The sequence below is a fragment of the Martes martes genome (assembly GCF_963455335.1).
Source record: "Martes martes genome assembly, chromosome: 10".
Taxonomy (NCBI): Eukaryota; Metazoa; Chordata; class Mammalia; order Carnivora; family Mustelidae; genus Martes; species Martes martes.
Genome location: NC_137898.1, coordinates 16,178,434 through 16,250,522, shown reverse-complemented (window position 1 = coordinate 16,250,522; position 72,089 = coordinate 16,178,434). Strand labels below are relative to the sequence as shown.

The window sequence follows — 72,089 nt, the reverse complement described above, 5'->3', positions numbered from 1 at the left end:
GACCCAATCTAATCTAAATTCTCTAAAAGCTAGGGTAACTGAGGAAGAAGATAGAATTAGTGATCTGGAGAACAAACAGATAGAAAGAATCAGGAGGAAGCCTGGAACAAACAGCTTTGAAGCCATGAAAACAGAATTAGGGAAATAAATGATGTCATGAAATGTTCCAAAGTCAGAATTATTGGAATCCCTGAGGGGGAGGAGAAAGAAGACTAGAAGATATAGTTGAACAAATTCTCCATGAAAAATTTCCCAATCTTGCAAATGGAACCCACATTCGTGTACTAGAGGCAGAATGGTCTTCCCCCAAGATCATCATATGTAGAAAGACGTCAAGACACCTGATAGTGAAAATGATGAATCATAATTGTAGACAGGAGCTCTTGAAAGCAGATAGGGCAAAGAAATTCCTTCCATATAGAGGAAAGCCCATCAGAATAACATCAGACCTGTTCACAGAAACCTGGCAAGCCAGAAAGGACTTGCAAGATGTATTCAGGGCACTAAATGAGAAGAACATGCAACCATGAATACTTTATCCATCAAGGCTGTCATTCAAAATGGATGGAGAGATAAAGAGCTTCCAAGACTGGCAAGAATTAAAAGAGTATGCGACCATGAAGCCGACACTGCAGGGAATATTAAGGGGGGGGGTTCTATAAAAGAGGAAAAATCCTAAGAATATCATTGAACAGAAATGTATGGAGAAAATCTGTAGAAACAAAGACTTCACAGGTAACATGATGTCAATAAAAGTCTATCTCTCAATAATCACTCTCAACATGATTGGCTTAAATGCACCCATAAAACTACAAAGGGTTGCAGATTGGATAAAATGAGAGGACCCATCCATATGTTGTCTACAAGAGACCATTTTGAACATAAGGATACAACTAGACTGAAAGCGAAGGGATGGAGAAGCATCTTTCATGCCAATGGGCCTCTAAAGAAAGCTGGGTAGCGATTCTCATATCAGATAAATTAAATTTTAAACTGAAGACTGTAGTCAGAGATACAGAAAGACACTACATAATTCTTAAAGGGACTATCCACCAAGAAGATCTAACAACTGTAAATATTTATACCCCCAATATGGAAGCAGCCAATTACATAAGAAAACTGTTAATCAAGATAAAGAGTCATATTGATATGAATACATTATTCATAGGAGATCTTAACACACCACTCTCAGTAATACACAGATCATCCAAGCAGAAAATCAATAAAGAAACAAGAGCATAGAATGACACATTGGACCAGAGAGACCTCATAGATATATACAGAACATTCCACCCTAAAACAACAGAATACTCATTCTTCTCAAGTACACATGGAACCTTCTCCAGAATAGATGACATAGTGGGCCACAAATCAGGGCTCAACTGATACCAAAAAACTGAGATTATTCCCTGCATATTCTCAGATCACAGTGCTTTGAAACTGGAGCTCAACCACAAGGAAAAGTTTGGAAGGAACTCAAACATCTGGAAGCTAAAGACTACCTTGCTTAAGAATGCTTGGATCAACCAGGAAATCAAAGAAGAACTTAAACAATTCATGGCAACCAATGAAAAAGAAGACACTTTTGTCCAAAACCTATGGGATATGGCAAAGGTGTTCTAAGGGGGAAATCCATAGCCATCCAAGCCTCCCTCAAAAAAAAAAAAAAATGGAAAAATCCAGAATATACCAGCTCTCTTTTCACCTTAAACTACAGGAAAATCAACAATGAATTAAGCCAACCCCACACACAAGAAGGGAAATAATCAAGATTAGAACAGAGGCCAATGAGACAGAAACTAGAGATACAGTAGAACACATCAATGAAACTAGAAACTGTATTTTTGAAAGAATCAATAAGATTGATAAACCACTGGTCAAATGAAGAAAAAAGAGAGAGGACCCAAATTAATAAAATTATGAATGGAAAGCAAGAGAGCACGACTAACACCAAGGAAATAGAAACAATCATCAGAAATTATTGTCAATTGTTATATGCCAATAAGCTAAGCAATCTAGAACAAATGAATGCATTCCTGGAAAACAATAAACTTCCAAAACTGAATCAGGAAGAAGTTGACAACCTGAATAGACCAATATCTAGTAACGAGATTGAAGCAGTGATCAAAAATCTCCCAAAAAACAAGAGCCCAGGACCTAGAAACTCTTATATGTACATAGAAGTTTCTACCATAATTTCAAACTTTTAGTGTAACAGAATCTTCATGCATCAGAATGTAAAAATACTTAGGGTAACAGAATCTATGATGTTATAAACATTCCTTAGTTGGCTCAGGTGAAACTAGTCTATTTTAGGATGGCAGATGATCTGAAATAGGAGAAAGTCTTCATTTTTGTACATATTCAAGCTTAAACTAGTCTGTTTCATAATAGTTATATGGAAGATAGCCTGTATTCAAGATCTGTGGTCACAGTGAAATTCAGTGCCAACTTAAATATGGTTTATCTAACTCTACTATTTCGCTCTCCCCAAAGGGGAATTGTGTTTATAAATAATGTGCCATTAAGTCTAAAGTGTGGTAAAACACTTCTATAGTAATCAAATTGTCATATGCTTCAAGAAAAGTTATATGTTTTAGAATGAAATTATATAGAATACGTATAAAGAACACACAAGCAGCCTAGCACATGTGTGGTGGGATTCTTCCCAAACCAAGGTGACAAGGGTAATTCACATAATCATAAGGTCTGAGTGGCTATCTGGTTAGTTTGGGGCTGCATCAGGAAGCATTCTGTCTGCAGATACTCTGCCAGTTTGTGTCTAGTACCAAAACCTGGAGTCAAATGCAGAGAGTTACAGTCCCAGAATTCAAATACATTCAGATGAATTCTCTGCAAATATTTTGACAATCTCAACACGTCCTAAGCCTTCTACAGTTTATAAGGTTAGTGGCCTTCCAATATTCACTAAGTCTTAGTGATGCAAGAAGTGGATCTTCATCCCTCAGGGAAGCAGCCCAGGAATGTCAAAAGTTGATTAAACTGCTTAATAATAGCTCAGAAGAAAAAGTAAGAAAAGCGATTTTATATTCCTACAGATGTTTACACAGTTTTGAGTTCCTAGGAAAGATCCATTTATTTTATGCCTATCATTGAACACAATTTGACTCAGAGGAACAGAATAAAACTTAATTGGTAATGATAGGAATTAATAGGTCTTTGAAATCTTTCTGTAATTATTTTCCCAAAGGCATTTCTAGGCAGGTCATGGTCCAAGTGTTGCAAATTCACCATCAACAATAAAGTGCTTAATGATCTTGGGTATAAACTTTCTACAGTTGCCTAACTGGAAAAAAAAAAAAATGTCTCTTTTTCCCTAAAGGTGAAAAGGCTAAAGGGTGATGGCTGTGTACTCTTCCGGCTTTCAAATAGGAAAGAAATTGTAGCCTATAGTAGTATCAGGTTTGGGTTCAGGAACTCTTAGAAGAAGTAGTAGAAAGAACACTAAAGATGGCCATGTAGAGTGCTTTTTTCTTTCTTTCTTTCTTTTTCTTTTTCTTTCTTTTAATTATCAAGATCTTTGGTGCGCATGGTGATAGATAAATAAAATCAATGACTTGATACCATAATTGGAATGACCTTATTATTGATATATGGCTATTGGAAAATGGGAGACAAGAAAAGAAAGGAATAAAGAACTCTCATTATGTGGGAAAGAGGAAAAGCAAAGAGTACAAAGAAAAATCAGAAGAAGGAAGCAAAGTACAGCAAAGCCTTTTGTTTTTTTAATTTTATCTTTTACATTTAAAAATACAACTTTTTCAGGAACTTAAAAAATGTAATCACTCTATTTGATTACATAGAAGCATTAATTTATGTATATCGTACAAATGTGTCTGGTCAATATTTAGTGTTTTTCAGAGAGGATGATATATTCTGCTTTTAGTTGTGTCTCCACCATAAAACTGACAATGTAATGGAAGATATATTGTTGTTTACAGTGGTTTACCCTCACACAGTACTTTCCAGTCTTCTTTTAAAATTTAAATTCAATTAGTTATGGTATAGTATATCATAAGTTCTTGATGTAATGTTCAATGATTTATTAGTTCAATATAACACCAGGTGCTCATCACATCATGTGCCTTCTTAACGTGTTTCCCATCTTGTTTGTTCTCCGTTCACTGACTATTCACAGGTGGTTTAGACTCAGCCTCATCTGCCTGATGATAAGCTGACCACAGTGATATGCGACCCACAGGTGGAGAGGGCTTTGTGTCTTCCCTCAGCTGAGTGATGTCTTAGACTAAATATAACGACATAAGAAACAAACAAGACAACAAAGGTAACTAAGGTGACCATACCTGAATTGGCAACCACAAGGATCCCAGTGATGTAGGTATCTGTGAAGGCAACTTTCAGCAGAGGGAAGATATCAGAAAAGTAGTGATTAATTTCATTAGGACCACAAAACAGCAATTGGATTGTGATCAATAATTGAGGAAAAGAATGGAGAGCCCCACCAGCCCAAGCAGCCAAGACTAGGAGATGGCACCTTGTCCTGTCCATGATAATCACATAGTGGAGAGGTTTAGAGCTGGCAACGTAATGATCAAAGGCCATGACTATGACAATAAAGACCTCAGGACTCCCAAGTAAGTGCTAGGCAAATAGTTGTAACATGTAATTACCATAGGAGATGGATTTTGTCTCCCCTAGTAGGTCACCAATGAATTCGAGTGTAATGGTAGAGGTATAGCAGATGTCCATTGAGGATAAGTGGCTGAGGAAGTAGCACATGGGTTGGTGAAAAAGAGGACTCCATTGAATGGAGACAAGGATCAGAAGGTTTCCTGCCAACAGGGCAACATAACAGAATAAGAAGAGGGCATGCAATATTAATCAGTCATTGAATTGTATCAATGTAATGGAAAGTTACAAAATATTTCAAAACTTGAAGAGAGAAATACACCTATTCAATCAACATACTTATAGATTAAAATTTATATATATAAACTTATTGTAGTTAAAATTTAATATATCTATATATACACATACATGTATATATATATAAGCTTTTTAAATTTGAAAGTCATGTTTCTTTAGTATATGTTGTTGGATTTTCGCTTACCAGGTGATGCTCTCATTAGAAAAATTTCATTAACTCTAAGTAAAAGGTGGCATCTGGTGTTTTCAACACAGACAAAATAAATGTTTAATTTTGTTACAGAAGATTAATGAATTTCACCATGAAAGCAGCCCATGTAAGTCCTGGTTCTGGGACTTTCCTATTACCCTTATAAAGAAAAGCTTTCTCTCCTTATTTTTGAAACTAAAAGGAAATAAAATCATCATTAGCATTTATGTTGAAAAATGCTTTTGTGTGTTTCCTAACCAAAAGTTGTACAGTCCTTGGTTTTAGTGTTGGAAATATATACAAGTGTTCTCTCTAATTTCCAGGGATCATGTAAAGTACATGACCTGGGAGAATATAACCCCAAACCTCCCTCTCACTCTTTCTATGGGATGAGACATTTCCCAAAAGAAAAGTTGGTCAATGTAGAGCTGAACAAGGCTTAGTTCCTTTCCAGTCTCAAAAAAATACCTATGCCATGGTTAATAACTTTTTATACCCTGAGGAGTTGGAGCACAAACTAAGAGTTCACTTCTCTTCATTACTGATGGGCCATAAACCATGTGCTTTCTGTTGAAACAGATTCTGAGGAACAGTAGGGGAAAATGTCTCAGCAGAGGTTAAACTAGAAAATGCTAAAGATCCCTAAGGCCAGGTTTGGAAGTCTGCTTTACCACAGAATAAATGAATCGAACAGTGTGTGGCAAATTTCTGTGTGCAACTTCATACCCCAATGGCCCTACTTCTTCCTCCAGCTCCCACACTGGCAACCGGTTTCACAGACTTAACTCTGAGAGCTGGTTTAATTTTATACACTTCCTCCTACAAATACCACAATGAGGATTTTGTTCAATAAAACGAAAAAAATGTTCCCCTAAAAGAAATAATATACTTTTGTAATCCAGGCAATCCAATTACAAAGAGATATACAGTGGTAAACATAGTTAAAATAGCTAGAAAGGGGCACATAACTGAGGGAAGCTTGAGTAGCACATGGTAATACCATTGACCGTTGAACAGCATGGGCTTGAACTGTGAGTTGTGTTACATGTGGAATTTTTTCAATAAATACATTACAGTACTATATTTTCTCTTCCTTGTGAGTTTCCTGATAACTAGTTTATTTTGTTATAAAAATATAATATATTACACAAATATAATGTACAGATACAAAATATGTGTTAATCAACTGCTCATGTTACAGGTAAGGCTTCCAGTCAACAGTAGATGATTAGTAGTTAAGTTTGGGGCAGGGCTCAAAAGTTAAACAGGCCCCTAATCCCCACATTGTTCAAGGGTCAACTCTAGATTATGAAAGGTACAACTAAGGGACTTTTGATCTGAGTAGACAATATGAACAAAGACTTGAGGCAGACTGAGAATGTCTGAAAATGATGCGTCGGTTATGATCAGGACCAGATAAGGACAGTATGCGGACTCATTTGGGAGAGAAGTGAGGAATTTGGTTGTTATGAGGGCAACCATAGTCTAAGTAACATTGAAAACCATAGAGCTGGTTATTCCTATCTGTAGGAAAAAATATATATTTGTTAATTGGAAAAACATATAAGTTAATAATTTGAGAGAAAACTCTTATAATGTTTGTCTCTAAAAATTTTGACTTTATGTTTGAAAGACCATTTTTCCTATTCTCTGCACAAAAAAAAATTTACTGATTTTCCACAAACACCATTGATGTATTGGGATTTACAATGATTGTGGAGCTTGAATAGTGTGTGAGCAAGACACAGTTATAAGGATTGTAAACTGGCCTGCCTTCTGTTGGTGGCATCGGTAGGCTAACATAAAGGATAGGTAGTTACTACTTGGTCTACACAACTTCAGGTAAATCATCAGGATGAGAGCTTTCCTATTGCAGTTTGGTCTCCAGAAGCCAAAATACAGACCCTGATGAAAATGAAGTCATGGGTTTGATCATAGGCATGGGAGGGCTGTAAAGAGACCTCTATGGTCTCTTATGTCAACAACAGAACCACAAAAAGAAAAAAAGAAAAAAAAAATGAAACAAATCTAAGATGATGTGGTTTGGGATTGAATCTGAGAATTTTGTGAAGCCAAGGGCCCTGAAGCCTCTGCACAATCAGAATCCCCTTCCTCCATATTGCTAGAGGAGAACAGATTCTCATGGCCTGGGGATGAGATAATAACATCACCTGAGTTATTTTCTTGCAAAACCATGCTTATTTTCTTAAGGTCTGATAGGCTCAAGAGATTTTGATAAAATTCCTGAAAAATCATCTTCTTCCTCTGACTCAACTCCTGTTGCTTTATAGGAAGTTGGCTGAAGAGGAAATATATGATTGTATCTGTTTATATTTAGTTCTTTCTGGCACCAGCTGAAATAGAAGGTCGTAGCATTAAAGCCCCAAATACAAAAGCACTAAAAAAGATGGGGGTAAAGGAAAATCTTGTTAACAAATCCTCAACCAGTGCATTTGGTTTTGTCTGTTTTGTACAGACCAAGAGATAACTAGATGCCTAGATCTATTCCAATGCATGACAGTTGCTAAAGGTTTTACTTGTGTTTAGGGACTTTGTGTGGGTAGAAAGTGTGACTATAGGGGTAGACCTCATGGACAAAATGTAAGTTATACAAATGCTCACTACATGTTGTACACTGTGGAGGAAATTCTCAGTGGTGGTAGATGAGATGATGTATTTCATGGATATCGGCCATTCTCTTTTCCCAGCTACCCAAGTTCTTGTTCTTATTCTTGTTCTTGTTAGATATATAATTTTACGTATGTGTCTACAATACTTTTAAGTTGCATTGTTCAGATATTTTCTATTGTCCTGACAAAATGTTTGTTTTACTCATCAATAATTTAAAAAAGAGTATTTCAATTTTCTCCTGTGAAGATGGATTTATATTTTTTCATATGGATTTACCTAATTTTGTTTCATGCATTCTGAAGCTGTATTACTGAGTGCATATATGAGTATGGGTTATGCACCAAGGAAAAGACAAATGCTATAATTTAAGGGCAGTATTGGAAGAATTTACTTTCATGATGTGGACAGCTATAGCAGAACCCAAGGAATGTACATCTCAGGCTAGTGAAGTTGAGTGCGTTAGAGTATGGTGGGTGCAGAGAAGGGGCAAGCAGAAGTGGAGATGAGCAATGCAGAAAGGAAAAATGTGTATTAAAATAAAACCTTAGATGGACCTGGCGTGGACCCAGGAGGATCATCTGCGAGGTACTAAGGGCTATGATTTACTCAACCTGTCCCCATGAGGTTCTACTGACACTCTATTTCTCTCTCACTCAAGGAGAGGGAGATAAAACAAAGGAAGATAAAAACAAACTAAAAAAAAAAAGGGGAGAAAATGATTATGCACTGTGACATTTCCAAATTCTAAACAGTGCCCAAACTAAGTAATATCCAGTAGCGCAAAAAAGTTATAATCGGGGGGCACCTGGGTGGCTCAGTGGGTTAAAGCCTCTGCCTTCAGCTCAGGTCATGGTCCCAGGGTCCTGGGATCGAGCCCCGCATCGGGCTCTCTGCTCTGCAGGGAGCCTGCTTCCTCCTCTCTCTCTCTGCCTGCCTGTCTGCCTACTTGTGATCTCTATCTGCCAAATAAATAAGTAAAATCTTTAAAAAAAAAGTTATAATCGGATTGATAAATAATTCAACATTTGTTAAATATATATTATGTATTATGATCAGCAACAGAGACTTCAGTCTTCAAGGAAATTGTTCTTGAAGAGGAAAGAGGGAGAAAGGGAGGGTGGTGGGGGATGGATTAGCCTGGTAGTGGGTATTAAGGAGGGCATGTATTGCATGAAGCACTGGGTGTGGTGCATAAACAATGAATCTTGGTACACGGAAAGAAAAAAAGAAAAGTTTGTAAGATGTTGGTAGACTTACAGAAATTAAATGATGGCAACTTCAGAGGAAAAAAAAATGTACCCATAATATTACATCAGGGCTATAACACTGCAGAAGTATTGAATCACTCACATAATACCTCTCATGAGATAAATGACAAAAGCCTCAAGCCCATCTATATGACCTTATAAAAATGTGGGCTTTATTTTTCAAATTGTAACCACATACGCACTGGCCACTGTAAAATGCCTGTGGGAGAATTTCCCTCAGGTCCTTCTTGTGCTTTTAATTCAAGGTATTCCCAGTAACACTTTCCTGAAAGCTTCTTTTGTATGGAAGATTCACAGGAGAGTCAGGGACATTCCACATGTGTTTGCTATTTTATAGCACAGGCACAGAAATTAAAATAAAACCAACACAGCCTGAAGGATCACCCTGACATTCCAAAGAGATTTAAAATCTCACAGAAGTGAGCATCCTGATTACTATGTATGTATGTGTGCATGTGTATAATGTAATGTATGCTTATATACTAATGTATGTATATATACATAAGTATGTATGTTTAAATAAGGAAATAACTGGGATATTCAACAACTTATTTTACATAAAAATTCGATCTTATTGAATCTTTAAGTTTAAATTCTTCTGGAATACATTTTCTGGTTGGTTATCTTTAAGAGAGGTCATTCAGGATATTCAAGATAAAATCTTGATAATTTGAGGGCAAAGGGAAGGATTAAAGCTTTTATTGATGAGAGGGTATTTAAGCAAAATGAATAAAGTATGAGCTTCCGAATCACGTTGAAAAGATTTAGATACAGACTACCCCCTCACATTTCTTTAACCTTGGGTTCAAATTTCCTTGTTTGCAAAACAAGAGCCATAGTACAACAATACACCTCATCAGGTCATAGCATAGACAAAAATGTTGCTAAATGAAAAGCATTTACTAAAGTGCCTAGAATATATTATTATTTACCATTCAGTTTTTAAACATTTTACTATAAATGTGTCACATAATTAAGCCCATAAATTTCAATTTCATATTTTCTTTATTATAGATGTAATAAAGTTAATTTTATTTATTTGACAGAGAGGGACACTGAGAGAGGGAACACAAGCAGGGGGAGTGGGAGAGGGAGGAGCAGGCTTTCCACTGAGCAGGGAGCCTGATGTGGGGCTCTATTCCAGGACTCTGAGATCATGACCTGCACCAAAGGCAGATGTTTAAGGACTGAGCCACCCAGGTGCCCTGGATGTAATAAATAGTTTTAAAAAGCCAGAAGAATCAGGGCATCTGGGTGGCTCAGTCAGTTCAGGATCTGACTCTTACTTTCCATGCAAGTCACAATCTCAGGGTCTTGAAATCAAGCCCTGGGCAGGCTCTGCATTCAGTGTGGAGTCTGCTTGAGATTCTCTTTCTCTTCTCCCTCTGTCCCTTCCCCTACCTCTGCTTGCTTGTTCTCTCTCTCTCCCTCTCTCTAAAATAAATAAATGAATGAATGAATAAATATTTTTAAAAAGCCAGAAAAATTGTGTGAAATTTTCCTTGATGGGTTTTTACACTATCCATAGATTCTCGTGTCCTCTGTCATAATTTCCACTTCCAAATAAGCTAATGGAACTTCATTTCATTTTAACCTGTGGTTAACGTGTGTATGCAAAGAATTCCTCATAGTTTTTTCTCAAGGGATTTAAAATCTAAGGAGACGTTCTTGAGACAAATTCTTTAAATAAAAAAGTATGTAAAAAAGTGTACTCTAAATTTACTCCAAAAACCCTGTTCATACATATATACGGTGTGCGTGTCTGTGTGTGTGTGTGTGTGTATGTGTGAGTGTGAGAGAGAGAGAGAGAAAGAGTAAGAGAGGGAGAGAAGAGAAACAGGATTTTTATTTAATGGATTAAATAAAAACCACAAGGAAAATGATTCAAATACGAACAGAGGGTATTTATGCATAAGGTAACATTCCCAGAGAATTTTATGGTCACTGCTTTGAATACTGTTTTGTGGTATTGTTTTTTTTTTTTTTCTATATGGGCTTATGTTTTTGCAACTAATGTTCAGTTATTGTAAACTGAGCAATACTGGATCAGATGTTGAGAGATGTTGCGTTTTAACCAAGATTGAACTTCTTACAGTTTTGTTCTACAATTTTATGAAAAGTTGTCTGTAAGTTCATATATATCCTTTACCTGATCATAGTCTGCCACATAAACAAGGAGTAAGTTTTGATAGTCTCAATATGTACATAAATAAATATGTTGTTCAGCTTTGTTTTATTAACCCAGAACAAATTTATACTAACATCATTTTTTTTTCTTTGCATTCAATGTATGTCTAACATGAGTTCAACTATCCCATTGTGGAAGAACATAAAATCCACAGGTAAAGCCAACAAACTGATGGAAGTACTGATAACTATCTTCTTATACAACAACTTGTTCCTTTCCATTTCAGGAAGGACTCTTCTTCAGACTTAATCATATCAGAATCATAAGCCTCTATGTTTTATATCCCTAAATGAACTTTATTTATTTTGCCCTTGAAACAGGACAGACAGATCCCGTATGATTGGTTCCAATACCAGCTGAAGAAAGAGGATCAGGGAGAATGAACTGTCCTGCACTAACAAGAGAAAGGTAACAAGAAAAGGAGCTTGGACGCTCACCTTCACGATCATTAGACTAGAAATCTGTCCATTACATCATCCTGTTCCTTCAGAGGCACCATTAAAATAATTCACTGACATTAAGTCTTTTAGGCAAATTGTGTCCACTGTGGCACACATTTGGTTACAGGTAAAAGGTGATGACTCAACCTAGTCACCCTCTGTTCTGAGGTCGACTGCATCTAAGTGGCTATGCTGCTTAACGGCATGGTTAAACATGCAGGACATTCTTGAATCACCTTGGGTTCTTCAATATGTCAATAGAAGATAACTAGCTCTCCACAGTGCTTCTAGCATTTTAAACAGCAACCTCAAAACGTGTCTTTAAAATGATTAGAAAAAAAGGAAAGCTTGTATATAATAATAAGCTGCTATAACAGACTGGGCATCTTATAATCAGATTACAGATTGTGTCCCAGTTCCTTTTTCCCTGCCTCTCCATGTTCTGAATCTTAACCAAACCTGTCAAAAAGAAGACTCACTGAAACTATTACCAACTAATTGTCAACTAATCTCTGCTATGATTCAGAGCCTTGATTTTGTCCTTATTTCAAGAATATACCTTTAGTTCTACTGGGTATATGGAAAATTTTGTGTGATTGGGATATTATATATATATTCTCAAATGTCCATTAACTGACAAAGAGATAAAGAAGATGTGGCCTGTATGTACAGTGGAATATTAGTCATTAAAAATAATGAAATCTTGCCATTTGTAACAATGTGGATGGAGCTACAGTGTATTATGGTAAGTGAAATAAGTAGCCAGAAAAAGACAAATACCATATGATCTCACTCCTTTGTGGAAGTTAAGAAACAAAGCAGATGAACATAGGGGAAGGGGAAAAAGAGAGAGAGGGAAGCAAACCATAAGAGACTTTTTCCTACTGAGAACAAAATGAGGGTTGATGGAGGGAAGTTGGAGGGAGATGGGCTAGATGGGTGGGTAATTGATATTAAGGAGCACACTTGTGATGAGCACCGAGTGTTGTATGATAAGAAATGAATCACTAGATTCTGTACCTGAAACCAATTTTATCATCTATGTCAACCAACTAGAATTGGTGGGTTTTATGGAGGGCATGCATTGCATGGAGCGCTGGGTGTGGCACATAAAGAATGAATTCTGGAACACTGAAAAGAAATAAAAAAAAATAAAATAGAAACGAAATATGGCAACCACATGCAACAAACACAAATAAATGATATGTAGCAGAGAGAAGGGATGGGAATTGTTTAAAGTCATACAGGTAGTTAATGGCAGAGATGGAGTAAGACCCTATCTCCTACGATGGTGGAAAACAGCTGCAAGTCCATTGTTCAGTAGGTGATGTGGCATAAATGTTAAGAGAATGGAAATAGCATCTGATACAGGTTCATATCTTAGGTTGCTACCTAATGCCTTAATGATTTAGTGGAATTAACTGAAGCAATCTATCTTTCTGTTTCCCCATATGTGAAAAGAGTATCAGAATAGTAACCATTGGGTTGCTAAGAATTAAGTGCATGTAAAATGTTTACAATAGTTTCAGACATAAAATATGTGTTTATTAAATATAATTTAAAATATAATGATGCCTTTGATCTGAAAGAATTTTTTTTTTAAAGATTTCAATTATTTGATAGAGAGATACCCAGCCAGAGAGGGAACACAAGCAGGGGATGTGAGAGGGAGAAGCAGGCTTCCTACTGAGTGGGGAGCAGGATGTGGGGCTCAGTCCCAGGACTCTGGGATCATGACCTGAACCAAAGGCAGATGTTTAATGACTGAGCCACCCAGACACTCCTGGTCTGAAAGGATTTAAAAGATTGTAACAAAGTCTCTATAATCTACATCTTTTTTTTCAATTTGTAAATATTACAAAACTTTAAAAGGCTATTGAAGATGTCATATGTTCTGTATTATTTCAGATAAATTAAGTTTCTGTTATGTCTCTGGAATCACCTCAAGCACATGGAAAATCAGAACAATGTCACAGAATTTGTCTTCACGGGTCTGTGGGGAAATAAGCAAATGGAGCTACTGTTCTTTTTCTTCTTCCTGCTTTGTTATTTGGCAATCTTAATGGGAAATTTTATCATCTTACTCACGATCACCTGCAGCCATCTAATCGAACAACCAATGTACTATTTTCTCTGTCACCTTTCCCTCATGGATCTCTGCTACACCTCCACGGTGGTCCCCAGGCTAATCAGGGACTTGGTTGCAGCAAGAAAAAACATTTCCTATAACAACTGTATGGCCCAGCTCTTCACTGCCCACTTGCTGGCGGGTGTGGAGATATTCATCTTGGTGTCCATGGCGTTAGACCGCTACGTTGCCATTGTCAAGCCTCTGCACTACATGGTCCTCATGAACCGGCGGAGGTGTAACACATTGGTCTTCATGGCCTGGGGTGTGGGTTTTTGGCACTCGGTCGCTCTACTGCTGGTTGTACTCCATTTACCTTTCTGTGGTCCTAATCAGATCGATCACTACATATGTGATGTGAAGCCTCTCTTAAAACTGGTGTGCAAAGACATTCATGTTGTTAATATTTTAATGATTGCAAACTCAGGAATGGTGGTGGTTGCTGTCTTTCTTGTCCTGGTAGCTTCTTACATTCTCATATTATACAATCTTAGGACACGCTCCTCTGTAGGGAGGCGCAAAGCTCTTTCAACCTGCAGCTCTCATGTAATGGTTGTCATCTTATTCTTTGTACCTTGTATCTATATTTATGTTCTACCTGCCGGGAGTGAGAACAAGGATAAGGAAGTCTCTGTGTTTTACACTGTGATTGCTCCCATGCTGAATCCTCTCATCTATACCCTGAGAAACATGGAGATGAGAATTGCCATGGGGAAGGTGTGGTCTAAAATGACACTTTCAAAATTCCTGTAGGGGCACCTGGATGGTTCACTTGGCTCAGGTCATGATCTCAGGGTCATGGGATCAAGCCCTGCATAGGGCTTTCTACTCAGCAGGGAGCCTGCTTCTTCCTCTGCCACTCCCCCTGCTTGTGCTCTCTCTGTCAAATAAATAAATAAAATCTTTAAAAAAAATTCAGGTAAAGATGATATTTGTTTTACTTCTGACCCTGTATTCCCAGAGCATTTATTATTTGAGATGTTGTAGAAAATATATAGCTTTCTTTGGGGAGTTGGACTAAATCATCTCTAACATTTTAAGAGTCAAAGAAGAAAGTTCAGATTGCACTCTGCATGCTAAAGCTTCCAACTAGTGGCAGATGTGGTTGAATGGGTTTGAGGAATGCTAGAAATCTCTTCCTAAAACACATGCCTAATTATAGCACAGCATGCTCCAAAAATATATGTGGAACCCTATTTTCCTTAAATAAAATCCAAAGTTCTCCGTTGTTCATCAAAATTGGTCGTGGCCAAATTTGCTTAACAGAAGGCATTACATTGGTAGAAATTATGGTGTTACAATGACAGGTTGGGGGGGTCAGGGAGAGCTGGGTGATTACTGAGTCTGGTACATTTTCATCTTCTGGTCTTGGCAATTTGCTTTAATTATATATGCATTCTCATTTTTCAAATGTTTATGAAATGCATAATAGTGTATTTTATAAAGTTGTAGCAGTACTTTGGCGAACACATGTGAAGATTTTGGTAGGACATATGGCTACTGGAAACACATTATATATCTTTCTTCTTCCCTTACCTTTCTTCATTTGTTTCCCCAACCAGCTACACCAAACTCTACATTCTTTAAACATACCCTAAAGTCTATCAGCTCTATGATTGCTTCTTCTATTTTTTCTGCTTTTAATGCTGCCCCCACTATGTGTTAATGTTCATGTCTTAAATGTAAGTCACTCTCCTCATATTTTCTTTTTCCAGAAGTTTTTGCTAATTAATGGATAGATCAGAAGTATTTCTGATTTTTTCCCAGTTCTTTTTTTGTTATGAAAGTGTACATTTACTCCTTTTAAAATAATCCTCTGCCCCATATTAGTATTTTTTCATATGTTTTTCTGGTTTAGGTCAACTCAGTCAAAGAAGTACTATATCTTTGTTTTTCTTTTTCCATTTTCTAGCAATAAACCCACACAAGTTAAGAAATAAACAATTAATTAATTAATTTCAAATAATCTATCTTCTCTTTTTATTGACTTTATAGTTTGTTTTCACACATCCAGAACTTCCCCCTTACACTATGAATTATCATGAATTAATAATAAAATATGTAATGTTAGAAAGGTTAAAAATTCAACGTACATTTCATGTAGCTACCAGGGAACGAATGATGAGTGGCAGACTCTCAGCCACCTACTGTGTCTTTTTACTTATTTTCTGCATTTGAAGGTGTTATTAATTTTCATTTATCCCTTGTCTTTTGAAACACATAATCCAGTCAGCTCTGTGTCTTGGTTGCCATTTGGGTAGACGTTTCTCTCTGCCAAAGCACTTGCCTTTTCTCAGCAGAATGATTGTATTTTTTTTCCACACAGAGTTTTCTAAATTGAATTACTTCTGCCCCACAACCAAGAAGAAATCTAGGTAAAACCATAAATGAGATAATGCTTGTCTTTAATGTCAGGAAAGTTTCTTTTGATATCTCTACTCTTAAAACTTTTTACAAATCTAACTAATTACTTTTTTTTTCTTCATGGGTCTATGAAAACCTATGGAATATCAAGGGAAAACATTCTGCCTATTTCATAGGAAATTAAATTTGTCTAGCATAGTTTGGTTTGACCTGGTTTAACCTATTAATTTTCCAAAGAAATATTTGGATTATTTTAAAAAGTATGAAATCATAATACTTGTTCCTTGTATGTGTGATCATTTTTATCTCTGTGTGTGTGGTATGTGGGGTTTTGAGGCCCTTCAGGATGGGTCAAAGGAAATACTCAACCCATCAGAAAGAATGCTACACAAAAGAACCAAAATCTTTTCTGATTTTTCTTTCTTTTCTCAAGAATCTGTAAGGTTTTTTGGCAAAAAAACAAAAATATTAAATGGTAGGCCCACCAAAAATATATTGAACCTGGATTAGTTATCCACTTGTAAGTTGTTCTCTCTAGAATTCACTTTCCAGCCTGTAAAACAATGCCTAGTATCTTCAAAAGTACCTGAAATCTCAGTTGTGTAAGTAAGCTCAAACAACCCATAAAACAAATGGTTTTAGAAGGGAATTAGAAAAGAAGAAAAATATAACAAAATCAATTCTCAGAAGAGTGAGTTAATATGAACTGGGACAAATGCAGGAGTTGAGGCGATAAATGAGGTACTTGTACACATCTCTAAGGCATATCCTGGTATGTTTGTGTGTGTTATTGGTAGACTTATGACCAACTATCTCCTGTGTATTGACACAAGGTCTGAGTAAAGCTTGGTCAAAAGCACGCATTATGTTGAAATGGACAACCAGTAAAACACGGAGTTCTGATATCCATCATTCTGAAATAGTAGAATAGTAGTATTTCCTCAGGGTTACTACACTTTCCAAGAAGGAGGCAAGTAGTAAATATATAAATATATAAAACATATCTAAATATATAAAAACCAGCTCCTTTCACTCATAGAGGGCACACAGTTCTTTTCCTTATTCTTAGTTAGTAGCTCTTTGGGCAAATTTTTTCAACTTCTAGAGGACTGTATTCTTATTGGAACCAGAGAACTAACATTACTTAACTCACAGGATGCACTATTGGGAGATGCAATGATACAATAAACTTAAAACACAAAATAATCTCTTGATAAAGTGACTATTATTATTATTATTATTATTATTATTTTGTATCTAATAAGATTCTATAAAAATTGATCTCCTTAAGTTTAACATGTGTAAAGGAAATTTTTAAAAATATTTTATTTATTTATTTAACAGAGAGATCACAAGTAGGCAGAGGGGCAGGCAGAGAGAGAGGAGAAAGCAGGTTCTCTATTGAGCAGAGAGCCCTACATGGGGCTCGATCCCAGGACGCTGAGATCATGACCTGAGTCGAAGGCAGAGGCCCAACCCACTGAGCCACCCAGGCATCCCAAGGAAATTTTTTATATATCGATTTGTGTATGATGGAAAATGTGTTCCGTGAACGTCAATGTGTACTTTTCTGGCTGAAACAAATAACCCATACAAATGAACTTACATTGGCCCAGGACAAATGGTAAACAGAATTGCTGGGCATTGAGTGCTGATTTCTCTTCATATTTTATTATATTCTCACTTAATGATATAACATTTTTACCCTAACATGTGTATCAAGAATGGATTATTTATTCTTTTATCTTTCCTTTTCTTCTGTCCTCCATTCCTCACCCATCTATTTCATCACTCTTAGTCCCTAGTAATAAATAACCCAGGTTCCAGTCATGATGGTGGGTCACTATTTTACCGATCTATGTACTATATCCGTGAAGGTTACTCTAGATAGTGATGCATATTGTACTGTATTGCATGTGTTTGTTTCTTTTTGTATTTTCTGATTTCAGAATTTTCTGAGGCTAATATAAAAGGAAATTTCCAAAATGGAGCAAGCAAGCCTACTTAAGAGAGTCTTTATTTATTTATTTTTTTAAATAGGATCAGGAGGTCATAAGTGAGGAAGAATTTATGCATGGCCCCATTAGAGAACCCAAGAAGATTTCTGGAACTTTCAGAGAGCTGCAAGCCCCAGCCTGGACTTAACTTCCTCCTTGCCATGACACCTGAATCATTGCATCCTTTACTTCTAAAGGAGCTCCAAACTCTCTTTGCATATTACCCCAACCAATCCAAGTAACCCTAATTCCAATCTCTGTTTTACATAGAGGACCTGAATGAGAACTACACTCATACCCTTTCACCTGTATAACTCTGCTTCTCTTTGATTTCCTGGAAACACAATTTAGGTTTCTACTTGAATCTGTATCTCTCAAATAGTCATTTTAATTGCCCAAGTAAATGTATGTTTTTGTTTTCAGTGAATGCTTTCTTAACCAGCACTACCCTAATACTATTCCATGCTGTATTGTTTTAATTCAGAAAGCAAGATGAGTGCAAGTCAGGCAGAGTTTCTGAATTGCTCTGAGTAGAACATTATGGAGCCTTCTGAGAAAGTGCTTGACACAAGCCAACACAAAGATGAGAAGTAAAGTTATATCCAGAAATTGCCCACAAGCACATGAGTCAATACCATGGAGAGCAATACAGAGGCCTTCAGTGAAGATCTGTTCAGAAATGCCTCTGGGAATAGAATTCCTTAGAGTTTCAAAGACCTATTAATTCTTGTGTTGTCATATGTTATATTCTGCTCCTCTGAATCAACTTTCTTTCAGCGATTGGCATAAAATAAGTGACTCCTAGAACTTAAAATGTGTATTTGTTTTCCTAAGAATTTCAAAATACTTAATTTTTTTCCTTCTTTCCTTCCTTCCTCTTCTTTCTTTCTTTCTTTAAATCCACTTCTTACATCCCTGATGGTTCAATGGATATTTAAGTTCTACTCCCCTTGCAAATATATAAACTGTTCTAAGACATGTTAAGATTCTCAAAATGATTTTATAGAATTAACCTAAATGTGCATGAATAATTGGTTTATAAATCTCTGCATTTTATTTTATCTTTAGTTACTGGAGAAGAATCAGCAGAGTGAGTACCTCAGGAGGGAGCTCTCCTGATTTCACCTAAAGCCAATCTTACACCACTGAGATCTAATGATCCGTGAATTAACCATGCCACTTTCATTGGAGAATTTTCCACCAACTGTGCTTTGGGGTGGTTATATGCTATTTAAATTTATTCCACTTAATTCCTTCCTTAAACCATATTTTCTCTAGCAGCATAAGTTAATGTGATTACACAAAATAATTTTACTAACTATAGTCTTATTGTGCATTATTCATGAGTGGAATTCCACTTGAGAACAAAAACAGTTGAGTTGAAGTTAATGAAATTTTCAAATTTCAGTGAACTTTATTGAGCCTCTTTTGGTGCTTTTATATCTTCCATTATATTCTTATGAAGGAATAGGAGCATTTGTGATTGCATGTCCCAATGATGAGTAATTTTCTAACTTTCAAAATAGTTGTCATTCTAAAATAGACTAGATTTATCTGATTGAATTAACGGAACTTTCATGGGCCATATTCTGATATCGTTAGGAGAAAATCTGAACTGATGGTCGAAAGTCTACTTTAACTATAAGAGCAATTATTCTTATTATCTAAATAGCACAATCAATACACAATGCAGAATTTTTATGCAATTCAATCAAAGAAATAAAATAAAAATTTGATTGTATTTTTATAGTGCAGGGAAATTACTGGACAGTGATTAGTATTAAGAAGTCCCTAACGACAAACAATTTTTAGATTAATTTTTACTTCTTTTTACTAACAGATTGGAAACCCAGGGTTTGGATGTATAAGTGATGTCCACTTTAAGTTGCTTATCTAACAATTAATTTGAGTCAATTTGTTTTAGGCAAACACATCTCTCTGTAAACGGTATGCCATCTCCTAAATTAGGAATCAGCACTGGCTGTAATAAGGTAAAGAGAAAATTGATCAATGAATCATAAAAGTACTAACCTCTATTTAAATTCCATTCACTATTGAACACTGTGAACTGATAATTATGTTTGCTTTATTAAAAACAAGAGGGAGGTCAGGAAGTCTGATAGCGGTATGAAAGCCATAGTAGAAACAGATGGACTTTTGTTCTTCTTGATGAAATTAGAGTTGAATGATAAAACAGAATGAGTTTCTTATAGTACACACTGTTCAAAAATGCTACACCAGTTACCTCTAAAATGATCTCAAAGTCATAGGTTTTGAGTTTTTGGTGGATTTGATGACTTCTAAATGACTTTGCTATAGTAGCATTATGTGTTTTTTTAAATATTCACCCAGGGTGGCCAGATACGGTAGTTACATCAAGTTACATAAAAGTGAAAGCTCTGCTGTAGTGTCTGCATCTCATTGAGTGACATTTAATTCCTCAGTGTTGGCTAAAACAGCTCCCAGAGTATGTTCTGTCTATCCTACCCTCTGTCTCTGTATATAAATAAAGTCTCGAGATTCTGCAAAAGATGGAAATTTGTGAATCTTTGTTCCATTCATCGATGTAATATGTAGTTGTTGAGTGTTGAAACAAATCTCTCTTGGAGCTATGTTCTGTGTCATCTTCTTTTGTTGAATTTTATTCCCTAGATCATGTTTAAAATACTGAAGTTCCAGGGCGCCTGGGTGACTCACTGGGTTAAAGCCTTTGCCTTCGGCTCAGGTCATGTTCCCAGGGTCCTGGGATCAAGCCCCGCATCGGGCTCTCTGCTCAGCAGGGAAACTGCTTCCTCCTCTCTCTCTGCCTGCTTCTCTGCCTACTTGTGATCTCTGTCTGTCAAATAAATAAATTAAAAATAAAAAAAAAAACCTGAAGTTCCTAGGAAAAGTCATGAAATATAAATAGTGTAAATATACTTGGGTGATTTCTTTTTATCTTTCATTTTTCACTTACCATCACAAATTTAGACTAATTTCAAATAATTTTTGTTTAGCTTGTAAAATGTAAATAGGAGAAATGAAAGAAATTGGCTCTTTAATTTTTTACAAATTGAATCCATTGACAGATTATTTGCTACACTGTTTCCAACATTATTTACTTTTAATGTGCCTGATAATATTTTAGTTTGAAATGTGCAATTGATAGTGTTTGTCCACAGGGCAAGGAAGATAATCCTTTACATTTTTAATTATTTATTTATTTGTTTTTAAAGAGAGGGAGAGACGCACAGAGAGAGAGGTGGGGGTAGAGGCAGAGGGAGAGGGAGAGAATCTCAAGCAGCTCCACAGCCGGCACAGAGCCTAATACAGGGCTCTATCTCATGACCCTGAGATTGTGACCTGAGCCAACATCAAGAGTTGGACATTTAACCAACTGAGGCACCCTGGCACTCCACATACTGATATATTTTTTAATAAATTTTCATTCCTGATGATACACTCCCAAATAAAACAGAATTTGTCCAGATCATCCTGAAAGAAAGAGTTTCACCTATGGATAAACATGTGCATTTTAAAATGTGCAAATTTTTTAACTATGTAAATTATAGTCCTTTTCTTATATAATTAATATAACTAATAATAATAAATTTATTTCTTTAACATCAACCTAACATTTGATTATTCCCTCATCATGGACAGAAATGTTGAAAATGACATCATTTTTCCTGTTATAGAATTATTTACAATATATTTCTAAAATAGGGGAAATAAAAAAGGAGCATAAATCTAGGCATCAGGAATAAATAATATTTATTTGAAGATATCAATTTGCTTTTAGGTAAATTTTATAGTATTGTTGCCATGCTGCTAATTTTTTATGCAGATTCCTATTTTTCTTTTCAGATATTTAACCCATCTGTTTATGATCTATGCCAGTCTGAAACACATGGAGAGCCAGAGGAATGTCTCAGAATTTATTCTCTTGGGACTTTCCTATGACCAGGACATGCAAATATTTTGCTTTGTGCTCTTCTTATTCTGTTATGTTGCCCTGTTGGCAGGAAACCTTCTGATCCTTGTCTCCATTCAATGCAGTCCTCTTTTGCACCAACTCATTTACTACTTCCTCAGCCACTTATCCTCTGTGGACATCTGCTATACCTCTAGCATTACACCCAAACTCATTACTAACCTGCTAGTGGAAAGAAAATCCATCTCTTATGGTAGTTGCATGTTGCAGGTCTTTGCAATACACTTCTTTGGAACGACTGAAGTTTTAATCCTTACAGTCATGGCCTTTGATCGCTACGCTGCCATGATCTCCACTACCTGCTTATCATGAACAGGACAAGGTGCCATCTCCTAGTCTTGGCTGCGTGGGCTGGTGGGGCTGTCCTCTCCTTTCCTCAATTTCTTATGATAATCAGGTTGCCCTTCTGTGGCCCTAATGAGATTGATCACTACTTTTGTGATATTTTTCATTTACTAAAGGTGGCCTGTACTGATCTACATCACTGGCATCCTTATGGTGTCAATTCAGGACTGGTTACCTTAGTGACATTTGTGGTTTTGTTTTTTTCTTATATTATTATATTATTCAGTTTAAGACATCACTCAGCTGAAGGAAGACGCAAAGCCCTCTCTACCTGTGGGTCTCATAACACTGTGATAGCTTTATTTTTTGGGCCTTCAATCTTTGCTTACCTTCGACCTCCAACCACTTTATCTGAAGATAAAATATTTGCTCTGTTTTACACCATCATTGCTCCTATGTTCAATCCCTTAACCTATACACTGAGAAATACAGAGATGAAACAGGCCATGAGAAAATTTTGGTGTCAAACATCAGAGCTCAACTTCTTTTTTTTTTTTAATTTTTTTTTTAAGATTTTATTTATTTGCCAGAGAGAGAGAGAGTACCCACAAGCAGGCAGAGAGACAGGCAGAGGCAGCGAGAGAAGCAGGCTCCCTGTCGAGCAAGGAGCCCGAAGCAGGACTCGATCCCAGGACCCTGGGACCATGACTTGAGCCGAAGGCATTGGCTTAACCAATGGAGCCACCCAGGCGTCCCTTTTAATTTTTTTTTTTTTTTTTAAGATTTTGAGAGCTCAACATCTTTTTAACAATCCAAAGGGCCAGCTACATATGCATAGGAGAGTGAGGAAACCTTCTCAAAGTGTACTTGTTCAACTGGTATCATGTTTATGACAGAACTTGGGACATAGAGTTTAATAATAACTACAAGGAAATATTGATTTAATCATACAAAAAATAAATTTAAGACATAGTTAATTTTGTGTGCTCTGAGACAGTAAGAACAAGTTTATAGGCACAAAATCATTTGTATGCACAGTTAAGACAATATTATATAAGCTGTGAATTGTGATGTAACAAAGAAAATTTTAATAATAATTGTATTAGGAAAATCAGGTTTGGTGGCGAGACCACATAATGAGACATTCTGTATAACTAAGGAGTAGTTAAAATCCACTATTTTTTTTTTAAAGATTTTATTTATTTGACAGAGATCACAAGTAGGCAGAGAGGCAGGCAGAGAGAGAGAGGAAGGGAAGCAGGCTCCCTGCTGAGCAGAGAGCCCGATGCGGGGCTTGATCCCAGGACTCCGGGATGATGACCCGAGCCGAAGGCAGAGGCTTTAACCCACTGAGCCACCCAGGCGCCCCTAAAATCCACTATTTAAGAGCAAGTTTTGAGAACATCTTCACCTAAATGAACTCAAGTTGTATTTAGAAATTAATTACACGTCAATTAGTTTGCATAATAAAATCTGATTTAAAATGATTCTCTGGCTTTAACTCTCTTGACTTCACATTGGAAATAAAAATAAATTAGTAAATATAAAGTGAAATCAGTTACTCAGGATATTAAAAATATACTCACTGCTCTTCTACAGATTGATCTATTACAAAAAATCCATAAAGGAACTGAATCATAAAATGCCCGAAATTGGTTGGAAAGTCAGTTTATCAGATCCAGAGTCTTTCTTATGTACACAAGAGAAACATAAACAAAAGACAAATAAGAGCTCAAACTTCAATCAAAAAACCCTGTGACACAAATCATGGAAATGAATGAAAATGGCAAATCATCGGGGTGCCTGGGTGGCTCAGTGGGTTAAGCCTCTGCCTTTGACTCAGGTCATGATCTCAGGGTCCTGGGATCAAGCCCCACGTCAGGCTCTTGGCTCAGCGGGGATCCTGCTTCCACCCTCTCTCTCTCTGCCTACTTGTGATTTCTGTCTGCCAAATAAATAAATTAAAAAAAAAAAGAAAGAAATGGCAAATCATCTTAGTAAATAACCTAAAAAATTTAATCCAATCTCAGCTTTGTGTTTGGGTTCCCATTTGTCTGGACATTTCTCTCTGCCCAAACACTTGCGTTTCCTCAGCGGAATGATTGGATTGCTTCCAGAGTTTGATTGACTTAGGTGTTCCTGACCCAGTGCCAAGGCAAAAATCGAAGAAAAAACATAAAGGCAGTAGTGTCTGTCTGTGGATGTCAGGGTTCTCTTTGGATGTTTTAACTCTTAGATCTTTTCACATATATAACTAATACTTTGTTTTTCTTTTTTTAGCCATGAAAACCTCTGAAATACCAGGGGAAGCATTCTGCCCATTCCACAGAATTTCCTCTGACGGGTTATTTATCATAGTTCTCTTTGCTCTGGTTTAATGTAACTATATTTCCAAAAAGTATTTGGATTATTTTTAAGTATAAGTATCTAATGTGCATATGTGTACTGGGATTTATTGCTAATTTAAAAATACATCATCAGGACCTTTTTTAAGGGAATATCTCAACCTGCTATTGAACATTCATACTACCTAGGCACACTATATTAGACTCAAGATTCTGAAATTATCAGGCTGGCAGAAGCTTATATGTCTTAGATGGGGTGACATAGTTGTACATGACTTCCTGCCCCAGCACCATCTCCAGGTCCCTCACCCTTTCTTCAACCCTTCATCTGTGTCTAAGCATCCATCAAGAAGGCTGGTTGTGACACTTCTAGGCTCTTTTAATATTCTCCTCAACACCAGAGAGATGCCCAGGATTATGTTACTACCTGTCCTCGATACTTCAAAGTAATCTTTTTTTTTCTTACTTTTTTCTTATTATAAAAGGGTTGCCTCATTTTGTTAATCACTGCACCTACCACCTCACATATCTTATCTTTATCTTATCACATATTTATCTTTCTAAAAAAATTAAGTTTTTCTCTTTTAGAAAATTTCATGGAAATAACAGTTTTGTCAATTGCAGTCATGACATTATACATTAGATTCTCAGATCTATACTCATAGCCGACTATTTATCAACTTCTATCAACCTCTCCTGGTTCCTCCAACTCCTCCTGGAAACTACTTTTCTACTTTCTGATCAAAAGAGATGATTTTTTTTTTAAATTTAAGATAGCACAAATAACTGATACAATGCACTATTTCTCTTTCTTTGGCTTATTTTGTTTAGCATAACGTCCTCAAGTTCTATCCCTGCCGCCATAAGTGACAATATTTCTTTCTTTCTCATGGTTAAATATATATATCTATATCTTATATCTATCTATCTATCTATCTATCTATCTATCTATCTATAAGATATATATATCTTATAGATAGATAGATAGATAGATAGATATAAGATATAGATATATATAAGGTATATACATATGTATATATAAGGTATATACATATGTATTTTATTCACTCATCCACTTAGGTTGTTCCATATCATGGCTTTTGTGAATCATCTGCCCCCAAGAATCTTAGTTTCAAAGAGTCCATTCCTTCCCTTGTACCTAAATAACCAAACTTCACAAAGCATTTAGATTCTATTGAATACCTCTTAGACTAGTTGCTAGATCTGAACTTACACAAAATAGTCTTATTTTACTTCATGGTCAGATATTTTTTATTGTAAAATGAACTATAATCTGAATTGGGTCCCTCATAAGGAAAATTGGACTGTCCGCTAAATCAGAGGAAGTTGGAGAGTCTTTCCTAGATATGGGTCCCAACATTTCAGTCTAGTACAATATGACAGCTGCAGTGATTAGAATATGTTCTCATTCTCACATTCATGTGGTCCCAATGGGATATGACATGCCATTGCATTATGATGAAGATATTCAAGCTCCTAGTTATGACAAACTAGCTGTGTGCCTTTGAACTTAGACCACAGGGTGATCTAGTTCTTGGCAAATAGTGTTAAAAAGAAAATCACAGGCCGAAATTAGAATCATTTAGGTTAAGACCCCAAGTCATCAAAGCAACGCTCACTACCTAACCTATCTTTTCAGCTGCTTCAGGGATATAACTTTTATGGAATTTCCTGGTCAGCAGTACAAAATTTACTGATAGATCCCTCTGTCCCCATCAGGAGGGCAACTTTGCCTAATATAGTGTATTCTTTGTTAATGATTTCCTTTTCTATGCTGCTTCTCTGCCTTTAAAAACTTTTATTTTTCTGAAGTTCTTTGTACCTCTTTTCTATTTCCTAGGTAGGATGCTGCCTGATTCAAGAATAGTTCAAAAGAGGCAGTTGGATCTTTTAAATTACTCAGTTGTAATTTGGGGTTTAACAGTAATAAATATCTTATAAATGATTATATTTTGGTGTTTTTTTAGGATTTTAGAGAATTTAAGTACCTTATCTGGAGATGTTAAGCAGTAGGACTAGTAAGGATTATCCAGGCTCTCTGAGCTTCAAGATTCCAAAAACTGTGCTCCCTGCCTGTCTATGGGCAACAGTAACCATTCTGTTCTTTTTTTTTTTTTTAACTCAATTAGCCAAATTATACTACATCATTAGCTTCAGATATAGTGTTGAAAAATTTATCAGTTGCTTATAACACCCAGGGCTCATTACATCAAATGCCTTTTTTTTTTTTTTAAAGATTTTATTTATTTATTTGACAGGCAGAGATCACAAGTAGACAGAGAGGCAGGCAGAGAGAGGAGGAAGCAGGCTCCATGCTGAGTAGAGACACCGATGCGGAGCTCGATTCCAGGACCCAGGGATCATGACCTGAGCTGAAGGCAGAGGTTTTAACCCACTGCACCACCCAGGCACCCCATCAAATGCCCTTCTTAACTCCCATCACCCAATTACACAACCCCCCACCAACCTCTCCTCCAGCAGCCCTCATAACTTTAAAAAGCACAGGTGTTTGGTTCCCTTTTCAGGTGGGGCCACTTATTGATAAGGAAATGGGGATGATGTTCTCCATTTTGTTCTGAAGCCAAGTCTGGGCTTGAATGGCTCTTGTTTTTGAGCAGTAGGAATGTGCCCTGGTGTCATGTTTTCCTTCAAAGGAAGAAAGGATCTTGGAAGCCATTGTTTGCCCTGTAGGGTGGCCTGGCTGCTTTCACTGACCGTTCTCTAGGTCTGCCAGGGTCTATCCTCCTTCAAGTGTGCAACATCTTTGGATTGGATTGCCAAGCACTGTTACCACGTTATACACCCAAATTTTAAACTTAATTTAATATTTTGCATTCGCTGATATCATTTAGTTCTTGACTTTCCTCAGTTGTAAATTCTATGATAAATTCATGAAATAACAAATGTATAATGATCTCTCTGTACCACAACTAAACCCTAAACACAAGGGTGGACAGTATACCATGTTTTACTTAAACATATGCCCTCTAAAGCTTTGTTACTGTATTAAGACTTTCTCAAGAGCTCCTTCTTTGTTTGTAACTAGTTCTTTGTCAAACTACTTCTTATTTTTTCATACAAATATGCTTTTCACAGGCTTTCCATTCAATTCCTCCAAATAATCAAGCCAAAATTGAATCCAGCTCTGAATCTAAATTGGGAGGTTTCACACAGAATTCTTAAAACTACTGAAAGCAAGCTTTGGCATCTGAGAGTCTGACCAGTGCCTGATCTATCCAGTTTGCTAAGATTCCTGCCCCATGGGCCTCATCCAAGTGGGTCCATTTGCAAGAAGTCTGGTCTTAGAGTTGTTGGATCTGACCCTGAAATGGCTCTGTAACTTCACTTTAAGTCCAAAGATTCTTCTCTACTTTTGTTAAATTTGTCATCTGCCTTTTGAAATTTATTACAAATAAGATCTGACATATCTAAGACTGAGCCATATGGTCATGTGACCTATTCTTTTTCCGAGACCAGGTGTGATTCCATATCTAATGATGCTAGCTCTGCATTTAACTGATGACACTTGGGCTAGTCATGCAATTTCATGCAGTTTTAAACAAATATCTGAATGTAGAATTGATAGAATGTAGCTCACTGTAGCTTGAGTAGATGCTGTCAAACTGTATTTCAACGTTTGTACAATTTTACACTTCTACTACCAATACATAAGTTCCAGTCCTCATATTGGTAATTTGTGCTTTTTCTCTTTATTGATCTTGATAAACTTTTCTTAGTTTTATTAATCTTTTCAGAGGACCAAGCTTTGCTTTTGAGGGGGAGAAGAATGTGACCCCAGAATATGCCCCTTTAGCACGTAGACTATAAGGTCTAACAGACTCAGGAAGAGTTGTTTTATCTCCCCTTTAAGTGCCTAAAATAATTTAGGTAGAATACCTATATCAGGAAGAGAGCTAACAAGAGTTCAATTTTTACATCAGAAAGACTTACCTAATAGGACAAACATCTGTTTACCAAACATTTGCTCTTTTATCTTCTTGTGAATTTTCTTCTTCCCCTTTATAACTCCAGATTTCTACTGCCCTCTTCTCAGGGCAGGATGGCATAAATGATTGCCTGATGGTCAGGGAGTCTCATATCTTTGGAATTCCAGTGTGTACAAAATTAAGTTTCTTTTTCCTGTTGTAAATCTGTTCTAAGTCAATTTAATTATTAGATCAGCCAAGGAACCTAGAAAGGGGAAGGGAAAGTTTTCATTCCCCACACTTTTTTTTTTTTTTTAATTCTCTGTTTAAGGCTGCTAGCTATATCCTTGACTTGATTAATTTATAAATTTATTTATAAATTATTATATCCTATCCCATATTTGGATTTAAGTTGCTTTTATATTCCTAGATATTGATTTCTGGGATACTTATAGATCATTGATTACTGAACACTTTTTTTAAATGATAAAGGCAATATCACTACACATCTACAGATTTTAGAAGGATAATAAGGTAACATAATGATCATAAGACCAATATATTCAACAATTAGATAAGATAGACAAACACTTTGATATAAATTACATTAAAATTACATTAAAAACTTACATAAAAACATAATAGATATTTGGGGTACCTGGGTGGCTCAGTTGATTAAGCATCCAATTGTTGATTTTGGCTCAGGTCATGATCTCAGGGTCATGAGTATGGACATGCTTGGGATTCTCTCTCTAGCTCTCCTTTTACCACTCCCCCACCTTCCTTCTCTTTCTCTCTCTCTCAAATAAATATATAATAAATATAAAATATAAAATAAAAGAATAGATATTTTTCAATAGTCTGTACAGCTTGAAAAAATTTAATATATTGTTTTGTCCCCTTAACTCCTGTCTGGATAACTTCAATGGTGGATTCTACCAAACTTTAAATAAAACAGTAATACATATTCCATACAAACTCTTTTAAAAAGAACAGAAGCAAATGGTCTCTCAACATATTAGTCCAACATTTCTTTGAGATATATCAATTATACTAGCTTATATGAGCATTCCTTAGAAATTTTTATATAGACAATCACTTCACTGTGCATACAGACAACTTTTAGTTTTACTTTTAATGTGAGTTTAGCATCACTGAAGGATATAAAAGATCAACATATAAAAGTCAACTGCATAGTTTGTACTAGTAACAAAAAAAATAAAAATTCGATTTTAAAAATCACCTTTGTAATATCACAATGTCTTAAAATTATACATTAATTAAGAATGTCTGCGGGGGGTGCCTGGGTGGCTCAGTGAGTTAAAGCCTCTGTCTTTGGCTCAGGTCATGATCTCGGGGTCCTGGGATTGAGCCCCACATTGGGCTCTCTGCTCAGCGGGGAGCCTGCTTCCCCCCCCACCGCCTGCTTCTCTGCCTACTTGTGATCTCTGTCTGTCAAATAAATAAATAAAATCTTAAAAAAAAAAAGAATAACTGTAACATGATATAAGCCATACGTGTACTCTGAAAGCAAAATATCTGTTGAAAGAATATAAATACATTAATAAACAGAAAAAATACTATTTTCATGGATGGATGATTCAACATTATTAAGAGCTGAATTCTCCCCAAAAGAATCTCCAGATTCAAGCGTTCTCAAAGGCATAATCACATATTTAAAATTTTGTCAAAATTAATTCAAAACTTATATGGAAATATAAGGAATATAAATAAGTCCAATAATTTAAAGAAAGAACAAAGTTGGAGAACTTACACTATCTGATTTCCAGCGATGTTACAAAACTGCTGTGTTCAAAATTATGGGACATTTTCATAAAGATACCTGAGAAGACCAACAAAGCAAACTAGAGAGCCCAGTAATAAACCCACACATTTAGAGTCAACTAATCTCAACAAAAGTCTGCAGTCAATTCAGTTGTGAAAAAAATAACCTTTGCCACAAATGATAGTGGAAATATTGTGCATCTGTATCTATGGCACAAAGCAAACAAACAAAAAAGGCAAAAAAATCTTTCATCTATATATCACAGCTGTACAGATTTTTCTAAAATGGATCTTAGGGTTTGCCTAGGTGACTGTCAGTTAAGCTTCTGCCTTCAGCTATGGTCATGATCCCAGCATCCTGGGATCGAGCCCCACATCAGGCTCCCCCACTGACTGACTGTCCCCTTGCTTGTGCTCTCTCTTTTTCTGTCTCAAATAAATAAATAAAATCTTTAAAAAGTTAAAAAAAATAAAATGGATCTTAGAATCATATGTGAAATGTAAAAATTAAAAAAAAAAAGAAAAAGAAAAAGAAAACAAACAAAAATATATGGAGAAGATATTTATGACCTTGGATTACAAGAAAATTTTTCTAAATGCATGTGAACAAGAAAGTACAAATACAGGTGCCTGGGTGGCCAAGTTGTTTCAGCATCCAACTGCTGGTTTTGGCTCAGGTGGTGATCTCGGGGTCATAAGATCAAGCCCCTTTCAGGGCTCAGCACTCAGTATGGAGGCTGCTTGACACTTTGTCTTCATCTCCTTCTGCCCCCTCCTCTATACTGATTCTCTTTCTCTCTTTTCCCCTCCCTCTCCCCCACTCCAAAATAAGTAAATAAATCTAAAAAAAAAAAAATAGTGGCCATAAAAAAATGATGGTTGACACTTCACCAAAATTATAACTATGCAGCAGATCTAGTATATAAAAAGAGATGAACTAAATGGTTGAGGATGTGGATTAACTGGTTTCCTTCTCTAAGGATTGTCTACGTGTGTGTACAGGAGAAGGTTAGAGATTTGACCATCTGTCTCCTGTGGTGGATCGGTGCAGGCTAGCTCTGGAGCACAGCTTTGTCAACACTGGACATAACGCTGGTATAGACAAGCTCTAAATCACTGGGTTACCATGTCCTTTAAGATAAAGTGCAACAATCCCTCATTTCCTCAGGGTTATTAAACATTTAAGACCCTGAAGGAAGCACTAAGCTAGAATAATGCATTTTCTTGCTTCTGTTGCTTACTGGCTATTTGAACTAGTAATTCAACCTTTAGAATCTCCTGTGTTTTTATCTACATAGTAAAGCTAATAATACGTGTGTCAAAATATGCATTACCATGAACAAGTAGGAATATAATGAGCTTAATCCAACCAACAATTTCTCAGCAAATTTCTGTTATCCTTTGGCTAGGTAGATTGATCTGAAACAGATGAAGTATTATAAAATTTGATTTCCTGACCCTTCTTGCATGTGAAAACGTCACCTGCATGGGTTGGCATGTGGAAGAGAGAGACTGACTGGGTTCGGTGCAGGCAGACGAGGCTGAATCTGAGCCACCTGTGACTAGTCAGTGAGCAGAGAAAGAACCGGATGGGAAGCACATTAAAGGGTTTGCTGTGCTTGGCTTCCTCCCTCTGTTTTTTTCCATCTTTTTTGCTTTTCCTCCCTGTGAACTTAAAGAGAAGCCATGTTTATTCTTATCGTTTATTTCTCACCTATTTTCCAACAGCTTATCCATCAATGGTAATGCCATGCCAATTATAATATCACAAATGATTGATTTTATTTATCTACCCGCCCTGCACACCAAATATCTTGATAACTTCTAAAACAAAAAAAGACTATAAGTCACTGTCTTTTGTTCTCCCTGTCCTACTTTATCTCAGAATTTCCTGAAAGCTAACCTGGTGCTACTATGAGCTATGATTTCCCTCCTATTCTTCAGAAAACTGGAAGAACACAGGGAAGTTAGACTATAGTCTTTTTGGGCCTTCAGGGAAAAAAAAAAAAACAATTTTTTTTCTACATAGGAAGATGTGAAAAGTTTATGCCCAAGAGTATCAAGCATATTACTGTGGAGGGTGGATTTGCAACACGTGGTCCAAAACCTGTCTAGAAATGCCTTTGGGTATATAATTACATAAAGATTTCATAGACCTATTAATTCTTGCATTGCCACTTAAATTTGTATTCTGTTCCTCTGAACCAAATAGTTTTCAGGTATAGGCATAGAATAAATGGATGTTTCTTAACACCTAAAAAATTGTGTTAGCTTCTGCAGGAATATAAAAACCAATTTTGCTTTTTTACTTTTGAGCTGTTATTAAGAAGCTAAATTAGCTTTCAAAATGTCCAAACTGCTTTCCTGAGGGATGAAGATTCACTTCTTGCATCACTGAATCTTAGTAAATATTGTAAGTCCACTTTCCTTACAAACTGTAGAAGGTTAAGCCTTGTTGATATTGTCAAAATATTTGCAGAGAATTCATCTGAATGTGTTTGAATTCCAGGACTGTAACTCTCTGCATTTGACTCCAGGTTTTGGTACTAGACACAAACTGGCAGAGTGAGTATCTGCGGACAGAATGCTTCCTGATGCAGCCCCAAATCTAACCAGACAGCCACTCAGATCTAATGCTTAGTGAACTACCCTTGTCACCTTGGTTTGGGAAGGGTCCCACCACACATGTGCTAGGCTAATCGTGTGTTCTTTTTATTTATTCTATGTAATTTCATTCTCAAGTATATAACCTCTCTTGCAGCTCATGATAATTTGATTACTATATAATTATTTTAGGATACTTAATGGCACATTGGTTGTAAGCAAAATTCCCATTTCCGGTGAGAAAAATAATAGAGTTAGATAAAGTGTATACATATTGGCAGTGAATTTCATTGTGATCACAAATCACATTCACAGGCAGTCTTCCATATTCCTGTTATGAAATAGACCAGTTTATGCTTGACTTTCCCATATTTCAAAATATTTGCCATCCTAAAATAGACAACTTTATTCTAAGCCAACTAAGGTAAGTTCATGGTATGCTATATTTTATTACACTAAGAGTTTTTATATTGTTACAGTATGAGTTTATTACACTAAAAGTTTGAAATTGTGGTAGAATCTTTTATTTACATGTAAGAGCTTCTATTCCTTTATGAACAGCATGATCCAAAAGGTACACATATTTTGTATTCAGTAATACCAAAAAATGAAGGGATCATTTGAGTAGCTTTTGTAGAGAAAAAATTAGACTAGTGATCAGTGTTAAGAAACAGGCGAAGATAACCAATTAATGATGAGATTAATAGACTTTCAGCAACACATTTCAAATTGGAGTTTCCCATGATCACATTTGCTAAATCCCTGTTATGAATGTTCTTTATTTCCTTTATTTTTCCATTGATTGTGTGTGTACGCATGACAATCTATGGTCCTAAACATATCACTCAGAAAGGAAAGACTAAAACAAAAGTAACAGTTTTGAACCACACATGTCACTGGCTATTCTGTATTACCTCATGTATTCCTCACTAAAATTCTGAATTTTATAATGATATTTTAGTTGTGAAATGAGAAAGAGGAGGCATGAAGCCATTTGCTCAAAGATCACACTGGTCAGTTGATTTGAGACACCTCGGCATTTCTACCCCTTTCTGTGTTGCTGCTTTTTCAACCCCTTGTTCAGTGGTTGCCTCAAGTTCTTTATTTACCAGTTGTGGGTTCAGTTTTTCCATGGGGGTATATAGGATCACTATATTGTTTGATGAAAGTAAATCTCTTCAACTGACTTTTCCTCTCTTCCTTTTTACCTCTGCTAAAAGTACAGATCATAAAGCAAGTTTCCTCAAAATACAGGCTGGAGGTTTGAGCTACTAGAGAGGAAATTCCAACAGTGATCTGGAAAACAAACAAATCGTGATGAGGAATTGCATTTTTGTAAAACTGAAGGCAAATTATTTCAAATGTCTTAGAATCAGTGAACTCTGGAATACTTTCGTATATTAAATATTCCATACCTCTTCACCTAGGTAAACACTCAGAAAGACAGGGCATCTGTTAACCAATTGTCTTGCATTTTCTTTTTTGTTCAGAGGAAGAATCAAAAGAGTTTTTCCATACAGTCCTTGATGACATCCCCCTCAGTTCTCTCCCATGAAGAACAGCCCCAGGGACGCCTGGGTGGCTCAGTTGGTTAAGCAGCTGCCTTTGGCTCGGGTCATGATCTCAGCGTCCTGGGATCGAGTCCCACATCGGGCTCCTTGCTCAGCAGGGAGCCTGCTTCTCCCTCTGCCTCTGCCTACCACTCTGTCTGCCTGTGCTCGCTCTCTCTCTCTCTCTCTCTAACAAATAGATAAAAAAAAAAAAAAGAACAGCCCTAGATTGAGGAAGAAACAGGATTTCTGTCTTTTAACATTTACAGTGTGTTACTTTTCAATATTGAGAAACCACTTAGATTCTCTTGATATGTCTCTTCTCTTTAGAATCAGAGATTTGAATTGGTCAAATGGTTTTCACATTTCTATTGTTCACATTCTACTTAGAATGTAAAAGTTGCCTATAAATTGATTTATTTTAGTAACTAGGTATATCCAAAAACTAACATTGTTTCTACCTTATATACAAAGAGTAGTATCAGTTGCAAAAAGTAGAAGATAGGTCAATGATCCTCACTCTCCTAAAGTGTGTCAGTGCTCCTTAGTAACTTAACTGCTGAACACTCTGTTACATAATTATTTTATTTTGGTATATAAGGAGGATAGGGATCCTTGTTTTTGATACTGAAAGCAAAGTAGCAACAAATTAAAATTTTCTAATTTTTTGAGGTTAGAATTCTGAATAATAATTTAAAATAGAATGGATGTCTTATGGTACAGATCATTCTAAAAATGCCATAGCTGTCAACGTTTTGCCATCTAAAATCTTCTTGAAGACTCTCAATAACAGATATCAAATCTGTGAGCCTCTACAGATTATGATTGCTAAACAATATTGCAACAAAATCACTTTGATTTTTTTTTTTTTTATTAGACATCTGGAGGCCCAGATATGTCTGTCACTTGAGATTCAGACCAAGGTAAAAGGTGTGTTAGTTTTTGCAAACCTACTACAATCAGAAATTTCCTAATTAGTATGTAAAATAGCTCTTAGAAGAGCTTCTTATCCTTCACTCATTTTGCACTGAGTATATATATATACACATATACATATATACACATACATATATATACATATGTATATATGTATATATATTCATATATATGCATGCATGTATACATATATATGTATATATATGTATATGTATATGTATATGTGTGTGTGTATATCTCAGAGGGACACCTGGGTGGTTCAATTGAGTTAAGCATCTGCTTTCAGCTCAGGCCATGATCCCAGGGTCCTGGGATCCAGTCCTGCATTAGGGTCCCTGCTCAGTGGGTCTGCTTCTCCTTCTGCCTGCCTCTTTCTTTGCTTGCGCCATCTCTCTCTGACAAATAAGATGGGATTGGAGGGAAAGAAACCATAAGAGACTCTTAATCTTACAAAACAGACTGAGGTTTGCTGGGGGGAGGGGGCTGTGGAGAGGGTCATTAGGTTATGGACATTGGGGAGGGCATGTGCTATGGCGTGTGATGTGAAGTGTGTAAGCATGATCATTCACAGACCTGTATCCCTGGGGCAAACAATACATTATATGTTAATAAAAATAAATTTTTAAAAAGTATATATTAGATGCAAAGATGCAAATTCCTAAATGTTTCATTTATTCATTTATGCACAATATCATTGAGTGCTTACTCATCACAAAGTTGTCTTCAAGTTACATTGAGTATTATCTCCTTTTATTGACTTTTGATTTTTAGATTGTATCTAAAATATGAAATATTCAGTAAAAGCCAGGAAATATAAATAATTCCAATATACTTGGGCAATTCAACAATCTTATCTTTCCTTTATCAATTGCCATCACAAACTTCAGTGACAACATTTTTTAAAAATTTTATTTAACTCATGAAATATAAAAATGACACATGAATGGGTTTCCTAAATGGTTTTCAAAATTTCAGTCATTAATTGCTACTTTCTCTAATGCTGCATTCAAAGAGTCTTTGCCTTTTGATGTAAGAGCAATTCCATTGGTTTAACATGACTCATTGTCAATGTTTGACCATGTAGGAAAGTATTCTATGCTCTGCACAAAAGTTCAGTAGTCCAGACTGGTTGTTTAAACAAATGTACTTTTCTTCAGATTCATTACCAAAAATTAAGGGAATCTTCTAAGATAATTTTAAAGGAAGGAAAGTTGATTTCATGCAAAACTTATGACAACTGGGAAATATGGAAAAATTCTTGCCTTGTTTTATGCTAAATAATAAAATCAGAAGCCCTTTATTGAAACATAGCATTAGCAGTAATAAAATGTATTTTCAAGATAATATTTAAATATTTAAGTAATTACTAGTAATTTTGAGTAAAATATGTAATTATAAAATTATTTCATAACAGAGTTATAAAAGAGAATAAAGAGAAAAGCTGTTTAATTCAATAAATGAAGAATTAGTCTTAACTCTATTTGTGTCAACATACATTATAAAATTTTATATTATTGTGTCCATACAGTTAATTTTCACCTTTAATTATGTTTTCTTTTTTTCAGAAACATAAGTCCTTATGGAAGTTTACAGCAAATCCAAATATATGAAAAGCCAAAGGAACATCTCCGAATTCATACTTCTAGGACTTTCGTATGACCACAGCGTACAGATATTTTGCTTTGTGCTCTTCTTATTCTGTTATGTTGCCCTGTTGGCAGGAAACCTTCTGATCCTTGTCTCCATTCGATGCAGTTCCCTTTTTCACCAACCAATGTACTACTTCCTCAGCCACTTATCCTTCATAGACATTTGCTACACCTCAACAGTTACACCCAAGTTAATTACTGACCTGTTAGCAGAAAAAAAAAAAACCATCTCCTATGGTAATTGCATGTTACAGGTCTTAACAATGCATTTCTTTGGCGGTACGGAAATCTTTATTCTTACAGCCATGGCCTTTGATCGCTATGCTGCCATCTGCAAACCTCTCCACTATGTGATTATCATGAACAGGAAAAGATGCCACCTCCTAGTCTTAGCTGCTTGGGCTGGTGGAGCCATCCATGCCTGTCCTCTATTTTCTACTGCAATTGGTTTGCCCTTCTGTGGTCCTAATGAAATCGATCACTACTTCTGTGATATTTTTCCTTTGCTTAAGGTGGCCTGTACTGATACCTACATCACTGGCGTCCTTGTGATTGCCTTTTCAGGTATGGTTGCCTTAGTAACCTTTATTGTCTTATTTGTTTCTTATGGGATAATATTGTTCACTTTAAGAAATCTCTCAGCTGAGGGAAGACGCAAAGCCCTCTCCACCTGTTGGTCTCATATCACTGTGGTCATCTTATTTTTTGGGCCTGTAATCTTTATCTATCTTAGACCACCAACTACTTTTCCTGAGGACAAAGTATTTGCTCTGTTTTACACCATCATTGCTCCTATGTTCAATCCCTTAATCTATACTCTGAGAAATTCAGAGATGAAAAAAGCCATGAGAAAGGTTTGGTGCCCATCATTATTTTCAAAGGAAGCACAGAGTTAATTTGAAAAAGTTTATTAGGGGTGCCTGGGTGGCTCAGTGGGTTAAAGCATATGTCTTCGGCTCAGGTCATGGTCCCAGAATCCTGGGATCGAGCCCTGCTTCGGGCTCTCTGCTCAGGGGGGAGCCTGCTTCCTCCTCTCTCTCTGCCTGCCTCTCTGCCTAGTTGTGATCTCTGCCTGTCATATAAATAAATAAAATCTTTAAAAAACGTTTATTGGCTAAACAACTCTGAGAATGAAAAGATGTGAATGAAAAAGGCAGGGACTAGGTCATGGGGTCTGTGGACCATCACTGCCATGAGGGGAGTGAATGGAAAAAAATTAGCACTTAAGATTAACGTAATAGTGAGCAAGTCCTTATTCCTGCATACCAAAATTAATTGAAAACTGTGTTAATTTTATGAGCTATTAAGATGATATATGTAGGGGAACCTCCATGAAAAACAACTGAGCCAAAGCAAGTAGACCAATGTTATAATGATTGGTGAGTTATTAAGGTAAATAGTTTAATGAAACTTTTACAAAATCATTGGATTTATAGAGGTCAGACCACACAATAACAGACATTCTTTGGTTGTTCAAGAGTTGTAATAAGAAAAAAAAAAAGCTATATTCTAAAACTGAATCAATTTAAATTTCTAATAGAACATTCATATATACATCCTCTAGTTCATACAGAAAGCAGTTGTGCAAGCAAATAAGTATTTAGAATAGAATCTGTAATTTTGTTATCAATTTTTAAAAGATTTTACTTATTTATATGAGAAAGAGAAAGAGCTTGAGCAAACATGAGCAGGAATGGTGGCCCGGTGGACTTTGGGGGGCCAAGGGAGAGGGAGAGGGAGACTCCCCGCTAACCTGAAGCCAAGTACAGGGCTTCATCCCATGAAACACCACAACCTGATCCAAAAGCAATCTCTCAGCCAACTGAGCCACCCTGGTGCCCCAAGATGAATCTGTTTTAAAGTGGTTTCTGGGGGTCAACTCTTATGAAGTCCCATTGAAATCAATGGTAATACATAGTGAAGATAGAGTGAGAATCTACAATTTGGATGATGAAACACACTTCTTGGCATTCCACCTATTGGCCAGAGTTTAGTATCATTTCCCATAAAGTTAAAGAACTATATATATTAAAATTTATGTGTTGCTCACTCCTATCTGCCTAAAATTGATAACCAAGTGGTTAGTCCTTGGATCCAGAGCCAAAGACTATTCTTACTGCAATGACAGGGAGAGAGACGGAGTGAGAGAGAGATTTAACCACAATGTAAATGAAAAAAATTAATGCATTTCAGTTGCACATGGATATTTATGGCAGATGGATTCATAATCAGCAACCCTTGGAAGTAACAAGATGTCCCCCACTAGGTGAATAAATAAATAAACTCTTGTACATCCGGAGAATGGAACATTATTCAGCACGAAGAAGAACTGAGCTAGTAAGGTAAGGGAATATATGCAGGATACTTACATGCATATTTCAGAAAGGAAAAAAAAAACAATGTGAAGGGGCTCCCTTTTGTTTGATTTGAACTACAGGTCTTCCTTGACTTACAAGAGAGCTATGTCCCAATATACCCATCATACGTTGAAAATACCTTAAGTCAAAATGCATGAAATCCTCCCAACCTTCCAAACCTCATCACTTAACCTAGCCTACCTTAACTGTGCTCAGAACACTTACATTATTTAGCCTGGAGTTGGGCAAAGTCATCGAATACAAAACCTATTTTGTAATAAAGCACTGAATATCTCATGTAACTTATTGAATACTGCACTGCATGTGAAAATTGGAATGGCTATATGGGTACAGATGGTTGTAAGCGTATTAATCATTGACCCTCGTGATTACTTGGCTGACTGGGAGCTGCTCCTCGCTGCCCCTGCCCAGCATCACAAGAGAGGATTGTACTGCATATCACTAGCCTGGGGGAAGACCCGAATTCAAAATGCAAAGTACAGTTTCTGTGGCATGTGTATCACTTTTACAGCATGGTAAAGTTGGAAAAAGTACAAGTCATACCATTGTAAGTTGGGGGTCATCTATATATGACATTCTAGAACAGGCAAAACTACGGAAACTGAAAAAAGATCAGTCCCTGGAACACAAACATTAGGGAGGGGAGAGATGAATCGGCGGGATGCTAGGATATTTAGGGTAGGAAAACTGTTCTGTATGTCCCTGAATTTCTGATAGTGTTGTCATACATGTCAAAATGTACAGAATGTACAAAACCAAGGGTGAGCCTTAATGTAAACCGAATTTTGGGTGATCATGATGTTTTGGTGTGAGTTCATTTAATTGTATCACATGCAGCACTCTTAAGGGAGAGGTTGTCCCAGTGAAGGGGACAAGGGGGTGTTTGGGATCTCTGTAGTTTCTGTTCTATTTTGTATGAAAATAAAACGTCTCTAAAAAATAAATTTTATTAATCACAAAATACACTGCAACACAGTATTTAAAGGAAGTCATCTTATAACTAAATGAAGAGTCTTCTGAAAAAAAGATTTTCTAGTGAAAACAGATAATACCTTAAAGCCTCACAACTTTCATGAAAGGCCTTTTGCTCGTGCTACATAGCATGTAAAATACGATATCTGAAGAAACACAGCAATTATGGCAGAGAAGGGACTGGGCCGTGAAATGTTATGAAAAGGAAGATAGATTTACATTAGGTAAATGCAAGGCAAAAGGTATCATCATTCTGGAGGCACTGTGCAAAGAAACATGAATAGCAGGAAAAAACGATGAGGGAGAAAAAATTAAGTACAGTTTTTATAACCAAGAGAAATTGGACAAATTATATTTGCAGCAGCTAGTGGTAAATAAACCAAAATATTGCAAGATTTGATATTATCTCTTGAAAGATCATCACAAAACATTTGTCAGTTTATAGATTGCTTAAAATGACCAATATTGTTACTAGAAGAAAGATCATCTTTACATGTAGAATGCGAAGATGAATAAAATGAACAATATCACATGAGTTGGCAGGGAGAAAACACAAAACTAATGTGGAAAAATCAGAGGGAGGAAGCCAAGTACAGCAAAGCCTTTAATGTGTTTCCCATCCGGTTCATTCTCTGCTCACTGACTAGTCACGGGTGGTTTAGACTCAGCCTCATCTGCCCGCATTAAAGCCAGTCAGTCTCTCTCTTCCACATGCCAGCCCGTGTGTGTGATGTTTTCTCATGCAAGAAGGGTCAGGAAATCAAATTTTATAGTATTTAATCTGTTTCAGATCAATCTACTTAGCCAAAGGATAACAAAAATCCACTGAGAGATTGTTGGTTGGATTAAGCTCATTATATTACTTATTGTTCATAATACTGCATATTTTGACATATGTATTATTAGCTTTACTATGTAGATAAAAGCACAGAAGGTTCTAAAGTTTGGATAACTGGTTCAAATAGTCAGTAAGCAATTGAAGCAAGAAAATGCTTTATTCTAGTTTCCTGCTTCCTTTGGGGCTTTAAATGTTTAATAACCCTGAGGAAGTGAGAGATTCTAGCACTTTGTCTTAAAGGACATGATAACCCAGTGGTTTAGAGCTTGTCTACACCACCGTTATGTCAGTATTGACCAAGCTGTGCTCCAGAGCTAGCCTGCACTGATCCACCTCAGGACACAGCTGGTCACCTCTAACCTTCTCCTGTACACACACGTGGACAACCCTTAGAGAAGGATACCAGTTAATTCACATCCTCAACTGTTTAGTTCATCCCTTTTTGTATACTAGTTCTACTGCATAGTTTTAATTATGGTGAAGTGCCAACCATCATTTTTTTATGGCCAAATAGGTATGTATGTATGTATGTATGTATGTATGTATTGTAGAAGGATTGAGAGAGAGAGAGAGAGAGAATGGTGGAGCGGCAGAAAGAGAGGGAGGTAAAGTCTCAAGAGTCCAGCTACATGCTGAACCCTGGAAGGGAGCTTGATCTTAAGACATGGAAATCACCACCTAAGCTGAAACCAAGAGCTGGATGCTTAACCAACCTTCCCATCCAAAAGCCCCTATTTTGGAAATGTTTCTCGTGGGTTGATCCAGGTTCCCGTTAGGAAGAGAATACTGTTTGCCACTTTCTTGTGCTTCTATTTGGGGATGTTGTTGAGTATCTTTCTGATTATTACTATGTCAAGAACATCTGGACACTCAGGAAACCAATATACTTCTTTTTCCACCTATCCAAATCTGACATTTGCTTCTATTCTTCCTTAACCCCTAGAATAACTGTGGATGCCCTTTTGAAGAAGACCATTATCACTTTCAGTGAGTGCGTGAGACAAGGCTTTTCTTTACATTTCTTTGGCTGCCTGGGGATCTTCATCCTTGTCCTCATGGCTGCTGTCCACTATGTGGCCATCTGTGAGCCCCTGCATTACACAACCATCATGAGGTGATGGGTCTGTGCTATGCTGCTGCCTAAGGCCTGGGTGGAGTCCTCTGTGCATTCTTCAGCTCAGATGTTTCTGGTCTTCAGTTTACCCTTCTGTGGTCCCCATGACTGATCAAGTTTTTGTGACTTTGCAGCCCTTGTGGAAACTTACCTGAGCAGACAACTATGTGATCAACCTATTCGTGGTGTCCAAATTGGGGCTATTCACCCACTGAGTTTTGTCCTGCTCATGTGCTCTTATGTTATCATCTTGCATTCACTAAATACCACATTGCTGAAGGGAGAAGAAATGCCCTCTCCCACATCCTTGTGGCCATCCTGTATATTTATATACAGACATCCTGCAACCACCTTCCCCATCGATAAGATGATAGCTGTCTTTTATATATTTGGAACTGCTTGCTCAACCCTCTGATTGACACTCTGAGGAATGCAGAAGGGAAAGCTACCATAGGAAATTATGGAGCAAGAAGTGGATTTCAGATGACCAAAGAAAGGAAGTTTCAAATCTTTCCTCAGAGTTTGGATTTACCTAGAAGTCCATAAAGAATATGATCTTAATGGGGTAGTGCTAGTATAATCCTGTCTTTGGACATGATCACTACTTCCTTCAGGAAAATATCAATATGGACACACCCACTGGTTGGGGTTTATTCAGTGTTATGTAGAGGAATAGACAGCATAAGCTACAAACAGGTACATAAGTCTATAGCCTTAGATGTGCTTCAACATTTTGTCTCTGCCTGTCTTGCCTGCCCTAAAGCTTGTGGTTTTGATCTGGAGCTTGCCCTGTCCATCTTCATGTGGACTCCTGGTGTTTTCTGCTGCTCTGTACCACCCTGGATGTTTGCATCCACAGACTGGAGGTTTTTCCTCTTCCAGTTTCCGTTATTAGGCACTTCCATGTCATCATAGCTGACCATGAATCTTCAATGTAGTTGTTCTTCCTGACTTGATAGAAAGTATCAGATTCAAATAACTATAGGAGTTTCCTGTTGTGAAGGACACTATGTAATCCAATAATCTCCATTCCAATTCTTGGGGTTATATTCTGAAATCCCTTCTTTTAAAGATTTATTTATTTACTTTAGAGAGAGAGAGAGAGATCTCATGAGTGAGGGGAAAGGGTAAAGGGAGAATCTCAAGCGGACTCCCCTGATTATGGAGACCAAGTTCCCTGAGATCATGACCTGAGCTAAAATCAAGTGTCATTCAACTGAATGAGCCACCCAGGTGCTCCTATATTCTGAAATCATGTAATATGTTTACCTACATCCTTCTAGAACAGTAACACATCTTGGTGAGAAAAACTCATATTCTTTGATATTAAGAAGACTTTAGTGGTTGGATTTAATGCATATTTGAATTCTTTGGTAAAATCGGCTTTATGCTTTTATATTGATTCCTTCTAATTTGGGGAGTGTTAGGTTTCTCTTGAATCATACCAATTATAATGATATGTTTATAATATTTATTATCATAGATGACCCAGTTTAAGGATGATTATATTTATGTGGCAGAAGTAGAGTGCAAGCAGTAGGTAACAGTGAATTTTAAAATATTACTGACTAAATCAATAAAGGAGATAATCCCAAAGAGAATTTTTAGGCTTTGAAACCAAAATATTTATATCACAGATATGAATTATGAATTCCTTTTCTGGATAAGAAAAAAATGGATGTAAAAAAATCACTGGTTGGTAAAGTCTCAGGGATAAAAGAGAAGGGGTGATAGATGGAACACGTGGCAATTTTAGGGAAGGGAAACTATTCTGTATGATAGTGTAGTGGTGAATATATGACATAATGCATATGTCAAAATCCATAAAACTTGGCAACACCAAGAGTAAATCCTAATGCAAGTTACAGACTTCAGGAATACTGTACCAATATTGGTTCAGTAGTGGTAAAAAATGTACGACCCCACTACACAATGTCAAAAAACATAAATTGTGAGGCACAGAGCGTATATATGGGACTTTGCTGTTCTTTTTTTTTTTTTTTAAGATTTTATTAATTTATTTGACAGACAGAGATCACAAGTAGGCAGAGAGGCAGGCGGAGAGAGAGAGGAGAAAGCAGGTTCCCCGCCAAGCAGAGAGCCCGATGTGGGACTCGATCCCAGGACCCTGAGATCGTGACCTGAGCCGAAGGCAGAGGCTTAACCCACTGAGCCACCCAGGTGCCCCTTGTTCGTTTTGAGTAATGTTTCTGCAAACCTTAATCTTCTTTAAAACAAGTATTTAAAAAAAATCATGAAAATATGTCATTATGCCAGTATAGTCCTTACAATATTTTATTTGAATTTTTATAAAACTTTATTATGTAAGTACATCTTTTAAACCACATATTTATGGCCTGAAATCCTTTATAATTATGTTGGTATGCTATACTAATCTCATTAATGAGAATAAAATATATTTTCTGGTGTGCTTTTTTTTTTTTAATGCTGTTCGCCCTCATCAAAAATTTTTAGCCAAATGCATTAGCTCCATTTCATAGGTTAGTCTTTAATAATTTTAAGTTGATATGCTTTTCTTTTTTTCTTTTCCAGTTATATTTTCTTTTTTTTTTATAAAGATTTTATTTATTTATTTGACAGACAGAGATCACAAGTAGAGAGAGAGGCAGGCAGAGGGGCTGGGGAAGCAGGCTCCCCGCCAAGCAGAAAGCCCAATGCGGAGCTCAATCTCAGGACCCTGGGATCATGACCTGAGCCGAAGGCAGAGACTTTTAACCCACTGAGCCACCCAGGTGCCCATTATATTTTCATTCTTATAACATGCAACCCTCATCAAAGTTTTCATACCAACAAACACAGAAATGGAAATATTTTGGAAATAGCTTAGGTCTTAAATAATAACAAATATGCATGGGTTTCCTAATAAAAAATCTAGATGGGTCCTAGATTCTGACATGGAATAATTCCATAATCTACGTCTTCAAATCCTCAGGCAGGATTTTGTGCAATAAAATGAGAAAGTCTGGCATCCAAAAAGTTCTTGTCACAAGAAAATAATTTGCAATTATGTGTGGTGATGGATCTTAGCTACACTTATTGCAGTGACTATTTCTCAATACATTATATTAAATAAACTAACATAATCTCATACATCATTTATATCTCAATTAAAAAAAAGACAATGTTCTCAAATTATTAAACATGAAAGCCACAGTAAGAAGTCCGAAGTCATTTCTGTGAAAGTTGTTGATTTTATAGAATGCTAAAGTCTCACTAACTTGGAATGCATGTCTAGATTTGTGGCAGAAAACATCATTAACCTAGGTCAATATCGTGTGCAAATAATAATTTTGATCATTAATAGTGTTCTGAAAGAGAAATTTATATTATTAAAACAGCATGGTAATGAAAACAAATGATATCCACTATTTAAAAGAGGCCTTTAAAAAAAAATAAAAGAGGCCTTTAAAATGATTTTTTTGTGTAAATATCTGAACTTCTACTTCATTTTCAGAGACAGCTTTCTTTGATCCCACTAAATAATGAAACAGGTAGAACATGCCTAGTAGAAAAGGTTTACTCTCACAACAGTTTTGCTTCTTTGTGTATAACTGCTGAGACAATCTGTCCACTCCCTCTCTGCTCTAACAGTTCTGGTGAGTTTCACCATCTTCATTATTTTTTTCTGCTCTTTATACCTGTTCGGACGGTGCCCCCAGACTGACTGCAGCTCTTGCATTTTACTTACATATTCTAAAACATTTTCCATGCTTTTACCATCTTCCTTTAAATAAAATCTTGCTTTCTAACATCCTCTCTATAGTGACATTTGCTGAATTTCTTAAGCAACTTTTCTTTGAATCCAATCAAGCATGCAAAAAGGCCTTTTCTACATTTTTTTTTTCCCTGTGGAAAATCTTTTTCAGATGTCTCCTTCCTTCCACGTACAAGCTTTGATATATCTGCTATGACATAGTGTATATTTTTAATCAATAAACTTTATTTTTTAAAGCAGCTTTAGGTTCACAAAAAAAACTGAGCAGAAAGTACAAAGATTTCCCATAATACCCGTGTCCCCACACACAGACAGCCTCTCCCACCAGAGTGATACATCCATTTCCATCAAAGGAACCTACACTCACATGGCATTATCTCCCCAAATATTCTTTTCATTAGGTTCACACTTGACGTAGTACATTTTATGGGTTTCAATATGCATAAGGATGTGTATCCAGAACTGTACTAACATACAGATGTGATTCCTGCTCTAAAAATCCTCTGAGCTCTGTTTATTCATTCTATCCTCCACACTGACACTTGGCAAACACTGATGTTGTCGATGTCTCCATTGTTTTGCCTTTCCCAGGATTCATATAGTTGCAATCACATAATAGGTAGCCTTTTCAGATTGGCTTCTTACACTTAGTCGTACACATTTAAGTTTCCTACGTATCATGTCATGCTTGCTAGTTCATTTGGTTTTAGCTCTGAATAACATTCCATTGACCAGAAAATTGTAATTTATTTATCTATTCATCTATACAGAGACCTCTTGGTTGCTTCTGACGTTTGACAGTTATAAATAAAACAGCTATAAACATCCATATGCAACGAAAATATGCTTGGAAAGTGACATATGGCTTGTTTTGGTGTTAGACCATGTCTTAATCTGTCTTTTGCTGGGCTTTTTTTCCACGTACTTATCAGTTTTTACTTTATCAATTTTATTTTCAGTCCCTTAAAATTTGTGGAAAATGTTTTATATTCTGTTAAATAGGTGAAATAACAAGCAATTATGATTTTAGTATCCTCAATTCTTGATTCTTCATTTCTCTTGACTCTTAGTCTGTCTATTTTATATGAATTCAGGAGAATTAATCACCAGGAGCCACTTTAAGAGAGGTTTGAAAGAAAGAAAGAAAGAAAGAAAGAGAGAGAAAGAAAGAAAAATTAAGCTGGTTCTATACAGATTTTTTTTTTTTTTATTGCACAGCTGATTTCTGAATGCCACTACTAGAAGTACAAGGAAATGTTCTATCATAAAAGTGTTCATGATGATTGGTGTTATATGCAGGTAAGGAATTGTTGAACACTAATCAAAAACTAATTGTTGCACTGTGTGTTAGCTAACAGAACATGATGATAAAAAATACGTAAGAAAAATAAAGTTAAGATTTAATTTTAGATTTAAACTTCATTACTAGTGCAGAATGTGTATCACTATGTGGACTGGCATATAAGTCCAGGATGTTTAATAGAATTATCATTAAAATTATTTTGCCTTGATAATTCACTGATCAAATAGTGTTGTCTTGTTTGCTTTGGACCAGAGAGTTTTTGTTGGTTTGTTTGTTTGTTGGTTGGTTTGTTTTTTTCCTGAAAATGACCCTATCCACATCTCCTGAATACTCCATAAAATAAGTTTTCAGTAAATTCTGGTATGTGGGCATTAGGATTCATTTAGCTATTGCGTTAAGTTTCTTTCTAGTACTTCTTTCTTTCATGCATTCCATTCATGAGAGTGATGGAATATAAAGAACATGAAATATTTTTTACCTCGCTTAGTAACATGAAGCCCATTTTTATATAAATGTGTTCAGTTATACGTTTCTTCATTATTCTTATTATTTGAAAATAATGTTTGACACCAAACTTTTCTCATGGCACTTTTCATCTCTGTCTTTCTCAGCGTATAGATTAAGGGATTGAACATAGGAGCAACGATGGTATAAAATAGAGCAAATATTTTATCTTCAGAGAAAGTGGTTGGAGGTCGAAGGTAGACAAAAATTGAAGGCCCAAAAAATAAGCTGACCACAGTGATATGAGACCCACAGGTGGAGAGGGCTTTGCATCTTCCCTCAGCTGAGTGATGTCTTAGACTAAATAAAATAATGACATAAGAAACAAGCAAGATGGGGCTCCTGGGTGGCTCAGTGGGTTAAAGCCTCTGCCTTCGGCTCAGGTCATGATCCCAGGGTCCTGGGATCAAGCCCCGCATCGGGCTCTCTCTGCTCAGCAGGGAGCCTGCTTCCTCCTCTCTCTCTGCCTGCTTCTCTGCCAACTTGTGATCTCTGTCTGTCAAATAAATAAATAAAATCTTAAAAAAAAAAAAAAAAAAAAGACAAGCAAGACAAAAAAGGTAACTAAGGTGACCATACCTGAATTGGCAACCACAAGGATCCCAGTGATGTAGATATCAGTGCAGGCAACTTTCAGCAGAGGGAAGATATCACAAAAGTAGAGATCGATTTCATTACGACCACAAAATGGCAATTGGATTGCCATCAATAATTGAGGAAAAGAATGCAGAGCCCCACCAGCCCAAGCACCCAAGACTAGGAGATCACCTTGTTCTGTGAATGATAAGCAGATAGTGGAGAGGTTTGCAGATGGCAGCATAGCGATCAAAGACCATGACTGTGAGGATAAAGACCTCAATACTCCCAAAGAAGTGCACAGCAAAAACCTGTAACATGCAATTACCATAAGAGATGGTTTTTGTCCCCCTTAGTAGGTCACCAATGAATTTGGGTGTGACAGTAGAGGTGTAGCAGATGTCCATAGAGGATAAGTGGCTGAGGAAGTAGTACATGGGTTGGTGAAAAAGAGGGCTGCATCGAATGGAGACAAGGATCAGAAGGTTTCCTGCCAACAGGGCAACATAACAGAATAAGAAGAGCACAAAGCAAAATATTTGCATGTTCTGGTCATACGAAAGTCCTAGTAGTATGAATTCTGAGATGTTTCTCTGCTTCTCCATATACTTGAGTTTGCTCTATGTTACATGCAAATGAGTTATGTATCTGAAGGAAATAAACAGAAATTTGGTAAAAACTTAACAGTATGAACACAATGACATAAAATTTACGAAAAGTAGATTGTCATGAATATCACATTAGTATAATTATTCTGGATTTCTTTCATCAAGCTGTTTTATTTTATTGTTTTAATTCTATAGAAGTATTAGGGAATAATTTTATAATGGGAATAATGGGAAAGATTATGTATGTTACTCAGTTTTACTGGTAATGATTTTTAAATATTTAAATGATGTTTTGGAAATTAAAAACCATTCATTATTATTAATTATATTATTTAGGTAAAAAAAAAAAGAGGATTTTTAAAAGTTGTCCCAAGTCAAAAAACGTTTTACTGCCTATATCTTAAATCTGTGTGGCTAATACATGAGGTCAGCTTTCCTATTTTCACCATTTTCTGGTCAAATTCCGTGGACTATCTGGCAGTGAATCCTCAGGAAATGGACATGTATCAGCCTGAACAGCTAAAGGTTAATTTGTATATAGCACCCTCTTTTTTTGCTATGTGACCAAACATTGTGAATGGATCACGCTAAACCAATGAATTCATTGTTATTTAAAAAAGCAAAGAATGGTGGAAAAGTATATTGAAAATAATGATGAGCTACAGAGTATTCAGCAGTTAATCTTAGTTAAAGACTATTGAAAAGCTTTAGGGAGGTTGAGTTCATTGACCTATTCCTACTCATTGCAAGTGATGCTGAAACTTTGTTAATAAGGTGAAAATAACATTAATGTTCAGATACAGTTATTGACCTAAAACAATTTGGTTTTAAAAGAATTCTTATACAAGAAAACTGCAAACAATTTAAAAGCAGAATTCACTTGACTAATCCAAATCTTTGATTTTAAAAAGAAGAAACTCAGATCGATAGATCTAAGCATTTTTTCAGGATGGGGAAATTATACCCTGTGAATGATGAGACACAGAAATCCTGATTTCCCCCTCAATTTTGAATGAATTTTATGGGAGAGAGCTGAGAGGGATGATGATGAGTGTCATGAAGAAAATATGAAAAGTCTATTCTGAGCCCTCATCTGAGTAGAAGAGTACATGCAAGTTAAGATGATGAATGGACACCCATTCTGTCTTCCTGAATATTTATGGAAATAAAGATATATGGACTATTTAACATTAATGTTGTCTGGAATTTTCTCAACCTAAAACATTTTAAATAATTTTCCTTCAGTTTTACCAACATGTAAATAGCTTAAGTCAAGCTTCTTCCTTGTTTCTAGACCATCATTGGCATTGAATCCACTATAGTGCTACTTATCCATCTCACCCTGTAACCTGAGGGGTCATTACACATGATCGCTGCAGAGAGCAGATGTAAATGGGAAAAAGAGAATTCCTGTCATAGAAATAACATTTTGATGGGAGAGATAGTATGAACCCCTCTTAGGTAGAAACTTAAGTCACAGTTGACACATAAAAAACATCAGGCAACCACTGAACCAGTGGTTAGAAGAGCATAGCAGAGGAAGAGGGAGAAACATTGAGGCGTCTTAAGGAAACCGACCAGTGCCGACCTTAAGTGAATTCCTTCATCTCTCTAAACTTCATTTTACTCCTTTTACAATGAAGATATCGATACAAAATTCAGATTTTTAAGAAGGAATACATAAGGTAATATGAAATAGCCAGAGATGCGTGTGGTTCAAAACTGTCATTTTTCTTTTATAGTCTTTCCTTTCTGGGTGATTCCTTTAGGACCACAGACTGTCATGCGTGCACACACCCACAATCAATGGGGAAATGAAGGAAATAAGAAAGAACATTCATAACAGGGATTTAGCAAATGTGATCATGGGAAACTCCAATTTAAAATCTGTTGCAGAAACTCTTTTAATGTCATCGATAATTGGTTATCTTAGCATGTTTTTTTAACACTGATCCCTAGTCTACTAATTTCTTCTCTACAAAAGGCACTCAAATGGTTTCTTATTTTTGGCATTATTGAATAAAATTATGTGTATCTTTTGGATTATGCTGTTCATAAAAGAGTAGAAGCTCTCTTTATATATAATTCAAACATGTGGAAGCTAAAGACCACCCTGCTTAAGAATGTTTGTGGAGGGGAGGAGTCAAGATGGCGGAGAAGTAGCAGGCTGAGACAACATCGGGTAGCAGGAGATCAGCTAGACAGCTTATCTAACCATTGTGAACACCTACAAATCCAATGGGAAATTGAAGAGAAGAAGAGCAACAATTCCAGAAACAGAAAATTGATCACTTTCTGAAAGGTAGGACCTGCGGAGAAGTGAATCCAAAGCGACGGGAAGATAGACCCCGGGGGGAGGGGCCGGCACCCAGCAAGTGGCGGAGCGACGGAGCACAAAATTGGGACTTTTAAAAGTCGGCTCCACTGGGAGACATCGCTCCAGAGGCTAAACTGGGGGGAAACCCAGGCGGGGTCAGCATAACCCCAGGTCCCGCGGGGTCACAGAAGGACTGGGGGTGTCTGAGTGCCGGTGAGCTCACAGATATTAGAGCAGGGAAGCCGGCTACAGCGACAAAGCCGAGGAGTGAGCTCTAAGCCCGGGGTTACCTTGTGCCGGTCGCAGGCTGGGTGGGTTCGGAGCACGGCCGGAGGCCACGGAGATGAAAGCGACCTGGCGCTTTTCTCCAGCTCCAGCAATTGACTGCTTTCCTCGAGGCGTGACCGCAAGCCGGGAGGCGGGGCTGTTGGGCGCTTTGCTCTGAGAGCGCACTGAGGAGAAGAACCCTAAGCTCTCGGCTCCTCCGGGCCGAGAGATTGGGAGGCCACCATTTTCATTCCCGTCCTCTGGAACTCTACGGAAAGCGCTCAGGGAACAAAAGCTCCCGAAAGCAAACCGGAGCGGATTACTTAGCCCGGCCCCTGGCAAGGGCAGTGCAATTCCGCCTGCGGCAAAGACACTTGAGAATCACTACAACAGGCCCCTCCCCCAGAAGATCAACAAGAAACCCAGCCAAAACCAAATTCAGTCACCAAGAACAGCAAAATTCCACAGCAGGAGAAAGCAAATCTTATCTGGACAAAATGACAAGGTGGAAAAACTCACCTCAAAAAAAAGAACAAGAGGCCGTACCGAAGGCTGGAGACCTAATCAATACGGACATAGGTAACATGACAGATCTAGAGTTCAGAATGACAATTCTCAAGGTTCTAGCCGGGCTCAAAAAAGGCATAGAAGATATTAGAGAAACCCTCTCCAGAGAGATAAAAGCCCTTTCTGGAGAAATAAAAGAACTAAAATCTAACCAAGTTGAAATCAAAAAAGCTATTCATGAGGTGCAATCAAAAATGGAAGCTCTCACTGCCAGGATAAATGAGGCAGAAGAAAGAATTAGTGACATAGAAGACCAAATGATAGAGAATAAAGAAGCTGAGCAAAAGAGAGACAAACAAATACTGGACCACGAGGAGAGAATTCGAGAGATAAGTGACACCATAAGACGACACAACATTAGAATAATTGGGATTCCAGAAGAAGAAGAAAGAGAGAGGGGAGCAGAAGGTATATTGGAGACAATTATTGGAGAGAATTTCCCTAATATGGCAAAGGGAACAAACATCAAAATCCAGGAGATGCTAACAACGCCCCTCAAAATCAATAAAAATAGGTCCACTGCTCGTCATCTGATAGTAAAATTTACAAGTCTTAGCGACAAAGAGAAAATCCTGAAAGCAGCCCGGGAAAAGAAGTCTGTAACATACAAGGGTAAAAACATTAGATTGGCAGCGGACCTATCCACAGAGACCTGGCAGACCAGAAAGAACTGGCATGATATATTCAGAGCACTAAACAAGAAAAACATGCAGCCAAGAATACTATATCTGGCTAGGCTATTATTGAAAATAGAAGGAGAGATAAAGACCTTCCAGGAAAAACAAAAGCTGAAAGAATTTGCAAACACCAAACCAGCTCTACAGGAAATATTGAAAGGGGTCCTCTAAGCAAAGAGAGACCCTAAAAGTAGTAGGTCAGAAAGAAACAGAGACAATATACAGTAACAGTCACCTTACAGGCAATACAATGGCACTAAATTCATATCTCTCTATAGTTACCCTGAATGTTAATGGGCTAAATGCCCCAATCAAAAGACACAGGGTATCAGAATGGATAAAAAAAACAAAACCCATCAATATGCTGCCTACAAGAAACTCATTTTAGACCCAAAGACACCTCGATATTTAAAGTGAGGGGGTGGAAAACCATGTACCATGCTAATGGACATCAGAAGAAAGCTGGGGTGGCAATCCTTATATCGGATCAATTAGATTTTAAACCAAAGACTATAATAAGAGATGAGGAAGGACACTATATCATACTCAAAGGGTCTGTCCAACAAGAAGACCTAACAATCTTAAATATCTTTGCCCCTAACATGGGAACAGCCAACTACATAAACCAATTAATAACAAAATCAAAGAAATACATCGACAGTAATACAATAATAGCAGGGGACTTTAACACTCCCCTCACTGAAATGGACAGATCATCTAAGCAAAAGATCAACAAGGAAATAAAGGCCTTAAAGGACACACTGGACCAGATGGACATCACAGATCTATTCAGAACATTCCATCCCAAAGCAACAGAATATACATTCTTCTCCAGTGCACATGGAACATTCTCCAGAATAGACCACATCCTGGGTCATAAATCAGGTCTCAATCGGTACCAAAAGACTGAGATCATTCCCTGCATATTTTCAGACCACAATGCTCTGAAGCTCGAACTCAATCACAAGAGGAAATTTGGAAAGAACGCAAATACGTGGAGACTAAACAGCATCCTTCTAAAAAATGAATGGGTCAACCAGGAAATTAAAGAAGAATTGAAAAAATTCACGGAAACAAATGATAATGAAAACACAACAGTTCAAAATCTGTGGGACACAACAAAGGCAGTCCTGAGAGGAAAATATATAGCAGTGCAAGCCTTTCTCAAGAAACAAGAAAGGTCTCAAATACACAACCTAACCCTACACCTAAAGGAGCTGGAGAGAGAACAACACAGACAGCCTAAACCCAGCAGGAGAAGAGAAATCATAAAGATCAGAGAGAAATCAATGACATAGAAACTAAAAAAAACAATAGAACAAATCAACAAAACTAGGAGCTGGTTCTTTGAAAGAATTAATAAGATTGATAAGCCCCTGGCGAGACTTATCAAAAAGAAAAGAGAAAGGACGCAAATAAAATCATGAAAGAAAGAGGAGAGATCACAACCAACACCAAAGAAATACAAACAATTATAAGAACATACTACGAGCAACTCTATGACAACAAATTTGACAATCTGGAAGAAATGGATACATTTCTAGAGACATATAAACTACCACAACTGAACCAGGAAGAAATAGATAACCTGAACAGACCCATAGCCAGTAAGGAGATTGAAACAGTCATCAAAAATCTCCAAACAAACAAAAGTCCAGGACCAGACGGCTTCCCAGGGGAATTCTACCCAACATTTAAAGAAGAATTAATTCCTATTCTCCTGAAACTGTTCCAAAAAATAGAAATGGAAGGAAAACTTCCAAACTCATTCTATGAGGCCAGCATCACCTTGATCCCAAAACCAGACAAGGATCCCACCAAAAAAGAGAATTACAGACCAATATCTTTGATGAACACAGATGCGAAAATTCTCACCAAAATACTGGCCAATAGGATCCAACAGTACATTAAAAGGATTATTCACCACGACCAAGTGGGATTTATTCCAGGGCTGCAAAGTTGGTTCAACATCCACAAATCCATCAATGTGATACAATACATTAATAAAAGAAAGAGTAAGAGCCATATTATACTCTCAATAGATGCTGAAAAACCATGTGACAAAGTGCAGCATCCCTTCCTGATTAAAACTCTTCAAAGTGTAGGGATAGAAGGCACATACCTCAATATCATCAAAGCCATCTATGAAAAACCCACCGCAAATATCATTCTCAATGGAGAAAAACTGAAAGCTTTTCCGCTAAGGTCAGGAACATGGCAGGGATGTCCATTAGCACCACAGCTGTTCAACATAGTACTAGAAGTCCTAGCCTCAGCAATCAGACAACAAAAAGAAATTAAAGGCATCCAAATTGGCAAAGAAGAAGTCAAACTCTCACTCTGTGCAGATGATATGATACTATATGTGGAAAACCCAAAAGGCTCCACTCCAAAACTGCTAGAACTTATACAGGAATTCAGTAAAGTGTCAGGATATAAAGTCAATGCACAGAAATCAGTCGCATTTCTTTACACTAACAACAAGACAGAAGAAAGAGAAATTGAGAAGTCAGTCCCATTTACAATCGTACCCAAAACCATAAGATACCTAGGAATAAATCTAACCAAAGAGGCAAAGAATCTGTACTCAGAAAACTATAAAGTCCTCATGAAAGAAATTGAGGAAGACACAAAGAAATGGAAAAATATTCCATGCTCATGGATTGGAAGAACAAATATTGTGAAAATGTCTATTCTACCTAAAGCAATCTACACATTTAATGCAATCCCTATCAAAATCCCATCCATTTTTTTTAAAGAAATAGAACAAATAATCCTAAAATTTATATGGAACCAGAAAAGACCTCAAATAGCCAAAGGAATATTGAAAAAGAAAGCCAAAGTCGGTGGCATCACAATTCCAGACCTCAAGCTCTATTACAAAGCTGTCATCATCAAGGCAGTATGGTACTGGCACAAAAACAGACATATAGACCAATGGAACAGAATAGAGAGCCCAGAAATAGACCCTCAACTCTATGTTTAACTAATTTTTGAGTAAGCAGGAAAGAATATCCAATGGAAAAAAGACAGCCTCTTCAACAAATGGTGCTGGTAAAATTGGACAGCCACATGCAGAAAAATGAAATTGGACCATTTCCTTACACCACACACGAAAATAGACTCAAAATGGATGAAGGACCTCAATGTGAGAAAGGAATCTATCAAAATCCTTGAGGACAATGCAGGCAGCAACCTCTTTGACCTCCACCGCAGCAACTTCTTCCTAGGAACATCGCCAAAGGCAACAGAAGCAAGGGCAAAAATGAATTATTGGGATTTCATCGAGATCAAAAGCTTTTGCACAGCAAAGGAAACAGTTAACAAAACCAAAAGACAACTGACAGAATGGGAGAAGATATTTGCAAATGACATATCAGATAAAGGGCTAGTATCCAAAATCCATAAAGAGCTTATCAAACTCAATACCCAAAGAACAAATAATCCAGTCAAGAAATGGGCAGAGGACATGAGCAGACATTTCTGCAAAGAAGACATCCAGATGGCCAACAGACACATGAAAAAGTGCTCCACATCACTCGGCATCAGGGAAATACAAATCAAAACCACAATGAGATACCACCTCACACCAGTCAGAATGGCTAAAATGAACAAGTCAAGAAATGACAGATGCTGGCGAGGATGCGGAGAGAGGGGAACCCTCCTACAATGCTGGTGGGAATGCAAGCTGGTGCAACCACTCTGGAAAACAGTGTGGAGGTTCCTCAAAAAACTGAAAATAGAGCTACCCTACGACCCAGCAATTGCACTCCTGGGTATATATCCTAAAGATACAAACGTGGTGCTCTGAAGGGGCACGTACACCCGAATGTTTATAGCAGCAATGTCCACAATAGCCAAACTGTGGAAAGAGCCTAGATGTCCATCAACAGATGAATGGATAAAGAAGAGGTGGTATATATACACAATGGAATACTATGCAGCCATCAAAAGACATGAAATCTTGCCATTTGCGACGACGTGGATGGAACTAGAGGGTATCATGCTTAGTGAAATAAGTCAATCGGAGAAAGACAACTGTCATATGATCTCTTTGATATGAGGAAGTGGAGATGCAAGGCGGGGGGGGGTTGGGGGGAGGTAGGAAAAGAAAAAAATGAAAAGATGGGATTGGGAGGGAGACAAACCATAAAAGACTCAATCTCAAGAAACAGACTGAGGGTTGCAGGGGGGAGGGTGGATGGGAGAGGGTGGTGGGGAAATGGACATTGGGGAGGTTATGGGCTATGATGAGTGCTGTGAAATGTGTAAACCTGACGATTCACAGACCTGTACCCCTGGGGATAAAAATACATTATATGTTTATTAAAAAAAAAAAGAAAAAAAAAGAATTTTTGTGGAGCATAATCAATAACACAGAGTACATGGGGAGAAGGAGAGGAGAAGGGAGTTGAGGGAAATTGAAGGGGGAGATGAACCATGAGAGACTATGGACTCTGAAAAACAATCTGACGGTTTTGAAGGGGCAGGCGGTGGGAAATTGGGTGAACCTGGTGGTGGGTATTATGGAGGGCACTATTGCATGGAGCACTGGGTGTGGTGCATAAACAATGAATTCTGGTACACTGAAAAGAAATTAAAACAATAAAAATTTAAAAAAAGAATGTTTGGATCAATCTGGAAATCAAAGAAGAACTTAAACAGTTCATGAAAACCAATGAGAATGAAGACACTTTGGTCCAAAACCTATGGGATATGGCAAAGGTGTTCTAAGGGGGGAAATACATAGGCATCCAAGCCTTACTCAAAAAAATGGAAAAATCCAGAATACACCAGCTCTCTTTTCACCTTAAGCAACTGGAAAATCAACAATGAATTAAGCCAATCCCACACACAAAAAGGGAAATAATCAAGATTAGAACAGAGGTCAATGAGATAGAAACTAGAGATACAGTAGAACACATTGATGAAACTAGAAGCTGGTTTTTTGAAAGAATCAATAAGATTGATAAACCACTGGCCAAATGAAGAAAAAAGAGAGAGGACCCAAATTAATCAAATTATGAGTGGAAAGGGAGAGATCACAACTAACACCAGGGAAATAGAAACAATCATCAGAAATTATTAGCAGTACTTATATGCCAATAAGTTAAGCAATCTAGAAGAAATGAATGCATTCCTGGAAAACTATAAACTTCCAAAACTGAAACAGGAAGAAATTGACAACCTGAATAGACCAATATCTAGTAACTAGATTGAAGCAGTGATCAAAAATCTCCCCAAAAAACAAGAACCCACCACCTAGAAGCTTTTACATGTAAATAGAAGTTTCTACCACAATTTCAAACTTTCAGTGTAACAGAATCTTCATGCATCAGAAAGTAAAAACACTTAGTGTAACAGAATGTAGGATGCTCAGGTAAAACTACTCTATTTTAGGATGGCAGATGTTTTGAAATAGGAGAAAGTATTCATTATTGTACATATTCAAGTTTAAACTAGTCTGTTTCATAATAGTTATATGGAAGACAGCCTGTATTCAAGATCTGCGGTCACAGTGAATTCAGTGCCAACTTAAATATGGTTTATCTAACTTTACTATTTTGCTCTCCCCAAAGGAGAATTGTGTTTATAAATAATGTGTCATTAAATCTAAAGTATGGTAAAACACTTCTATAGTAATCAAATTGTCATATGCTGCAAGAAAAGTTATATGCTTTAGAATGCATAGAATACACATAAAGAACACACAAGCAGCCTAGCACATGTGTGGGTGGGACCCTTCCCAAACCAAGGTGACAAGGGTAATTCACTAAGCATTAGATCTGAGTGGCTGTCTGGTTAGATTTGGGGCTGCATCAGGAAACATTTCATTCTCAGATACTCACTCTGCCAGTTTGTGTCTAGTACCAAAACCTGGAGTCAAATGCAGATAGTTACAGTCCCAAAATTCAAACACATCCAGATGAATTCTCTGCAAATATTTTGACAATCTCAACATGTCTTAAGCCTTCTACAGGTTATGAGGTTAGTGCCTTTCCAATATTCACTAAGTCTTAGTGATGCAAGAAGTGGATCTTCATCCCTCAGGGAAGTAGCCTGGGAATTTTGAAAGTTGATTTAGCTGCTTAATAACAGTTCAGAAGAGGGGCACCTGGGTGGCTTAGTCAATTAAGCCTCTGCCTTTTGGCTCAGGTCGTGATCTCAGGGTCCTGGGATCCAGTCCCACATGGGGCTCTCTGCTCAGCAGGGAATCTGCTTCCCCCCCTTACCCTCTGCCCATCCCCACTGTTTGTGCTCACTCACTCTCTCTCTCAAGTAAAGAAAATGAAATATTAAAATAATAATAATAGTTCAGAAGAAAAAGTAAGAAAAGTGATTTTATATTCCTACAAATGCTTACACAGTTTTGAGTTCCTAGGAAAGATTCATTTATTTTATGCCTACCATTGAACACAATTTAACTCAGAGGAACAGAATAAAACTTAATTGGTAATGATAGGAATTAATAGGTCTTTGAAATCTTTCTGTAATTGTTTTCCCAAAGGCATTTCTAGACAGGTCATGGTCCAAGTGTTGCTAGTTCACCATCAACAGTAACGTGCTTGATGATCTTGGGTATAAACTTTCCACATTTGCTTAACTGGAAAAAAAAAATTGTCTCTTTTTCCCTAAAGGCGAGAAGGCTATAGTGTGACTGCCGTGTGCTCTTCTAGCTTTGGAATAGGAAGGAAACTGTAGCCTATAGTAGTATCAGGTTTGGGTTCAGGAATTCTTTTTTTTTTTTTTTAATTTATTTATTGGACAGAGAGAGATCACAAGTAGGCAGAGAGGCAGGCAGAGAGAGAGGAGGAAGCAGGCTCTCCGCTGAGCAGAGAGCCCGATGCGGGGCTAGATCCCAGGACCCCGGGATCATGACCTGAGCCGAAGGCAGAGGCTTTAACCCACTGAGCCACCCAGGCGCCCCTGGGTTCAGGAATTCTAAGATGAAGTAGTAGAAGGAACACAAAAGATGGCCATGTAGAGTCCTTTTTCCTTTCTTTCTTTTTCTTTCTTTTCTTTTCTTTTAGTTTTTTTTTTTTTTTTAATTATCAAGATCTTTGGTGCACATGGTAGGTAGATAAATAAAATCAATGACTTGTGATACCATAATAGAATGACCTTATTATTGATGAATGGGCTGTTGGAAAATGGGAGACAAGAAAAGAAAGGAATAAGGAACTCTCTGTCATTATGTGGGAGAAAGGAAAAACAAAAATTATATGGGAAAATCAGAAGATGAAAGCAAAGTACAGCAAAAGCCTTTATTTTTTTAATTTTTATATTTTATATTTAAAAATGCAATTTATTCAAGAACTTAAAAAAATGTAATCACTCTATTTGATTACTTAGAAACAATCATTTATGTATATTGTACAAATGCATCTGGTCGGGGCGCCTGGGTGGCTCAGTAGGTTAAAGCCTCTGCCTTCGGCTCAGGTCATGATCTCAGGGTCCTGGGATCGAGCGTCACATCGGGCTCTCTGCTCAGCAGGGAGCCTGCTTCCCCCTCTCTCTCTGCCTGCCTCTCTGCTGACTGGTGATCTCTGTCTGTCAAATAATAAATAAAATCTTAAAAAAAAAAATGTGGTCAACATTTAGTATTTTTCAGAGAGCATGAGATATACACACACACACACACACACACGTATATAATTTGTGTCTCCATAATAAAACTGACAATGTAATGAAAGATATATTGTTTTTTACAGTGGTTTATGTAAGGGCCTGGTTAGCTAGAGGAACATAGTTGCAAACCCCGGATATAGGGGCGGGCCAGACCAGATGGAGACATCCAATCAGTGGGGTGCACGTATATTTACTATGGTGAGTTGAAATCCTATTGGCCACCTGTGTGTGGGCCGGGCTCAACCACCTCTATAAAGGTTAGTCTGTGAGGCTGGGCAAGGGGAGTAGGGGGAGTAGTGGGACTAGGGGGAGTAGTAGGAGGAGTTAGAATAGCCATTAGAATAGCCATTAGAGTAGCTATCAGGAGCCATTAGGGTAGTTGTCGGAGCATTGTCGTCGTCATGGTCGGTGGGAGCGTCCTGGTCCTCCTAGTGGTCATAGTTGTCGGCAGCAGCGCCACAGAGAACAGCCTCGCCGCCAGCAGCCTCACCACCACAAGCGGCCTCGCCGCCCCGAGCAGCCTCGCTGGAGCGGCCAGGCCTCTCTAGAGTGGCATCATTCCGGGGAGCAGCCCATCTGGGGAGCAGCCCATCTGGGGAGCAGCCTCACCCCAGCGGCCTCGCAGGAGTGGCCTCATTCCAGGGAGTGGCCCTGTCCAGGGAGAGGCCTCGTGGGCATCTGGGGAGTGGCCTCGTCGGAGTGGCATCATGGAGAGGAGAGTCTGTGTCATTGGGGTTGTCGTCCTTTTCGTCGTCGGTCTTCCTCCTCAACAGCAGCCTCTTCCAGAGCAGCCTCGTCTGGGGAGGGGGTCTCGTTGGGGTCATCGTCCTTGCCTCTTCATAAGAGATGGCCCCTACCGGTTGGTTTAGTTTTTGATGCTTGGCGTGAAATAAAGCTTTGCTTGACTTTCGCTTTGCATCAGTCTCGTTCCTTTGATCACATACATGTGTATGTGTATATATATATATATTTTATTTGTGTCTCCATAATAAAACTGACAATGTAATGAAAGATATATTGTTGTTTACAGTGGTTTACCCTCACACAGTACATTCCAGTCTTCTTTTAAAATTTAAATTCAAATAGCCATGGTAGAGTACATCATTAGTTCTTGATGCGATGTTCAATGATTCATTAGTTCAATGTAACACCAGGTGCTCACCTCATCATGTGCCTTCATAACGTGTTTCCCATCTCGTTCATTCTCTGCTCACTGACTATTCACAGGTGGTTTAGACTCAGCCTCATCTGCCTGAAGATAAGATGACCATAGTGATATGAGACTCACAGGTGGAGAGGGCTTTGTATCTTCCCTCAGCTGAGTGATGTCTTAGACTGAATAAAATAATGACATAAGAAACAAACAAGACAACAAAGGTAACTAAGGTGACCATACCTGAGTTGGCAACCACAAGGATCCCAGTGATGTAGGTATCAGTGCAGGCAACTTTCAGCAGAGGGAAGGTATCACAAAAGTAGTGATCAATTTCATTAGGACCACAAAACAGCAATTGGATTGTGATCAATAATTGAGGAAAAGAATGGAGAGTCCTACCAGCCCAAGCAGCCAAGATTAGGAGATGGCACCTTGTCCTGTCCATGATAATCATGTAGTGGAGAGGCAACGTAGCAATCAAAGGCCATGACTATGAGAAAAAAGACCTCAGTACTCCCAAAGAAGTGCATGGCAAATAGTTGTAACATGTAATTACCGTAGGAGATGGATTTTGTCTCCCCTAGTAGGTCACCAATGAATTTGGGTGTGACAGCAGAGGTATAGCAGATGTCCACAGAAGATAAGTGGCTGAGGAAGTAGTACATGGGTTGGTGAAAAAGAGGACTCCATCAAATGGAGACAAGGATCAGTTTTCCTGCCAACAGGGCAACATAACAGAATAAGAAGAGGTAATATTGATAGGCATTGAATTGTATCAATGTAATGGAAAGTTATGAAATATTGCAAAACTTGAAGAGAGAAATACACCTATTCAATTAACATACCTATAGATTAAAATTTAATATATATAAACTTATTTTAATTAAAATTTAATATATATATACACACACACATATATATGTTTATGTATATATAAGCTTTTTAAATTTGAAAGTAATGTTTGTTTAGTATATGTTGGTTGGATTTTTACTTACCAGGTGATGATCTCATTAGAAAAATTTCATTATCTTTGAGTAAACTCTGAGTAAAAAGTGACATCTGGTGTTTTCAACACAGACAAAATAAATGCTTAATTTTGTTACAGAAGATTAATGAATTTCACCATGAAAGCATCCGTGTAAGTCCTGGTTCTGGGACTTTCCTATTTCCCTTATAAAGAAAAGCTTTCTCTCTTGATTTTTGAAACTAAAAAGAAGTAAAATCATCATTGACATTTATGTTGAAAAATGCTTTGGTTTGTTTTCTACCCAAAAGTTGTATATTCATTAGTTTTAGTGTTGGAAATATATACAAGTGTTCTTTTAAATTTCCAGGTGTCATTTAAAGTACATGACCTGGGAGAATATAACCCCAAACCTCCCTCTCACTCTTTCTATGGGATGAGACATTTCCCAAACGAAAAGTTGGCCAAGGTAGAGCTGAACAAGGCTTAGTTCCTTTCCAGTCTTAAAAAAAAAAAAAAAAAAAAAAATCTAAGGCATAATTAATAACTTTTTTACCTTGAGGAGTTGGAGCACAAACTAAGAGTTCACTTCTCTTCATTACTGATGGGCCATAAACCATGTTCTTCCTGTTGAAACAGATTGTGAGGAACAGTAGGGAACAATGTCTCAGCAGAGGTTAAACTAGAAAATGCTAAAGACGCCTAAGGCTAGGGTTGGAAGTCTGCTTTACCACAGAATAAATGAATTGAACAGTAGGTGACAAACTTCTTTGTGCGACTTCATACCCCAATGACACTACTTCTTCCTCCAGCCCCCACATTGGGAACCGGTGTCATGAACTTAACACTGAGAGCTGGTGTAAATTTATACACTTCCTCCTACAAATACCACAATGATGATTTTGTTCAATAAAATGAAGAAAATGTTCCCCTAAAAGAAATAAGATGTTTTTTTAATCCAGGCAAACAAATTACAAAGAGATACACAGTGGTAAACATGGTTAAAATAGCTAGAAAGGGGCACATAACTGAGGGAAGCTTGAGTAGCACATGATAATACCATTGACCCTTGAACAGCATGGGCTTGAACTGTGAGTTGTGTTACATGTGGAATTTTTTCAATAAATACAGTACAGTACTATATTTTCTCTCCCTTATGAGTTTCCTACTAACTAGATTATTTTGTTACAAAAATACAGTATATAACACATATATCTTGTACAACATACAAAATATGTGTTAATCAACTGCTCATGTTATTGGTAAGGCTTCCAGTCAACAGTAGACGATTAGTAGTTAAGTTTGGGGCAAGGCTCAAAAGTTATACATGCCCCTAATTCCCACATTGTTCAAGGATCAACTGTAGATTATGAAAGGTACAACTAAGAGACTTTCTGACCTGAGTGAACAATATGAACAAAGACTTGAGGCAGACAGAGAATGTCTGGAAATGATGTGTCAGTTATGATCAGGACCAGATAAGGAGAGTATGCAGACTCATTTGGGAGAGAAGTGAGGAATTTGGTTGTTATGAGGGCAACCATAGTCTAAATAACATTGGAAACCATAGAGCTGGTTATCCCTCTATGCAGGAAAAAAAAATTGTTATATGGAAAAACACATAAGTTAGTAATTTGAGAGAAAACTCTTATAATGCTTGTTTATAAACATGTTGACCTTATGTTTGAAAGAACATTTTTCCTATTTTCCACACAAAAAATTTACTGATTTTCCACAAACAACATTGATGTGTTGGGATTTACAATGACTGTGGAGCTTGAATGGTGTGTGGGCAAGATACAGTTATAAGCATTGTGAAGCAACTGCCTTCTGTTGGTGGTGTCGGTAGGCTAACATAAAGGATAAGGTAGTTACTACTTGGTCTACAGAGCTTCAGGTAAAGCAACAGGATGAGGGATTTTCTGTTGCAGTTCAGTCTCCAGAAGACCAAACATAGACCCTGATAAAAATGAAGTCATGGGGGACACCTGGGTGGCTCAGTTGGTTAAGCCATTGCCTTTGGCTCGGGTCATGATCCCGGGGTCCTGGGATAGAGTCCCACGTTGGGTTTCTTGCTCAGCAGGGAGCCTGCTTCTCTCTCTGCCTCTGCCTGCTGCTCTGCCTGCTTGTGTTATCTCTCTCTCTCTCTGACAAATAAATAAATAAAATTTTTTAAAAAATGAAGTCATGGGTTTGATCATAGACATAGGAGGAATGTAAAGGGAAAAGAAAATGCAGCCTCTGTGGTCTCTTATGTCAACAACAGAACCACAAAAAGAAAAAAAAAAAGTGAAACAAGTCTAAGATGATGTGCTTTGGGATTGAATCTGAGAATTTTGAGAAGCCAAGTGCCATGAAACCTCTGCACAAACAGAATCCCCTTCTTCCATATCTCTAGAGAACAGATTCTCATGGCCTGGGGATGAGATAATAGCATCACCTGAGTTATTTCCTTGAAAAATCATGCTTATTTTCTTAAGGTCTGATAGGCTCAAGAGATTTTGATAAAATTCCTGAAAAATTATCTCCTTCCTCTCAGTCAACTCCTGTTGCTTTATAGGAAGTTGGCTGAACAGGAAATATATGATTATATCTGTTTATATTTAGTTCTTTCTGGCACCAGCTGAAATAGAATGTTGTAGCATTAAAGCCCCAAATACAAAAGCACTAAAAAAGATGGGGGTTAAAGAAATCTTGTTAACAAATCCTCAACCAGTGCATTTGATTGTCTGCTTTGTACAGACCAAGAGATAACTAGACGTCTAGATCTATTCCAATTCATGACAGTTGCTAAAGGTTTTACTTGTGTTTAGGGACTTCATGTGGGTAGAAATTATGACTATATTCATAGACCTCAGGGACAAAATATAAGTCATAGAAATGCTCACTACATGTTGTACACTGTGGAGGAAATTCTCAGTGGTGGTAGATGAGATGATATGTTTCATGAATCTCAGCCACCCTCTTTTCCCAACTACCCAAGTTCTTGTTCTTGCTCTTGTTTCATTAGATGTATAATTTTATGTTATGTGTCTACAATACTTTAAAGTTGCATTTTTCAGATCTTTTCTATTCTCCTGACATAATGTTTGCTTTACTCATCAATAATTAAAAAAAAGGAGTATTACAATTTTTTTCCTATGAAGATGGATTCATATTTTTTCATATGGATTTACCTAATTTTGTTTCATGCATTCTGAGGCTGTATTACTGAGTGCATATATGAGTATGGGTTATACACCAAGGGAAAGACAAATGCTATAATTTAAGGACAGTATTGGAAGAATTTACTTTCATGATGTGGACAGCCATATAAGAACCCAAGGAATGTGCAACATCCCAGGCTAGTGAAGTTGAGTGCATTAGAGTATGGTGGGTGCAGAGAAGGGGCAAGCAGAAGTGGAGATGAGCAATGCATAAAGGAAAAATATGTATTAAAATAAAGCCTTAGATGGACCTGGCGTGGACCCAGGAGGATCATCTGCGATGTACTAAGAGCTATGATTACTCAACTTGTCCCTATGAGGTTCTACTGACACTCTATTTCTCTCTCACTCAAGGAGAGGGAGATAAAGCAAAGGACGATAAAAACAAACCAAAAAAAAAAAAAAGGGGGGGGTAGAAAATGATTTTGCATTGTGGCATTTCCAAATTCTAAACAGTGCCCAAACAAAGTAAGATCCAGTAGCACAAAAAAGTTATAATCGGATTGATAACTAATTCAACATTTGTTAAATATATATTATGTATTATGATCAACAACAGATACTTCAGTCTTCAAGGAAATTATTCTAGAAGAGGAGAGAGGGAGAAAGAGAGGGTGGTGGGGGATGGAATAGCCTGGTAGTGGGTATTAAGGAGGGCATGTATTGCATGGAGCACTGGGTGTGGTGCATAAACAATGAATCTTGGTACACTGAAAGAAAAAAAAAAGTTTGTATGATGTTGATAGACTTACAGAAATTAAATGGATGGCAACTTCACAGGAAAAAAAAATATATATATACCCATAATATTACATCAGGGCTGTAACACTGCAGAAGTATTCAATCACTCCTTAGGGTCAATTTAATGTTAAAACATGTTCAACTATTAGGGCCTGCTTAGCCAGAGCAACTGCATATTTTCTAGGTAGCCATATTGTTGTTTACATCCACAGACTTCATTCCGGGAAAAAACGCCCCAGTAGCTCCTGGTATCAGTCCTGGGTATCGATTCCCGGAGTAGACACCTTAACAATAGAAGCCACGTACCTTGGGTCTGCGGTTATGCCCTATAAAACCAGCCTGTGAGATTGGGATGGGGTTGCTCTCTTCGGAGGTAGCCCTGGCTGGTCAGTCTGTCTCCTAATGCTTGGCATAGAATAAAGCTTTGCACAACTTCCACTTTGTCTCAGTCTTGTTCCTTTGATAACAGACCCCACCATTCTGGAGGCTTGTCCAGGATCAAATGACAAGAACTGTGCCAGCATCAGAATTTCTGGGAGGTAAGAACTCGAGACCCCATCCTTCAAGATATTGTCTGTCTGTCTGTCTGGTTGTGGAGCTCCAGAGTATAGCCCACCGGGGAGAAACTAGATGCAGTATTGCTCCCCAGGGCTGGAGTGCATGTGGGGATGCCCCATCCCTCTTCTGGTAGATTGCCAGGGGGTTTGAGTCCTCCTAGGTGGTCAAGGGACCTGCCAGGGGGTTCGAGTCCCCCTAGGCGGTCACAGGGGGTTCAAGTCCCACTAGGCGATCACTGGGGGTCCGAGTCCCCCTGGGTGGTCATTGGAGGTTTGAGTCCCCCTGGGCAGTCAGGGGACTGAGAAAATCCCACCAGTGGCAGGTTGTATGTTTTTGAGTTAGGATTACATCTTGCACACCCTTAGACTTGATATCTGGTTTAGAAAGTGCCGCTGGGTCTGCAGTTGTATTTGTCTTGTCTTTTTGTTGTCTGTTGTGTTGTTTGTTGTGTTTTAAAAAATGGAGCAAGCAGAGAGTAAGGGACCTGTGACACCCCTAAGTCTTGTTCTCCAGCATTTTAAGGATTTTCAAGGTAAAACCACCCAGTTGGGTGACAATGTTTACCCAGGATAACTCTCTAAAACTGGAAATACTTTCTTTGCCTTCTGGAAGCACTGTTCTTCTGACTCCCCCTTCTGTTTCTGCACCAACTTTGGTGTGGCCTGCATAACTGGCCTCTAGACCATCCTCGTTGCTTCTTGCACTATGGCTCCTTCTCTCTTCACTGTCAAGGAGCCAGAAGAGCAGCCGCTGGACCTAACATACCCCCACTCCAGATCTTCCCAACCATGTCTCAGGTAAACATTAAAAGTGGAGTGGGTCCAGGTGAAACGTAAATCAGTATTTGAACTAAGTTAAGTTTGTTGGTTTAATTAAGATAGACATGTCTTTAAAGTTAAGAGTAGCAAACATGAAACTTCAATCAAAGTTTACTAAAGGTCAAATAAGCTCATATTATATGTTAAAATCTGTTAAAAAGAAATACCTGAACTGATGATTAATTGTCTGTCTCAAAGTTTTAATGGGTAATTGTTAAAGTAGATTTCAAAGTCTTTGGTAAACTGAAACTTTAAAGTTTTGCTTAGATGACAAATGGAATTAAATTTGTTGGACATCTAGGTCTTTTCTTTTTAATTTTAATAAACATATAATGTGTTTTTATCCCCAGGGGTACAGGTCTGTGAATCGCCAGGTTTACACATTTCACAGCACTCATAGCACAAACCCTCCCCAATGTCCACTTCCCCACCACCCTATCCTGTCCCCCTACCCCCCAGTAACCCTCAGGCTGTTTTTTGAGATTGAGTCTTTTATGGTTTTTCTCCCTCCCAATCCCATCTTTTCATTTTTTCTTTTCCTGCCTCCCCCCAAACCCCCCGCATTGCATCTCCACTCCCTCATATCAAAGAGATCATATGATAGTTGTCTTTCTCCGATTGACTTATTTCGCTAAGCATGATACCCTCTAGTTCCATCCATGTCGTCGCAAATGGCAAGATTTCATGTCTTTTGATGGCTGCATAGTATTCCATTGTGTATATATACCACCTCTTCTTTATCCATTCATCTGTTGTTGGACATCTAGGCTCTTTCCACAGTTTGGCTATTGTGGACATTGTTGCTATAAACATTCGGGTGCACGTGTCCCTTCTGAGTACCACGTTTGTATCTTAGGATATATACCCAGTAGTGCAATTGCTAGGTCATAGGGTAGCTCTATTTTCAGTTTTTTGAGGAACCCCCACACTGTCTTCCACAGTGGTTGCACCAGCTTGCATTCCCACCAGCAGTGTAGGAGGGTTCCCCTCTCTCCGCATCCTCGCCAGCATCTGTCATTTCTTGACTTGTTCATTTTAGCCATTCTGACTGGTGTGAGGTGGTATCTCATTGTGGTTTTGATTTGTATTTCCCTGATGCCGAGTGATGTGGAGCACTTTTTCATGTGTCTGTTGGCCATCTGGATGTCTTCTTTGCAGAAATGTCTGTTCATGTCCTCTGCCCATTTCTTGACTGGATTATTTGTTCTTTGGGTATTGAGTTTGATAAGCTCTTTATAGATTTTGGATACTAGCCCTTTATCTGATATGTCGTTTGCAAATATCTTCTCCCATTCTGTCAGTTGTCTTTTGGTTTTGTTAACTGTTTCCTTTGCTGTGCAAAAGCTTTTGATCTTGATGAAATCCCAATAGTTCATTTTTGCTCTTGCTTCTGTTGCCTTTGGCGATGTTCCTAGGAAGAAGTTGCTGCAGTTGAGGTCAAAGAGGTTGCTGCCTGCATTCTCCTCAAGGATTTTGATGGATTCTTTTCTCACATTGATGTCCTTCATCCATTTTGAGTCTATTTTCGTGTGTGGTGTAAGGAAATGGTCCAATTTCATTTTTCTGCATGTGGCTGTCCAATTTTCCCAGCACCATTTGTTGAAGAGGCTGTCTTTTTTCCATTGGATATTCTTTCCTGCTTTGTCGAAGATGAGTTGACGATAGAGTTGAGGGTCTATTTGTGGGCTCTCTATTCTGTTCCATTGATCTATATGTCTGTTTTTGTGCCAGCACCATACTGTTTGATGATGACAGCTTTGTAATAGAGCTTGAAGTCTGGAATTGTGATGCCACCGACTTTGGCTTTCTTTTTCAATATTCCTTTCGCTAGTCAAGGTCTTTTCTGGTTCCATATAAATTTTAGGATTATTTGTTTTATTTCTTTAAAAAAATGGATGGGATATTGATAGGGATTGCATTAAATGTGTAGATTGCTTTAGGTAGAATAGACATTTTCACAATATTTGTTCTTCCAATCCATGAGCATGGAATATTTTTCCATTTCTTTGTGTCTTCCTCAATTTCTTTCATGAGGACTTTATAGTTTTCTGAGTACAGATTCTTTGCCTCTTTGGTTAGATTTATTTCTAGGTATCTTATGGTTTTGGGTGCGATTGTAAATGGGACTGACTCCTCAATTTCTCTTTCTTCTGTCTTATTGTTAGTGTAAAGAAATGCGACTGATTTCTGTGCATTGACTTTATATCCTGACACTTTGCTGAATTCCTGTATAAGTTCTAGCAGTTTTGGAGTGGAGCCTTTTGGGTTTTCCACATATAGTATCATATCATCTGCAAAGAGTGAGAGTTTGACTTCTTCTTTGCCAATTTGGATGCCTTTCATTTCTTTTTGTTGTCTGATTGCTGAGGCTAGGACTTCTAGTACTATGTTGATCAGCAGTGGTGATAACGGACATCCCTGCCGTGTTCCTGACCTTAGCGGAAAAGCCTTCAGTTTTTCTCCATTGACAATGATATTTGTGGTGGGTTTTTCATAGATGGCTTTGATAATATTGAGGTATGTGCCTTCTATCCCTACACTTTGAAGAGTTTTAATCAGGAAGGAATGCTGCACTTTGTCAAACGCTTTTCAGCATCTATTGAGAGTATCATATGGCTCTTACTCTTTCTTTTATTAATGTATTGTATCACATTGATAGATTTGCGGATGTTGAACCAACCTTGCAGCCCTGGAATAAATCCCACTTGGTTGTGGTGAATAATCCTTTTAATGTACTGTTGGATCCTATTGGCCAGTATTTTGGTGAGAATTTTCGCATCTGTGTTCATCAAGGATATTGGTCTGTAATTCTCTTTTTTGGTGGGATCCTTATCTGGCTTTGGGATCAAGGTGATGCTGGCCTCATAGAATGAGTTTGGAAGTTTTCCTTCCATTTCTATTTTTTGGAACAGTTTCAGGAGAATAGGAATTAATTCTTCTTTAAATGTTTGGTAGAATTCCCCTGGGAAGCCGTCTGGTCCTGGACTTTTGTTTGTTTGGAGATTTTTGATGACTGTTTCAATCTCCCTACTGGTTATGGGTCTGTTCAGGTTATCTATTTCTTCCTGGTTCAGTTGTGGTACTTTATATGTCTCTAGAAATGTATCCATTTCTTCCAGATTGTCAAATTTGTTGGCGTATAGTTGCTCATAGTATGTTCTTATAATTGTTTGTATTTCTTTGGTGTTGCTTGTGATCTCTCCTCTTTCATTCATGATTTTATTTATTTGGGTCCTTTCTCTTTTCTTTTTGATAAGTCTCGCCAGGGGTTTCTCAATCTAATTAATTCTTTCAAAGAACCAGCTCCTAGTGTTGTTGATTTGTTCTATTGTTTTTTTAGTTTCTATTTCATTGATTTCTGCTCTAATCTTTATGATTTCTCTTCTCCTGCTGGGTTTAGGCTTTCTGTGTTGTTCTCTCTCCAGCTCCTTTAGGTGTAGGGTTAGGTTGTGCATTCGAGACCTTTCTTGTTTCTTGAGAAAGGCTTGCACCGCTATATATTTTCCTCTCAGGACTGCCTTTGTTGTGTCCCACAGATTTTGAACCGTTCTGTTTTCATTATCATTTGATTCCATGAATTTTTTTTCAATTCTTCTTTAATTTCCTGGTTGACCCATTCATGTTTTAGAAGGATGCTGTTTAGTCTCCACGTATTTGCGTTCTTTCCAAATTTCCTCTTGTGATTGAGTTCTAGCTTCAGAGCATTGTGGTCTGAAAATATGCAGGGAATGATCTCAGTCTTTTGGTATCAATTGAGACCTGATTTATGACCCAGGATGTGGTCTATTCTGGAGAATGTTCCATGTGCACTGGAGAAGAATGTATATTCTGTTGCTTTGGGATGGAATGTTCTGAATAGATCTGTGATGTCCATCTGGTCCAGTGTGTCCTTTAAGGCCTTTATTTCCTTGTTGATCTTTTGCTTAGATGATCTGTCCACTTCAGTGAGGGGAGTGTTAAAGTCCGCTGCTA

The 72,089-nt window shown here is 37.4% G+C and overlaps 1 protein-coding gene and 3 pseudogenes across 4 annotated transcripts; 3 read left to right on the top strand and 1 right to left on the bottom strand.

Annotated features, from left to right (window-relative positions):
* Positions 1-13,576: 13,576 nt before the first annotated feature.
* LOC308350755 (olfactory receptor 4P4-like) lies at positions 13,577-14,506 on the top strand (the record flags this gene model as incomplete). Its single annotated transcript, XM_080816255.1, has 1 exon — positions 13,577-14,506. The coding sequence occupies one exon, from the start codon at positions 13,577-13,579 to the stop codon at positions 14,504-14,506; it is 930 nt and encodes a 309-aa protein (XP_080672381.1).
* A 7,497-nt stretch (positions 14,507-22,003) lies between these two features.
* On the top strand, positions 22,004-24,668 carry LOC308350754 (olfactory receptor 4P4-like; annotated as a pseudogene). The gene is made up of 2 exons: positions 22,004-22,907; positions 24,653-24,668. The product of its transcript is annotated as an olfactory receptor 4P4-like (transcript).
* A 12,477-nt stretch (positions 24,669-37,145) lies between these two features.
* On the top strand, positions 37,146-42,494 carry LOC308350753 (olfactory receptor 4P4-like; annotated as a pseudogene). Its single transcript has 2 exons — positions 37,146-38,093; positions 42,320-42,494. The product of its transcript is annotated as an olfactory receptor 4P4-like (transcript).
* Positions 42,495-48,047: 5,553 nt separating this feature from the next.
* On the bottom strand, positions 48,048-49,220 carry LOC308350752 (olfactory receptor 4P4-like; annotated as a pseudogene). The gene is made up of 2 exons: positions 48,587-49,220; positions 48,048-48,368 (listed from the first exon to the last, which is right to left on the bottom strand). The product of its transcript is annotated as an olfactory receptor 4P4-like (transcript).
* Between the last annotated feature and the right edge of the window lie 22,869 nt (positions 49,221-72,089).